This window comes from Jatropha curcas, chromosome 7 (assembly GCF_041381405.1).
Source record: "Jatropha curcas cultivar XTBG-Jc1 chromosome 7, XTBG_Jcur_1.0, whole genome shotgun sequence".
Taxonomy (NCBI): Eukaryota; Viridiplantae; Streptophyta; class Magnoliopsida; order Malpighiales; family Euphorbiaceae; genus Jatropha; species Jatropha curcas.
This window is the reverse complement of record NC_143157.1, coordinates 16,902,848-16,974,936: the sequence shown is the minus strand read 5'-3', so window position 1 is coordinate 16,974,936 and position 72,089 is coordinate 16,902,848. Positions and strand designations below refer to the sequence as shown.

General features: G+C 32.3%; 1 protein-coding gene, 2 long non-coding RNA genes, 1 other non-coding gene and 1 pseudogene across 5 annotated transcripts; 4 read left to right on the top strand and 1 right to left on the bottom strand.

Annotated features, from left to right (window-relative positions):
* The first annotated feature begins 1,614 nt into the window (after positions 1–1,614).
* LOC149494806 (small nucleolar RNA R71) lies at positions 1,615–1,721 on the top strand. The gene has a single exon (XR_016321927.1). It is a non-coding gene; the product is annotated as a small nucleolar RNA R71 (small nucleolar RNA).
* Positions 1,722–4,323: 2,602 nt separating this feature from the next.
* LOC149494805 (uncharacterized) lies at positions 4,324–6,519 on the bottom strand (annotated as a pseudogene).
* A 10,438-nt stretch (positions 6,520–16,957) lies between these two features.
* On the top strand, positions 16,958–19,496 carry LOC149494804 (uncharacterized). The gene is made up of 3 exons (XR_016321852.1): positions 16,958–17,120; positions 17,449–17,564; positions 18,759–19,496. It is a non-coding gene; the product is annotated as an uncharacterized LOC149494804 (long non-coding RNA).
* Positions 19,497–20,328: 832 nt separating this feature from the next.
* LOC149494803 (uncharacterized) lies at positions 20,329–20,993 on the top strand. Its single transcript, XR_016321658.1, has 2 exons — positions 20,329–20,600; positions 20,689–20,993. It is a non-coding gene; the product is annotated as an uncharacterized LOC149494803 (long non-coding RNA).
* An 8,323-nt stretch (positions 20,994–29,316) lies between these two features.
* On the top strand, positions 29,317–62,656 carry LOC105629546 (jacalin-related lectin 4). 2 transcript variants are annotated; one of them, XM_089723601.1, is made up of 8 exons: positions 29,317–29,877; positions 42,234–42,668; positions 43,190–43,241; positions 43,320–43,633; positions 44,509–44,955; positions 54,790–55,239; positions 61,616–62,047; positions 62,342–62,656. In XM_089723601.1, the coding sequence occupies exons 1-8, from the start codon at positions 29,674–29,676 to the stop codon at positions 62,588–62,590; spliced, it is 2,583 nt and encodes an 860-aa protein (XP_089579727.1). In that variant the 5' UTR covers positions 29,317–29,673; the 3' UTR covers positions 62,591–62,656. The 2 variants fall into 2 exon arrangements, with proteins under 2 accessions (XP_089579727.1, XP_089579726.1); XM_089723600.1 differs by having other exon boundaries at positions 29,318–29,877; positions 43,190–43,633.
* Positions 62,657–72,089: the final 9,433 nt, after the last annotated feature.

The following is a 72,089-nucleotide window of genomic DNA, read 5'->3' as shown; positions in this document are numbered from 1 at the left end:
TGTTTGGGTGGTGTATCTTCTTCTTCTTTTTCTTTTTCTTCTGTATTATTACAATTATTATTCATGCTATATAAAGTTTTATCTACACATGTATCTATTACATCTATTCTAAAGCAATCATCGCAGTCCATAGGTAGTTTACAAGATTTTAACACATCGAAAACAACCTCTTCTTGACCAACTCTCAATGTCAGTTTCCCATCATGTACATCAATTAGAGCTCTTGCAGTTGCAAGAAAAGGTCTTCCAAGGATCAATGATCCTTCTCTTCCTTCATCAATATCAAGGATGACAAAATCAACTGGAAAAATGAATTTTCCTACCTTGACCAGTACGTCCTCTACAATCCCTTTTGGGTACTTGATTGATCGATCGGCTAATTGTAAGGACATCCTTGTTGGCTTGAGCTCTCCCATACCTAGCATTTTAAAAATTTCATAAGACATTAGATTTATGCTAGCTCCTAAGTCAGCTAAAGCCTTTTCAAAATTTAAATTGCCAATATTACAAGGGATAGAAAAACTCCCTGGATCTTTGAGCTTTGGTGGCAATTTGTTTTGAATGATTGCACTGCATTCTTCAGTCAGTTTTACCATTCCTTGGTCATCAATTTTTCTTTTCTTGCTCAAGATTTCTTTTAAAAATTTTGCATAACTGGGCATTTGAGCAAGAGCTTCAGCAAAAGGAATGTTTATTTGAAGCTTTTTGAAGACGTCAAGGAATTTCATGAAGCTTTGGTCATCTTGTGTCTTTTTCAATCTTTGTGGAAATGGAACCGGTGGAACATAAGGTTTTACTTCTTCCTTCTCCACTAGATCGATGATAGGAGTCTTTTTCTCCTCTTCCTTCTCCTTCTCCTTTCTGGGTTTGTCCTCCAACTCTCTACCACTCCTCAAGGTGATGGCTTGTACCTGTTCTTTAGGATTTTTCTCAGTGTTACTAGGTAACGTACCTTGAGGTCTAGCTGCCATCATGTTTGCAAACTGTCCCATTTGGATTTCCAGATTTCTTATCGCAGCTTGTTGGATTTTATTGTGTTCTCTAGTTTCGTTCATGAAATCCATGTGCGATTTTGAAAGGGCAGTAAGGAGATCATCATGAGACTTCTTTTCAGGAGGCAAGAAACCTGGTGGTGCATTTAAAGTGTTGTTAGAATTACCATATGAAAGATTTGGATGATTTCTTAACCTGTTATTGTAAGGATTTGAATATGGATAATTCCTCCTTTGTTGATTCATCACATAGTTTACTTGCTCCAAAGTTTGTGGATTTGCGGAATCTAACACACATTCTCCTACTCCGTGCGGTTCGTTGCATCTGTCACAAGTTTGCATGATAGAATTTACAGATTTAGTGGTTAGCAAATCAAGCTTTCTTACCATATTGTCAACCTTTGCATTGAGTGCAGTGATGGCATCAATCTCATAAATCCCAGCAGTTTTTCTTCTTTCAGAGCTGCTTTGGTAATGGCTATTGCTGGCCATTTCTTCTATTAAATCATATGCCTCGTCGATCTCTTTTCTTTCAAAGGATCCTCCTGCAGCTGCATCCAAAGTAATTTTAATGTTAGGTGACAATGAATTATAGAAAGTTTGGACTTGTAACCATTTGGGCAAACTATGGTGAGGACATTTTCTCAACAAATCTTTGAATCTTTCCCAAGCCTCATACAAGCTTTCTTGATCATGATGAGCAAAGGCCATAATCTCATTTCTTAATTTAGTTGTTTTAGAAGAAGGAAAGAATTTAGCCAAAAATTTCTGGGCTAACTCTTCCCAAGTTGTAAAACTTCCAGCAGGACAAGATTGTAACCATGATCGTGCTTAATCCCTTAGAGTAAAAGGAAAGAGTCTTAATTTAATGGCATCTTCAGAAACACCATTTTGTTTGAAAGTGTCACAAATTTCCAGGAAATTAGTGATATGAGCATTAGGATCTTCACTAGGAAGTCCTCCATATTGAATAGAAGTGGAAAGCATTTGTATTATTGCTGGTTTAATTTCAAAATTATTTGTTTCCACTCTTGGTCTAGTGATGCTGGAGGTAGCTCCGTTAAGAGAAGGTGTGGTGTAATCTCGCAAGGTGCGGACATTCTGAGGATTTGCAGCAAGAGGCATGTCTGGAGGTGGAGGATTATTTTCGTTCATGTTTGATTGTTGTTCGGATCTGTTTTCTTATGCTCTCCTTGCTGCGTTGTTCCTTCTGCAGGTTTTCTCAATTTCTGGATCAAAGATCAGAGGTTCTGTCCTTCTAGATCTTCTTTGCATAAAACCTGAGATAGTCTACAGAGAAATTAAATGACTAAAAACAAATGAATAAGTAAATGTCTAAATTAATAACAAGATAATTCGTATTGATATTGGTATTGCCATATCCCCGGCAACGGCGCCAAAAACTTGACAGCTTATTTTGCAAGTGTACGAATCGCTACAAGTAATATATGATGAGTAAGATATCGTTCCCACGAGGATTGTAAACCAAGTACCAAAATTGTGTTATCTTGTTATTATTTAAACGATAATTAAGAGATTTGTTGCATAAATGTAAAATAAACAAGAGTCAAGTAAACAAAAATTGATTAAAAGAAATCAAGGAAGTGAAGCTACTAGCGGTTTTGATTTCACTTAACTCTATCCAATTTATTTCATTAGTTCATTGATCAATTTAATTATTCAAGTAGGGGAAACAACCCAAAAATCACTAACAAGCTCTCCCGATGTATTATTAGCTATTTTAACCCGGTCTAATTACCTATCTTCCAATAGCGCAATCAAACATGAATTAAATCATTAAGTTTTATGGTTTGTTTTGTGAATTCATAACCTAAGGTCATTAACTTATGAAAACCCCCCATGAGTCAAACCGTATAGCTTCCGCATCAAGTTATTATTCTCATGTGTTTTATTAACCTTTTCATATCAAAGATCCTTCTTCCGATAGTGATAATTGAAATAAATCAATCTAGGGGAAAATTCTGCCTAGAAGCATTAAGTTCATTAATAAATCATAACTTGAATAAGGAAAAATAAATCTAATTGCATAAATTGGAAAAGAGATTAAGCTACATCAAACCCCTAGTATAAGAATTTAGTTACACATAGTAATTAAATAAAACTCAATAATACTTGATAAATATTCCATAATCAATAAAGATAATGAAAGAAATAAACAAGATTAAGAGTTAGAAATAAGAACTAGTGATAAATTGCTTGGATGGCTTCCTTGAAAACCTTGCACAACTCTTGAATACTTAACTTCTAAAGAAAATAAAACTATGTACAAGACTAAGAAATGAGAGATGGAGAATGGAGTGTAGTGTGTAGGATATGAGGATGCTAGATGCCTTTGGAGTGGTTCCTTCTCTTCCTTATATAGACTACTTGGGGGAACAAGCCTTGTGTTTTAATGAGTAAAGTTCAACTTTGTGAGGTGGAAAAGTTTGTAAATCAAGCCATGAATTGCTCTCAATTATGGTTTCTCAATTGCACATGGTTGAACTTTGACTGGCATGTGAAGAAAGTATCCAAAGCATCTTTGTGAAAATGGTAGAAATTAGTTGGCAACTTTTGACTCAAAATATAGAATTCTTGCTTGCACGGGCGTGTTGACTAGCACGGCCTGGGGCGTGCCAGTCTTTGGAGGATTAGAAGCTCTGGCACGGGCCGTGTTCCGTAGCATGGCCTGGCAAGCTAGCGCGCACGGGCGTGCAGTCTGACCGTGCAGTCTCCTGGAAGTCTGGTTGATAGCGCGCACGGGCGTGCGGGGTAGCACGGGATGGGGCGTGCATCTCTCTGGAAGTCAGAGGCATGTGAGGCACGGGCGTGTTCCGCAGCACGGCCTGGGCAGGCTAGCGCGCACAGGCGTGTTCCGCGGCACGGCTTGGGGCGTGCACCTCTCTGTCTCGTGGTTTGTCTCGCCTTGTGCCAGACACGGCCGTGCTTATTGACACGGGCTGGGGCGTGCCAATTATATCTTGTTTTATTTTTGTTCTTTTCTTTGCAAAATCCTACAATTTTCTTTCCAATCAAGTGAGTTGTGATTAAAGGAAGCTTTTGAATAAAAACATCTCAATATTACATAAAAACTAATTTAAATAAATTAAAAGTAATAGAAATTTCAATCAAAATTACAATAAAAATACTATAAAAATCAATACTATCATTGCTACAGCAGAATGTCATGAACTACTACTTTAGGCAGCTATTGATCAGTTAGTCTATCAACATTTCTCCCACTACGGCGAGGTAATGGAATGTTAAATCTGACTGAGGGTGGTTCAGGTTCTTAGACTCTAGGAATGCTATCTATAGGTACATTATCCCCTCACAATTCTTTCAAAACTAGCTGAATCCTGGGAATATTGTTATTAATATAGTCCTCCTCTAAATAATGAGCATTAGTACTAACAATGACTTTATTTGACTTAGGACTATAAAGTAAGCCCCCTTTCATTCCTTTGGGATACCCAATAAAGAAGCACAATTCTGTTTTCGATTCCAGCTTATCTGCCTTCCTTTTAAGCACATGGGCTATACACCCCCACATCCGAACATATCTCAAAGTAAGCTTACACCCATTCCACAGTTCTGTAGGAGTCAAAGGTACTAACTTAGATGGAACCAAATTCAAAATGTACGCCATTGTTTCAATTGCATGTCCCCAAAACAAAAATAGTAAATCTGAATAACTCAACATAGATCTCACCATCTCTATAAGTGTCCTATTTCTCCTTTTTGCTACACCATTCTATTGTGGCATACCAGGTGCAAACAATTGAGATGTAATTCTTTGTTATGATAAAATCTAATGAATTTCCTATAGAGGTATTCACCACTACGATTAGATCGTAATGATTTGATATATTTACCATGTCATTTCTCCATTCCTGCCTTGAATTCTTTGAATTTCTTAAAGCAGTCAGACTTACGACGGAACAAGTAAATATGCCCATACCTTGAGTAATCATCTGTGTCATTAGACCACATTAATCAGAATGAATTAATGCTAATACTTCCTTGGCTTTATTACCTTTTAAAGGGAAAAGCCTCTTAGTCATTTTACCTTCCAAACAGGATTCACAGGTTGGTAGTGTCTCCACTTTTAATGAACTTAAGGGTCCATCATTGACCAACCTAGAAATCCTATCTAGATTAATATGATTAAGCCTTAAGTGCCAAAGATATGTTTTATTTATTTCAGTAGGGGGTTTTCACTTATGTGGCAGATTATCTATGTTATGTAATTCACGATTCAGTTGCAGTTCAGGAATAACACTTAGAATATAAAGGCCATCTATCAATGTACCAGAAAAAATATTTTGTTTTCGCAATTTAATTATAACAGTCTCACCATAAGATATTGAATTATAAAACAATTCATTAAAACAAACTGAATATCCATTATTTTCCAAACAAGAAACATAAATTTAATTCCTTCTAATTGAAGGTACGTAAAGAACATCCTTTAAAACTAAGGTCTTATTATTCCCACAACTAAGACAAATATTCCCCATAGCTAAAACTGCAACTTCAGTTCCATCTCCCAGGAAGATGCAAACCTCTCCTTCACTTAGCTGGCGCGTTACCTGAAACCCCTGCAAAGAATTGCAGATATGATTAGTGGTTCTTGAGTCTACACACCATTGGGATGTAGACAACACTGCCAAACATGTTTCAACTATCAGTAAATGAAAAGAAGACTTACCTTGTGTTTTCTGCTTGGCTAAATAAGCTGGACATTGCTGCTTCTAGTTTCCTGCTTGCTTCCAGTGGAAACACTTGCCTTTAGGCTTTATAACCCCAACACCAACAACTATAATAGCTATTCTCGGCTTAGGTTTCTAAACTTTTTTCTTTTTCTGAATCTTTTTATGGCCAAAAGCAAAACCTTTTTCAGTATTAAGCACAACAGCTTGAGAAGACGGTTTCAGGATAGTTTATATAGCATGCAGCTCATTCTACGATTTCGCTAAGGAGAAATTCAAATGATTTATGTTATAATTAATGCGAAATGCTGAAAACTATCAAGCAGTGTCTGCAGCACGATCTCCAACTACAATTCCTTATCAATCTCAGTACCTAGGATCTCTAGTTCATTCAAAAAACCAATCATTCTAAGAACATGATCCCTAACTAGAGGCCCCTCAGCCATCTTAGCAATCAGTAGAGCTCGCATGGCAGTTTGTTTAGCTGTCCAAGTATGATATCTGAATATCTCTTTAAGGCTTTCCACGATGTCATAGGCAGATTCCATATACTGATGCTGATGTTGCAATACATTCGACATAGATGCCAGAATGTAATACTGCGCCATCTCATCAACCTTAATCCATCTTTTGTATGGCTTCTATTCCTCATCGGAAGCACCATCAACAGGTTTCTCAAGACACACCTCAGTAAGCACAAACTTAAATTCCTCAGCAGTTAGCACAATGTCTAAGTTCCTCTTCCAATCAATGTAATTAGGACCCTCTAGCTTATTTTGGGTGAGAATGGTGGTAAGAGGGTTAAAGGAATTCATATCGAATCTGAGATACATTACATTCATAAAATCATCATCATGATAGTATATTAATAACATAGTAAGATTGAATTTAAAACCATAGTTTCAATATCTCATATAATTACAGAATCATACAATTGCACCTGCATTAAAACTCAACAAGCATTGTACCAACAATCAGGAACAATAAATCTCAATGGGAAATATTACTACTCATTGTAAGTGCTAATCAAATAATGAAGTATATGAAAGAACAATTTTAGTCCTACAAAAAATAACAACAACTCAAATGTAGAGACATTGTTATTAATCATAGTCAAGTGTATTCTATTACCTAAACTAATTCCATTTGCCCCTTAATCAAAATATTCAAATAGAGAATAAATTAGTATGGACAAACACTAGAAAACTGTACTTAGTGAACTTATAACACAACTAATCCGATGTGGAATTAAAACAGGGTTACTTCACATACAACTAGTAATAGAGACTATAGGATAAGTTCAGTACCCTACCCTTACCCTCTTGAAAAAATATATATATTTGTCATTTTTGTCTCTGATAGATACTTAGTAACCTAAAAAAAGTATTTCCAAAAGAATTGCATAAAAGAAAATTTTTTTAAAAATTCTAAAAATTGATCAGACAGAAAAATGCCTAAAAATCCATCAAAACGACCTCGGATGGCTGAAAAACGATGGACATCACAATGTTAGCAGTGTGATTTGATTAGTGGGTCATTTTCGATGTCTCCACCAAATTTCAGCTCAATCGGACAACATTGCTACTTTTACACTTGTTTACCGATTATGGCAGATTTGGTTTTTGGAGACAGCAACACCCATCAATTTTTTTTTAAAATTACTACTGATTAATCTAATATACTGCATCTCCAATTAAATCACAAATAGACAGATTTAATCATAGCAATAATCGTTTAAGAATAAGATCAAATTTTAATCAAATTAGGGTTCCAAAAGCTAGGGTTCCACTACTTTTATCTATATTCGATTTCAACCATAGCAACAGATCTAAACACGATTTAATCACAATAACAGATCTCTACAAATTTAATCATATTGACAGATCTCTTAAACAAGCACAGTAAAACTCTAATATTTTTCTATGATACAGATCACACATATACTTTCGAAATTAAAATATGCAATGTGATCATAAAAAATGGTTACCTATATTCATGCATAAAGGCTCTGATACCAGTTGATGGAAAAATCATACAATAGAAGCATAAAAAATGCATATGTATAATATACAAGCAAACCACAGAGGTACAGAAAGTGTAAATCAAAGTTATGGAATCATAAATACCTTTTAACTGAAAGAAATCAACACTAGGTTTGATTTTACTTCCATGTAATATTTCTTGCGCCAACAGCTCCTGCTCTACTGAAAACGCACTATTTTTCTCTACAGTCTTATGTTGTGTGACCTAGGCTATTTCTTTAAAATTGTCTGAGTGTGCAGACATCGATGTATATTAGCGTTATCTTTTTGGCATTTATTTGATTTTCCTAACAAGTAGTTTAATTTAAAATAGTACACCCTCCGTTCCATGCACTTTAATAAAAATAAATGAGCATTTTATCTTGCTCATTTAAGATTTAATTTGAGAGCATTTAATTTTTTTTTTTATTTTATTCATATTTATTAGGTGTTCTATAGCAAAATTAAATGTGGAGCTTTTAATTTTAAGAAGAGAAATTTTGACCTTTTGCCATATATTTTTTAAAAATTAATGTGTTCCAATCATTTTTTTAATCTTTGTGAAAAGATCAAATATTGCTATTAAAGTGAAACGCATAATGTACTGGATTGTAATAAGATGTCATAATCAAAGAAATAATAAACTAGTTACTGGAAGAAGAATGCCGCCAAAAATTGTTTACTTGAGTACTTGACGCTAGATAAGAACTCTTCACACACTTTACATGTTATTTATATAATAAAACAATTTAAATAGAGATTTTTTAAAATTTTATTTTTATTTTTTATTTTTTTAAAAAAAAATATAATTCATTAATAATAATATTAAGAATTCCAAATAAGCATATAGACCACACATAGAACTTTACTAGCTAATAGAGTTCATTGATCTTTTATCGAAAGAAAGGAATTTATATCCTTTTGAATAATAAAATTAAAACTAAAAACTATAATATTAGATCTTTCCGTTTGGAGTTGATCTTGGCAAAATGTATAAATTTTCATAACATCAACTAGTCTTTTAATTGATTTGGACATCAAAATAATAACTTATCTGGATCTTTTATAACTGGATTACTTTTTCAATATTTGCAATATATGACGAATACAGATGAGTTTCCATCGCTATGCCTCAATAGCATCAATGGAAGAACATGCCGCACTACCAGATTCGATCGATCGAAGATCCACACTTGCAAATCAAGATCTAAAGTCTTCAACCAAATAAAATCAAATATCATAATTTTATTTAATAATAAACCCTTACAAGATGGGACTACCCTCACAAAGAAGGGACAAAAAAAACTCTAAATATGGAGACAACCAACCATAACAAAACAAAAGGACAAATATATTACAGAAACAACAAATCTGAGTTTATTAAAGTGAAAGAAAATTAAAAGCAAAAAAAAAAAAAAGAGGTGAAGGGAAAGAAATAGTAGAAAGTAGAAGGTAGGGGGCTAACGCTGATAAACAGTAGCCGCCCTAAACTAATACTAGAGTTATAAAACTAGAGAGAAAATAGAGATATGTTTTGATTCTTTAGAATTTTACTGTTTGAAAAAAAAAATTATTTTTTTTATCATATAACTAGTCAAAAATATCATATTTTAATTAAAAATTATTTTTAACTAATTAAGTATATGAATAGGCCCACACATCAAATATAGATAAGTATGTACACTCTATGTGCGATTTATTGACCAGCAAACCAAACATCCCAACCATATTAAAGTTAAAAATTAAATGTCCTTGAATACTTAAAATAAAATAACAATCTCATGAAGCATGTGAGATTAATAAAAATGAAATCTCTAATTATTTAAATCAGAACAGTCAGTTGACTGCTGCACAAAGACAATCGGTTTGTAGCTCTTCTTCTTCTTCTTCTTCTTCTTCTTCTTCATTTTTTTTTTTTTAATGATATTTTGTTTTTTTTTTTCTTTTGTGAAATATTATATATGCGTAGGGCTCTATGTGTGTCGGGTTGAGCTAGATTTGTTGATTTAAAATACTTGACCTATATTTGCGGATGAATGATTTTCTTTTATCCAACCCAACTCATTAAATGCACGAACCCTCGAATTATAAAGAGGTTAGATTGAGTACGAGTTTAACGTAAATCCATAGATCAAATAAATAAAAAATAATAAAAATATTTTCAAATAAACACAACTATTTAAGAGAAATTACAAAAAAATTAAATATATTTAGAAATATAATTATACAATAATTTTCATAAACTATAAATATATTTCAATAACATATTAAAATTAAATTTCTTAATAATAATAATAATAATAATAATAAGTCATAAAAATGAAAAATAAATTTTCTAATAAGAAAGAAAATCAATAAAATTAAAAATACTTAGTGCTCTCTCCATCCCAAAATATGAATCATTTTTTGAGTGATTATTTTGTCTTAAAATATAGTTCGTTTTGAGTATTTTAAGGAATAATAAATATTACACTTATTTATATTAAATATAATAACTACCTTACAAGTAATTGTTTAGTTTTGAGATAAAAGAAAATTTGGTTAAATTGCCTTTGGTTTTGTTATAATTTGGATAATTAATTATTTCCTCAATTTTCATGCAAAAACCATAAATGATTTATAATTTGGGACAGATGGAGTAACATAATTATACATTCCATTTTAATAGCAACAAATTGGCATTTTAACTTGTTGCACTTAAGTGCTCATTTAAGATTTTGAGAATATATTAATTATTTTAATCCAACTTTTTCCATATTTATTAGGTGTAATTTATTTTTATACTATTGTACCATTTTTTTTTTAGAAAATTAATGAGTTCCAATTATTTTCTTAATCCTTGTGAAAAGAGCAAATATTGCTATTAAAGTGAAATTGAGGGAGTATGTTTTAGACCACAATATACTCCAATAGCAACACTTCAAAATAAGATTATACTAAAGCTAAAAGACAGCAATTTAATATTTATATGCAAAATAGCAAATCAAGAAAATTAATTTAAATAATTCATAATTTATATACATAGGGATATATATTTTATTTTCTTAATCCTTGTGAAAAGAGCAAATATTGCTATTAAAATAGAATGGAGAGAGTATGTTTTACACCCTGTTTGGAACAAATGAATCATGGTTGTAGAATTTATTTGTAAATGAATTCCAAGTAGAATTCATTTGCAAATAAATTTGTCATGTTTGGTATGCTACAATTTAAAATTAGAAATTGAATTGAATTCCACAAAATTATGTTTGGAATAAATTTTTAAATGAAAATTCATTTGCCTTTATTTATTATTACATCCTTGACATAATAATTTAATAAAAATAAATAATAAACACCAATTATATTTATTATCTACAATATAATAACTTGTATTTTTTTATTAAAATCTAAACAATAAATTTCATATAAATAAGTACAGTAATATTTCATGCTAATTAATTAATTATATAAGCAGTAACATTCATCATAATAATTATTTTTAATTGATATAAAAAAATTTTGTTGATATAAATAATTAATTTGAAAACTAAAAAAAAATTAAGAATGTTATTATTGTTTTTAATTGCATTTGAAAATAATTGTTGAAGCTTTTATAGTTTCATAGTAATAATAACTAAAGTTATTATTAGATTTAAAAGAAAACGCCATTACTGCTTTGAAATTTTCTAAAAAATATATATAAACTAACGTGGATTAGAAAATAACATTGTTATAGGTTGAAAAAAGCAAATAACCAGAAAGGGAAAAAAAGTGAAATAATTGAGTTTATAGTAGAGGGTAATTTTGTTAATAAACATTTCAATTGTCAATTTGTGAAATTCATTTATAAATTCTATCAATTTTAGTAGAATTTGAGTTAGGCATACCAAATTTCATAGAATTTAATTCATAGAATTCAAATTTGTATTTTTTTTGCATTCCAAACAAAAACATTTTGGATTTCTAAATGAATTCCACAAAATTTTGTGTAATTCATTTGTTCCAAACGGGCTCTTAGACTACAATACACTCCAATAGCAACAACTAAAAATAAGTTTATACTAAAGAGGAAAAAACAACGATTTAATATTTATATGCAAAATAACAAATCAAATCAAATTACTTTAAATAATTCATAATTTATATATATAGGGATATATATTTGACATTATTTATAGTTTAAATCAGGTCTGCGGATTCATTTAGTGAGTCTATGACTCAACCCAATCTATGATTATAAAAATGATCTATACAACCTCAACAATTATATCTTTAAATGTGCCGGATCGGATCGGATTGTGTCCGATCGGTTGGGTTGAATATTTAAAGTTGTTTATATCCTTGCAAGGGGTGGTCGGGCAGAAACTAGTTTGTTATTTGGCTTGGAAATTAATATGAAAACAAAAACAGAATTTACCCGGTTTCACTTAATTATTTTACAAAAAAATGAAAATGATGAACCGGGCTGCAACTAGCTAAGTTTAAACCGGTCTCCGTTCACGGTCTTAGTGAACCATAACTGCCGTTTACCAAACTGGCTATCCCTATCTCACATTACTTAACTAACAAACTAAGAACATCTCTAATACAACTATGAATTATGAGTTATATGTCTTAATAATAGAAGTTATGGATGGTGATGTGGTTAAATGTGTATTTGTAGATGTTAGATTTTAAAAATGGCTTTCTAATGCACTAAGAAGAAATCACTTTCAGTACATGAAGAAGTTTGAAATAAATGAGAAAGCATAAAGGAAAATAAAAAAATAAGAAAAAAATGAATAAATAGGGAAAAAAAGAATAAAAAATTGAGTCACGCCATCTAACAGACCCTCTGAAAATAGAGAGCGTGATAGACAGTGTCTCTTTTTCTCTTTTGACACATGAGACTCAAATTAAACAGACAATAGCATTGGAGAATATTTTTATTTTTAACTCCCTTTTTTCATACGTGTCATATAAATTAAAGCAATTCATGGTTGCATTTGAGATGCTCGAAATAAAATATTTAAATGCACAAAGTGATTAACTTATGAACCGAACCATATTATATATTTAAATGCACAAAGTGTTTAAGATGCTCAAACTTAATATTTATTACACTGGGTCTATCACACCAATTATGAACCGAACCAATAAAAAAATATTTTAAATTGAAAGTAGAATGATTTTTAAAAAATTTATATTTTCATTAATTTAATACATACATGCAAGTATGATAGACCAGGTTTAAGCAAGTATTTTCCATTTGCTAACTTCACATTCATACATGGAAATCAACATACCTCAACACAAAATTTGAGTTTACATAAGTATTGAACTTAATAAAAATTCTGAAAATGTTAAAGGTAAGTTATTTTCTGAAAACAAATAACATTCTTCATTAACTCAATGTTGTTAAGAAAAATTATCAATTATTACTAATTTTTTGGCTTTTCTTTTCCCACTGATAATATATATGTATATCCCCATTTTACTCATTTGATTCGGCTACATACAAGTGATATTTTCTGAAAAAAAATATCATTCTCTCAAAGCATATATCATACATTTTTTTCCCAAGAACCAAACGGAAAATAAACAACTAAAGAAGTAAACACCACTAATTAATTTTGTTTGTTGTTAAAAGGGATTAGAAGAATTAATTTCATATGGGCATTAATTATCATCAACTTACAATTTGTTTAAGCTGCTATACATTAAGAGACTGAGAAAAATAAAAAACTAAAAAAGCCTGATGTAGTCAAATGAAGAAGATGGTCTTAATCAGTATTCTCAGTCTTCGAAGCAATAGAATCATCATCTATTACTTGAGTTTTCTTGTTATCTTCAACAATACTTAAGCTACCAGAAGCAACGATGACTTTTCTGAATCCAGTGCTCCTGGAGGCCATCAGAACACTATTAATTTGCGGAGGTTTTTTTCCAGAACTGGGCGGTGGGACATCCCGTTTAGCACTTTTTCTGATCCAAGAAAAGAGAAGGATTAGAATAACTTATTAATCACAAATTAATGATCACCAAAAATGCAAACTTAGCTAACTAGCTGCATAATATATATTACGTTTATATACACAGACACAAATATGGTTTTAGAGTTTTCTCAAAGCATAAATTTATCGTTATCTACTCACATGATAAGAGCTTTTTGATGGTAGGGCTTGGAGCTAGAGAAACGTGGAATAGCATTCGGTAGAAAGCTGGAGTTGGCACCCACAAAAGCCATGAGAAAGTTGATGAAATTTTTTTGTGTCACAAAATGCTCTTGCAGGAAATTTAATTATGGATTCTTAATTTGTGAGTTCCAACTGAAGTGAAATGCAATATTTATATGCAATGGCGTAAGTACAAGTCATAGTCAAAAACCACAAGATGGTCATAGCCGTGTATTTGTAAACTCAGTCGTAGTCTACTTTCTCATTCTTTTATTGAATTTGAATATGTCAATAGAGGTTGACATTCATTTGATATTGTAAGATTCTGCCTGTATAGAATGATTTTTAGCTTATTGATTTTAAAATAATTAATCTTTAATGATGGATATATGTTCAAACTTCTAATTCGAATCTTTTCTTTTTTTGACCTAATTCATACAATTTCTCAGAAATAAAAAAGAGATTTCATTATTGATGAAAACTTTTCAGTCAAAAATTGAAATTTAACATGGATATGATCAAAATTTCAGCAAAATACTGAATTTATCGAGTTATACCCATTAAACTCTTAAATTTTTATATATAAATATTGAACCGTTTAACTTTTATTTATTAAAATTAAACCCTTATTGAATTAAGAGCAAATCAAAATTACTAGCCATAGATTCAATAATAATATAATGTGGTACAGGAAAATTTCTATTCTCATATGGAGACCACAATAAAAGTATATAAAAGCTAAAATACAGAAGAAAATGATGTCAGATATTTCATTTTCAAAGAAAAATATTTCTTTCTATTAACATTGTTTTCCTTCTCCCAGCTGAAGAAGACCTAATCAAATAATGGCTGCACATTTCATGACCTAGTTAAGTAAGAATTTAACTTTAACAAAAAAATAAAAAATTGATTAGCTTAATATTAACAAATAAAATTTTAAAAAATTAATAGATAAAACTCGATAAATTCAGGAGTTAAAAATACATTTTACTTTAAATTTTTAAATGAAAAGGCGATAGCGTTAATGTAGTTTGAGAGCCATGGCCTATTCAAGTTTTTTAAAATTAAAATTTCCTGATAAATTTTGTATATATTTTTAAAAATATTTATAGGCCCTTCTAAAATTTAAAATTAAACTATATTTTTTATTTTTGCACTGCCAACATCTAAAGTCCAGTTCCATTCTTGACCAACCTCCTTTCCGGTCTAATGGACGCATCCCCACCATAATTTACCTCACAGCCACCGCAGTCACTGTTGAAAAGCCCAATATCAGCTACACGTGCAGCCAGTCCAGCCATTCAACTTATTTCTTATAAATCAATTTTCCATTAGCGTAAGGGGTTGATATGCCTATTTCTTCTTTTATATTTATTCTATTTAAAAATTTATAAATGATTATATCTCAATTTGAAAGTTGTTTATGACATTATATTTTGTTGTCCCAGAATTTATATATATATATATATATATATATATATATATATATATATATATGAACCGATTTTTCTTTTTTTTTTTTTTCAATTTCTCTCCTCTCTTTTTCCTTTGCTCTTTCCTCATCTATAGTATCTTCTTCTCTACCTTTCTCTCTCCCTTCATCATCTTACTTCCACATAAATCAATTAATAGAAATTCATTATCAATATTGATAGCCTCTAATATATCAAAAACTATTTTGAAAATAAAATTGTGTTTAAGTTTAGCTTTCTTAAAGAGCGACCCTCTCTTTAAAGAAACAATGTTGTATATGATAGAGTTTATATTATTAACCATGCATTTGTAATAGTATAGCTGTTATTTTTTATTATTGAAACTGAAATTTACATTTAATAAATCATTTATGGTATATTTATAATTGTTGTCTTTTATCTTATATTAGTAGATAATTTGATATATAGAGTTTATTCTGTGCATAGAAGATTAACTCATTTTGTTCATATGAGATATCAAATTTGTTCACAATCTAAGGTGGAGTTGACAAACCATCAATATGATTTTAGCATAGGATTATATGTAGTTTATCTTGATTATAAGAATGATTAAATTCTAACTTCTTATGCTGGTGCATATTGTATGTATTGAACGTGGACCAAGTAGAGAATAAGTATTTTTATACTTACTAAATAAAATAAATTATATAGTTCATTAATAAATATATATTAGTTACTCTTAATCTTGATTTGATCGTTACTAGCAATGTATGTTATCTATTGTTTTGATTCATTAAAAGGGTGAGTTTCATTATGGCACAATAAACTCTGTGAATTGGACAATAACAATGTGCGTTTGTAAAATATTAATTTATTGATAGAGTTCATGTAGCGGTATAGGGATTGATGATACCCCTTGAAAAACTTATAAGTTTTCATTATGTAAAATCCTGCAGGTGGATTTTGTATCCAACACATGAAATAAATTAAGTGGAATTCTTGAAGAATTAAATTAAATAGTCGATAATTTAATTTAATTGACAGGTATCTATAATCTTAACACGAGGATTTTATATATTTTAATGTTAGGAGATTCGAAATTAATAAGGAGTTCAATTATGAATTTTTAGTGGAATAATTCATAATTTATTATAATAATATTTTACAGGTTGTATAGATACATTATTATTATAAGGTAGCCTTATTAATTTTATTCTTGTGGGAACCTGTTGTGTTCGTGTTATTTAGAAGTAATTAAGAGGTTAATTAAATTTAATGTTAATATTGCAAAACTTGATTTTTTATATATATATATATATATATATATATATATATATATATATATATATATATATATATATATATATATATATATATATATATATTAATTTTAATTGAGAAAATATATAAGAGACTTTTAGGCTAAACTTAGACGTCAGTTTTTTATTATTTTCGTTTAGCCTCTCAATCGTTCGAAGAGAACCATCCTCGGGTAATATTATATTCCAATAAAAAAGAAAATGGGTCATGCTTTGAACTATACAAAAGGATGTGTATATTATATGTACATAAGGAGAAGGTTAAAAGTGTAAAAGCATAGGTTCCAATTTTAAGTGTTCAGTTGGACGAAAATGAGTTTGTCTAATGAGAGAGAGAATTGTTTACAACTGTACGCGAAGGCGAGGAATTGCCAATAGCCTTCTACAGGAGGTGGAAGAGAGGAAGAAAATTGCGAGCAGCCATAGAGAGTAGTCGGTGAAGGAAAGAAGAGAGAAAATTTTGAGAAATGGAGAGCCATGAAGAAGCAGCAATCTGTTAACAACAGGTAAACAATCTCTGATTTTATGTTCGTGCTCAATCAAATTGATTACGATCCTAGTATGTGTTACTGTGCCCTAGGGTTTATAATTCTCATAGTCCTCAACTTAGGCTTTCTTTGAGATATGAAAAATATGAAATGGTTTATCATGGGTGTAAAAATTATATGGAAGAATGGAATGCAAGATAGTGTTTAGGTAGGTAATGAGTGAAAAAAATTAATTGACATCAGATAAATATGAATTAAAGATTATTATAATTGTTTAGGTTTGTATAGCTACCAACATGGTAGGATAGAGGATGGTGACTTACATATGGTTTTTTGTGGAATGTAGGGGGATGAGGCAAATGGCAACCACGACATTATTTCTAATAGTATAGATGTTCCAATCCAATACAAAGTGCAGTGGGACAAAGGTTGTGAAACTGGCAAAACAAAGACTACAAAGTGGTAAGAGTTTTTAGCCCTTATTGTCTTTAGTTGAATGGTTAATAGAGGTGTAATTCAATATGATGTTTGTAATATATTTGTATGTTGTAGAGTCCAAATGTACTATGTAGGCTTTGGCTTTGCGAGCATTGGTGAGGGAGTTATTAAGGAGGATAGATTTGATTTAATTGAATGTCCGACGGATGGACTGTGTAAACTGAGTAATTGTTTAGATGAATGGACAATGATTACGACAGATGGGATAAGTTGTTGTGAATTGCCCGATGGATGGGCTTTGAGAATGTATTATTGAATTGTGGTTTAATCGAATTTTAGGGGAGATTCTACTGAAATTCTGACAGAATCTAGGCCAATCATATATAATAATTAAATTAATAGGTTCATTTAGATTAATTCTATACCTTGATATATTTAGAATAAAGTCCTTTATTTATTTATTAGTATTATTATTTATTTATTTATTCATTTATTTATTTTCAAGAATCAATTATTATATTATTATATTATTTTATTATTTATACTTTAGTATTTATTTAAATTGGTATATGAATGTTTATATGAGCTTTTGCATACTAGTGTTGATTACTTGATATGCTCGCATTTAATTACAATGTTTGGTTATTTGTGTTGTGAAATTTGCTATGCCTTATTTGTGTGGATTTGGGATGAAGTGGGTCACTATGAGTTTGTGAGGACGGTCTTGGAAATGATGAAAATATGGAATTTGACCGTCGGCCAGGTATGAGGAGATCGACGCCCCCGTGTGCACCTGATAATATGATATGGGTGATACATGATGATGTGGCATGGATGAGAGGGTTAGTCAAGTGAAGATTAGACTTGTCGGCCATGTATGGGATTAGACTGGTCGGCCATGTATGGGGATCAGCTCTTTGGTGCACACGGTATGAGAGAATGGGTCATGTGGTATAATGTTTGTAAATGTTGTTGTTATGCCATTGATGTGATTATGTGAAGGTGATAATGTTTGTGATTATGTGAAGGTGATAATGTTTGTGAATGCTGTTGTTATGCCATTGTGTGTGACTGATTGCGTGATCATATAACTAGTTGTGTGATAATATAACTAGTCGGATGACTAGATTGATATTTACACATCCGCGTGATTGCGTGTGTTGTGCAATAATTAATTTCATTAATAAACTCACATGTCCTTGTTTTAATTTTTCCCAGGAAGTAGATTTTTCTTTACTCGGGTAAAGCTCTGTGTGTAACAGCCCAGACTAACCAAAATATTGTCCGCTTTGGGTCACAAGCCCGTACCCTCCTTACACCCTGGCCAAACCACCCAAAAGGTCTCTTGACATTTTAAGGTTTGTCCAGACTTATGTACATCACTTGCACCTTGCACTTAAGTGATGTGGGATTCGCCTAGGGTGTTACATTCACCCCCCTTCAGGGCTCAGCGTCCTCGCTGAGGTTTGCCCCACCACCGGACAAAGGAACAAGGCTTGGGCTCTGATACGAAGCTGTAATAGCCCAGACGGACCAAGATATTGTCCGCTTTGGATCACAAGCCCAGACTGACCAAGATATTGTCCACTTTGGATCACAAGCTCGCACAATTTTGTTCCTGGGTGCCGACACAAGGTAGGCCCGTACCCTCCTTACACCCTGGCCAAACCATCCAAAAGGCCTCTTAACAGTCTAAGGTCTGTACATATTTATGTACATCACTTGCACCTTGCACTTAACCGATGTGGGATTCGCCTAGGGTGTTACATTATAGTCCTTCACCGCAAAGCTAGAAAAGAATCTTTTACTTCAGTAATTAATTCATTAAATAGTTGTATGTACGAGAACTTATTGTATTTAGCTATTAGTGAACTCTGCAGTTGTAGAATTGTAATCAATAAACTGATGAGAATGCTTGAATTTGCTAGCCCAAATTATGGATGTAATGTATTACAATTGGGCCCGAACTATGAAATGTTTAATATATTAAATTTGGGCTGAAATATAATATAATTATGAGTTTTATTATGTGTGGCACTATGGGCTAGCAATTTGAAATTCTTATTGATATAGTAGAATTTTACGGTTTCGGTTTACTACGGGCCTCAGAGGTCTTAAGCTTACTTGGGACCTAGTGCCGGTCCAGTCCATAGAAACGGATCGTGACTGAATCCCACCTCTCCCAATACTCAAAAAGATCCTAAGATTTTGCGTGGTTCATAATTCTTATATTTATCTTGAAAACAAAATTAAAGGAATTTTAAGAGCCTATTTATTATAGTTGTGTGTTTTTAGATTTTTATTTAGTAGAAATTGAAAAGAGGTTCTAGTCTTTAGAATTGCTCTTTTTTTCTTAATTTTTTTATGTTGTTAAAAGTTATCCCAATTATCAAATATCTCTCCCATATTTAACCATTAAAGATTTTAATTAATAATAAAATTCTAAAATTCCAAAGTCTAAGAATAAAATAATAAAAAAATTCGCACTTTAATCTTTAAATTTCAAAATTATAATAACCCTTAATTATCTTGTCTACAATCAATTGAATATATGGTACCTAAAAAGTGCAGATAAATAACTAAATAATACTAAATATCTTAGATAGTATGTCATACAACAAAATAATGGATAACTGTGACTAAACTCTGAGCCGGATTAGTCAATCTCTGATAATAGAGTCCGGATACCGGTAATTCAAAAAACTTTGTCATGGACTCTTTTGTCCGTTTATTTATTTATTTTTTTTTTTTCAATGAACGGTGAGAAATGCCCGAATAGCCACTTAGATTAGTTTGGTGCGTGAATAGGCTCATACACCACATAAAACATTCTCATAATTGAAGTTGTAGGGAAGCTTTTGCCTATAAAATGACTCTCTAGCTAGATTCAGTTGCTCATTCGCATAGATCAGTGCAATCCAAATAAGAGAGTTTAGAAAGCAAAAAAAAGAATTCCTATATCGATCCGTTCATGGCCCTTGCGGGTAGCACCTTCTTGCCGAAGGCCACTGTCCATTTGCCAAACTTCAAGTCATACCAGAGAAATAAAGCTTCTACTATGTACGTTGATCTTCCACTTCTGATTTCTATTGCTGTTCATTTATATATACTTTCATATGACAGTTTATTTTGAGTTTTTTTGGATCAGAAAATGTGCTACGAATCGATCTGCGCCACAAACAAAACATGAAAAGAAGCCTCCAAAGATCAATAGCGTTATGAGAAGCAATGAATATAGAGAGAAGATTGTTATGGCTTCTAATGGGTTGAACGCTGTTGAAGAAAATAGGCAAACTGAAGTACTGCATGATTCTAATGCTATCACTGTAAAGGCTAAAGCTACAAATTGAAGTTGGTGCTCTTATAAGAAGAGTTTCTTATTTATCACCTTCATTTGCATCTGTGTTTGTATGCTTTACTTATCCATTGAGATGAAAGGACAGTTTATATTTACTTGGCTGCAATTGACATCAAAATCACACTTGAAACAAAATCACAGCGCCTAACGTTGAAGAGTGAAGCTAAATGAGAGCTGGTATAATGTAATAAGAATCCAAACACTTCTATTACAGTGTAACGTCTAATAAGCTAATTTAATTCACCGAAGGACTTACCTAGGCCAGTGTATGGGCGGCTCTTATACCAAATTAATCAAAAACAGGTTTTTTTTTTTTTATTCAAAAGAGGGTATTTTTAATGATTCAGTGGGGAAAAAAACAGTAACAATATTTTTAATTAGCTTCAGTACACATGACCACGATTTCATTTCAAACCAAAACTGAATTGAAACTGAATTAGTCAAAATTGGCACTAAACCAATCAAATTGGTCAATGGTTATTATTTTCAAATCGAAACCGTGTATTTAAGGTTCGATCTGATTCTTCAGTTTTTTGAAACCAAAACCGGTAGTTCCAATTTGAAACCTTGAAAAACACGTTCTCAAAAAAATTTCAATTTATTGTTTTGTTTTATTATATTTTTTAAATAATTTTTTAAGAATTATTATTAAATTGGTTTAGTTTTTTTCAATAGTAATATCTATTATTATTATTATTATTATTATTTATTCATGCTACAAATCTAAAAGACAGTTTAAAAATAAATTATTTAATTTCAATTTAAAATCGTAACAAAGCCGAAGTTGATGGTTCTAAAACTATCTTAAAAACTGCCTAAAAGCGGTTCGGTTTTAATTTCACATTTTTTATAATTAGAAGTAGTGGCCGGTTCTCCGTAATCATGCTTAGGCTTGGGGGTGTATGCAAGTCTTATCCTTTAATCTATACATTTCCCACATTTATTATTCTATCATAATCTTCTTTTGTTTCTGTCAACTGAATCCCAATTTGATAAATTTATTAAATAGTAATTATATTAGTATATATTAAAATAAATTTATTACAATCAACCAAAATCAGAACAAGTTAACACCAATAATATTAAAAAAAAGACTAATTTTATTTGTATTAACATGATAACATCTCCAATTTCTAGCAAATAGCAAACAGCAAACAGCCTTGCCTTTTCATATCCACAAAATTCCCATTGTCAAAACCAATTGATGTCTCAAAAATCATGCCACGAGGTCCTTGACCAACCTTTCAAATTTAATATAAGAAGATCCATTAGGTTTAACCCTTATTTGCTTCCCTTTCTTTCCTTCCACCCATTCTGTTATAACCCATTCAAACTTTCTTTCCCCTCACATCACCTATCAATCTCCATGTCTCCCACTTTCCACTAGAAACAAACAATTTTTCTGTTGGTAAGCGAAGAAAGGCCAACAATAATGGCACTCCTTCACTAATACTTTCAATAATTGAATTCCATCAACAATGTGTCAAAAATCCTCCTATTGGAATATGACCCAGCCCTAATTGACTCATTGTTCTTAAGTTTCCAATGTTTATAGTTAATTACTGTTTATCCAATTTTAATGTACTAGCGTTTCTTAATATAAAAAATCAGTAGTTGTTATATAGTCTAAATCACTTTTATAATATCAATCAGGTGGTGGTTTGATTGGTCTTTTCACTTATATGAGGAGTCGAGATCTTGAGTTTGAGTCCTCTCGACCACAGTTGTTTTTACCAATTTGATGATACAATAATTTTAGATTATTTAATTATAGTAGTGAATAAATAATTTTTAATTATGTATTCAAAACATGATCCTGACGTAGCAACTAAGTAGTGTATATATAGTTATGAAACACTTAATTAATGGATGATGACTTATTTCATAATTTGCCTATAACCTGCCCTTGTTCGTTTGTTTCTATGTACTCTCATTCACCTACTTACTCATTCCTTTCTATATAGGACTCTTAATTTATGATAGGGCATCCAATCTTCTAATTGGGAAAAATATAGTATAATCCATGCGATTTGCGAAATACAATTAATTCGTTCTTATCTTTTTTAAAATATACTAATTTTTCCTATCTTTTACTTCTGTTATCTTTCTCTTCAATTTTTGCATCTTTTATCTTAAGTTAACAAGAAAACACAAAGGTCAAAAGAGAGATACTAAAATATCATACCAGAAAAATTACAGTAAAGACCCTATGGTTTGAAAAATACAACTACTTCGTCCCTGTGTTTTTAATAAAAATAGGTATTTTCATCATTCATAAGGTACTTAACTGAAAAAATGTAAAAATTGGACGGAAGTAAACTATAAAAATATTTTAGTCTATTTTCTAAAAGATAAGGACGGACTAATTGTATTTCACAAACCGCAAGGATCATACTGTGTTTTTCCCCTTCCTATTTAGTTTTCTTGTCCATCTTTTAGGTATTCTTCAAGGTTTAGGATTCCTATTTAGTATTTTCCTATTAGGTCTAACGATTTAGTTAGACTTTCTTAGTTTACATATTTTCCTACTCAGATGGTTTTATTAATTTTAGTATTTTTCTTATTTAAGTTAAAGACTCCGATTAAGGAGGTCATATGTCCTCCATAAATATGTGGTGCTATAAAATCTTTATGCATTCATGCGAGAATAATACTACTTGTTATTTTCAAAAGCATAATGGAAATAACCAAAATGATAAAGCCGAAGGAGATTACGTACAACGATAGAGATAATAAAGATTCTATTTTTTTCAAATCACAAGTAAGTCAATAATCAAAATGATTTTAGTGATGATGAAGAGAACTTAGTTTATGCAGCACAACAAAATTAGCCAATACAGATTACCAAAACAATTATAGGAAGAATGATGAGTTCAAATTAAAGATGAATATGCCTACTTTTAGCAATGATACAGACATTAAGCCTCTGTTTGTTTCGGAAAAATAATTTACCTTCAGAAAAATTTGATGACTTATTTTCCGTTGTTTGGTTACAATTTGGAAACTAGTTAAAAATATTAAAATTTTAACTTATAAGACCATAATAATAATAATAATAATAATAATAATAATAATAATATAAATTTTGTATTTTAGAAATTTTATTATTAAATATCAGAATATTGCAAAAAAAATTATAAACTATAAAAGTCGTCGGTAACCAGTGGTGGTACCGAGAGTGGCCGGTCGTGGTGGCCATTGGTGGTGAACGATGAGTGATGGTAGTGACTACCGATGATTAATAAATTAACAAAATATGAACTTTATAAAGTTATAATAAGTTTGTCAAAGTCCGCAAAATGTTTTGCGCTTTTAAAAATAGGAAGTCATTTTCCTTAAAATGACTTAATTTCTGTTGACCAAAAAAATATTTTTCGTTGACTTATTTTCCTGAATACCCTGAACAATGAAAAATTATAAAAAATATTTTTCTGCAAATTATTTTATGAAAACAAATGGAGTCTAAGGAGTTCTTGGATTGGTTAATTGAAGTTGAGGGATTCTTTCAATATGCCAATATTCCCAAAATTAAAAAATTGAAGTTCTTGCTTATTGATTAATTAAGAGGTGGAACATTTGTATAATGAGATCATTTGAAAGAAACTACACTACAAGAAAATTGGGATATAGCTACGGAATTTTTTGTAGCTAAGTTTAATAGATCCATAGCTAATTGCATATTGCTACGGAGTAGTTATGAAATATTTTCGTCCCTAAAACACTTGTAGCTAAAAATATAGCTACGAATTTATAGTACGCAGCTATTTAGCCACAAAATAGCTACCATAAATCTGTAACAATAAAGAGTCCAATCAGTGTCTAAAAATGTGTAGCTAATCTGTAGCTACATATTCGGTCTCTAAATGGTAGCAATTAATGTCGTAGCTAATTGATAAGCGAAATATTTCAAAATGATTTCAGTATACAAAAGTATAAATGATCAATTGTATGATGTATAAATTGTTCTAATTGTTCTCTATTATTATTGATTAAGAAATCCTTGCGCAAGGTAGAATGGAATTAGCAAATTAGAATTGAAATTTCATTCAAAATTATCAATGGTTAAGATTAAGAGAACTAACATGATTTAACAAAGCAGACACACTTCATGCCTAACTACTAAATCAGAATATTAATGATGAAGGGATACTAATTACATTGATAAATCATGCATCGAAAAATTAAGTCAAACCTCTTTGACTTTTCAAATATTTGGGTAGTCAAGACACATTATTAAATAATGTACTTGACATTCAAATATTAATTAATTAATTATATTTATATTTATCTTCAATATATTTGGAACCTAGTAAGGTTATACACATGAGAATGGATATGGGAAAACGAAAACTAGAAATCGAATCATGTATGATTTGATTACAAATAAGTTTTGGGACAATAAGGGCAAAATTGTAATTTATATTTAATTACAACTTTACCTAAATTATTAAGTATTGACTTAATTGATTTATGTCTAATAAATTTTAGATTAAATAAACCTAATATTTTAATTATGATTGATTTATTTAAATAGTTAAATAAATAAACATAATTGATTAAATTGAAAATCCTATTACTATATGTATTATGATTTATCTATTTAAATTGTTTAAATAAATAAATAGGCACATAAATATTTTAGTTATAATTTATTTATGTAAAAGGTTTAAATAAATAATTATAATTTATTTATTTAAAACCTAAGATTTTCATATATAAGGTTTAAAAGACAGTTTAATAAACAGTCGTTGTTCATAGCTAAAAAAATAAACATAGAGTGTAAGATAGCTAGCACTATCACACTCTCTAATCTTTCAAACCTCTAAAATAGTTTTAGAGTTTTTCGATTATCCATTCATGTGGATACTACTAGAGGTCGAACACTTGGACAGCTTGTGGTTTACAACTGCGTAGATCGAAGTTTCGAAGAATCTCCAAAACAGATATCCTTCTAAACAATTTAAAAACTTGTCCCTTTTTAATGCATTTATCCCGCTTTAACTGTTTAAACAGATTCCTGTTGAAATAATTTCTTTAATTATAATTATTTTAACTGTTTAAATAAATTCCTGTTGAAATAATTTCTTTAATTATAATTATCTTATTCCGCCGGTTATTTTTGATATTGAAACCAACACATCCATGTCCAAAGGGTTACTGCAAAGCATCGTATGATAGCTACGATGCTCTTTCCAACTAGTCCAAGCCCGGCTCGAAAAGCACTAACGAGACAGTGCTCGCAAAATCTTTATCTCTCCTTGCTTTTCTTGTTATGTTAAGGTCTTTTTTTATTGGTCATTCTCTATTGCATGTTGACTTTTGAAACTCAGATTTCTTCTTTTGCATGAAGTAATCAATTTTTTCTCTTTTTATTTTAATTTTAATTTTTGATAGGTCATATAAAAAAGGAGATTCAGATTAAAATTTTTTTAGATTTCAGTTTACCAATTTTGATATAATCAATAAAAAAAGAAAAATAAAATAAAAAACTATAAATCAAGAACAATTGTTTAAAAAATAAAGAAAATAGATTGCATTATTTGTTCAACTAGGAAAGAGAGTGTTCTTACTGCTGTAAATCTCGATTTTTTTTTGGGATTTAAGGTAGCAGCAATTTAAGGCAAGAGAGGATGTTGCTTTTGAGTCAGAGGAGGAAAGAAAAGAGGAAAGAAAAAGAATATGATATGGCATTTTTTATCACTTTGCCAAAAAAATAATTCTAGTAAGCTTTTAACTGAAATATTATAGGAAAACTGGTTAATAGACTTTTTTTGTTACTCAAATAAAAGTTCATGTATTTTTAAGTGGCGAAATGAAACATGGGGACAATCAAGAAATAAAATTATAGTTTATAGATGAAGAAAAGAAAAGTTTTTACAAAATTAATAAGAAAATAAGCAAAGTTTATTTATGGGGAAAATTATTATTTCGTCCCTGAAATTTTACAAAATTAACTATCTCATCCTTACATTTTTATATATTAGATATCTAATTTCTGAGATTTAATTGTGTCACATTAAATGGTTCTGCTATCCAAAAATAACTATTTTTTCCGTTAAATTACGCTAAAAAGTAAGAGAGGAGAGAGTTTTTTTAAAATGACAAATAGTACCCTCACTAAAATCCAGAATGGCCATGTCTAAGAAACCATTTCATAGCGTTCATTGCCAACCACAAATGGTTGCAGCCACCACTATAACCATTGCTACCAATAAAAGAGACAATCGCCTTTAAATCTCTCTACCCAATACCATACATTTGAGACAATCGCCCCTATCATTCAGAAACCCTAAACCCTAAACCTTCTCCCTTACAATTGAGAAACCTACCTTCTCCCTTATCATTCAGAAACCAATCAAGATTAACAAAATTAGGCTTCTAATTATCAAAGAAACCCAGATATCAAATAATATTCAATATGAAACTTCATCTGAAATCTAATAATCCAAACAAAAAAAAAATCCACTTCTCGAACCTGATATTTACGAAAGGAGATGGATTTCAGTCACATCCGTTTGATATTTTCTTCACCCTTGACCCCCATCTTCATCAATCACTGAACAAAAATCTTAAACCACAAGCAAATGGAAACCCACATTCCAGCTTCAAAATCTACAAACTCACATGCGAGCAAAATCCCATAATATAGAAACTCAAGTACAAAGCATTTTAGATCCGATTGGTCTATCGCTGTTTTCGTTTAATGGCGACCGAGCGGATGAAGTCTTCAATGTTAATCAAGACCCGTTGATGATTTTTTAGCCTGAATCTGAAACATCTAATACACAGTTTCAGTTGCAAAAAGAGTGTTCAAAGCAATGTTGTTGCCTGAATCTGCCCAACCTATGTGTGTGTGTGTATATATACCAAGTTATTGTTGTTGGGTATTTAACGAAATTGTTTGAAGTCATGTCTTGGGTTTTGTGGGTTTAATTCTTCTTGAATAAAAAAAAATGGAGATAATGGCAATTGATTGATGGTGTGAGAGATTTTATTATAGTGGGGCTTAACAAAAATGGGTTTACAAGATGCACTTTCAAACCCAGATGGTAGTTGCAGAGTCAAGGTTTGAGAGACGAAGGAGAATGAGAGAGATAATTGGGTTTAACTTTTGTTCCGATATTTGTTTTATTAAAGGGTATTTTAATCTTTTATGAGGCATTTAATATTAAAAATTGCTAAAATTAAATGGAATGATCATTTAATACGACGGAACTAGATCTTGAGACTAAATAATTCATATAGAAAAACGTAAAATCTCAAGGACGATAAATTATTTTTCCTTAATAAAATGATTGAACTACCTCAAATAAAAGTAATTTACTTAATTAATTTTTAATAAATGCTCATTTAATTGAGATAAATTTAGTGCAAATATAAAGACAAAGATAAAGTTGGAACAAAATAATTAGGGCTATTTGATTTTCTAAAAGTGTCATCTAAATAGAATAAAAAAAATAAAAAACTGTTAAATTTAACAGATTGAAGGAGTAATAGCAAGAGAACACAACAGAAGCAGGTCCACCTAGTAAACATTTGTGGATGAGTTTCATTTGTAGAAATATGAGCTTGTTGATTAGACTTAATATGAAAATAGTAGAAACACTTTATTCGACGATTAAATCAATTGACTTAATTTTAACAATATGTCAAAAGATATGAATTTTTTAAATAATATTATATCAATAGTAGTTATCTATTGAATTTATTATAAAGTTATAACAATTATCTTAGATTTTCAATCTAGACATACTTTAACTAGATCAATTAATTGATTTACTCCATTTAAATTAAATTTAATGTTTAGTTCGAATCGATTTAGTAGAAATTCATCGATTAGATTTAAATAATGATTTCGATTCAATTCCCTCTGATTTAAAATATTCGGTTTATATTTTATGCCACCCAACTGACCGCTTGCTGACCCCACTTTCATATGCAGTAAATAAAACATGCGCTGTCGGCTTGACCCCACTTTCATATGCAGTAAATAAAACATGCGCTGTCGGCTCGAGAAACCAAGGGGTTATGAAAAGAAAGGGAGAATTTTCTACTTGTTTGAATAATAAGATTTAATTTTAAAAACATTGCAACACTAAGATTAATTCCTTCAAATTGTTAAAACTTTGTAAATTTATATCTTAGTGGTAAATTCATCTTCTCATCTTGAGCACATAGTCTTCCTGTCTATATATGTAGCAGCTTCTGAAGTAAAATCTGATTTTAGACCAATAGTTGGAATTTTATAATTTTTTCCTTTTATGAATACTTTATCTTTTTAAATTATAAATACACCTGTTCATGGTTAGGCTCAACGTGACCTATTTAAACAGATGGGACTTCACCTCTCATAATGCGCCAAAGAAGTTAGTAAACCTTCAACTGTACCTGAGGACTAAATTTATTGTACATTAAATGGTTTTACTTTGCCTAAGTTGCCACCTCCCCTAGCTATAATTGCATCCTCTTCTGAGTTCTGTCACTACTTTACCTTTTCTTCACCACCTCACTACATACCCTATCAAACACCATCCTAAGTTCATATCTCTGATATTTTGCAGTTAATCAATAATAAGCAAATCAAGACTAGGCTGTCCTGTTCGCTACTTGGCTTTCCTCTGCTTACTCCTTTGGAGCTCATCCTTGTTGGAACCTGTTATGGCTATATAACTATATAAGTGCAGCTGCAGATTTATAGCTTTGTGGTAAATGCATCTCTCAAGTTGAGTATAGAGTCTCCTCATATGTTCATCTCGTATATGTGGATTAAACTTGATGAAGAAGGCTGTGATTGTTGGGCCATTCGGAGGTGAGTCTGAGAATTCATGGGACCATGGAGTCCACACCACTGTTAGACAAATGTTCTTACATTGTGGAATGGTTGTCGACTACATAGCAGTAGAGTATGATGAAAATGGAAGCTCCAAATGGTCTGATGGAAAAGTTTACATTGGTGGAAACCCTAATAAAGACTTTCAGGTTAGTTCATTTTTATTCAAGCCATGTTTTGCATTTAATTGCATTTACCTTTAAATTCTTTTGTTTTGGATGAAAAAGAAAGGGCATGACTCTTAGCAAACAAGATAAACAAACTTTGGTATAAACCATTTTTTTAAAATGTAGAATCCATTTGATGTATGAATTTTTCATGTTTGTTGTAATGAATTTGAAATTTGAAATTTGAATCTAATTGAAATCCATGTCATTTATGTATGATATAAATTTAAGATTAATTCTACATGTCATAATTTTTTAAGGGTAGAGTTATTTCCAGGGCATGAAATGTTAATGTCAGAGCAAATTTTATTATTTGACAAAACTACCTACAAAATTTAAAAATTTAAAATTCAATCAAACTCCACAAAATTTTATAGAATTTATTTCTACACCAATCCCAATATAAGATAAAATAATTCTAGATATAGATTTACTCCCTTCTTACTATAAGCGTATTTTAAGGTTAATTTTTTTTGTTCCACTATAATTATTATTTTAGACTATCAAGGAAGTACTAATTAATTTGTTTTCAATTTTATACTTGTCGTTTTTGTTTCTCCACTATGTACGCATTAATTATTTAGAAAATGATAAAGGGTAATTTTGTTAATTATAACTATTTTTTTGCTAAAATATTGATACTGTTCAATACTTTTTAATTGGTGCGCAAAAACCTTAAACGGTACATGTAATGAAATGAAGATAGTAATTTTTTACGTTTTTTAGCATTGCTCATTGGCATTCAAACCTAGATTTATTCTAAGGTTATATATGTGTTTATTATTACACTATATCTGCATATGCTTTGACATCTCCGTCAATCATAATTTAATTAACATCAAAACAAAATTAAAATAAAGGACTATTGCTATATTATTCTTTCAAATATCAAATTTTCAAATTATCCCTTGAACTTGGAAGCTCAATTTTAGAAATAAAGTTTAGTGTAAGTAAAAAATTGGGCTTTTTGTTCTTTGTTGCAAGTTTAGGGGGTAAATTGTATACAAAGTGAAATTTTGGTCAAATTAAATATTGCTCCCAAGTTTAGGGGGTAAATTGTGTAAAAAATTGAATTTTGGTCAAAAATTGAATTTTGCTTCCAAGTTCAGGGAGGAAATTAAGTTTTATTTCTTAATTTTGTATCTTGGTTCAATCATGTCATCAATAATGGTTTATAATTTGACATGCTAAATTATAAAATCAATGAATCAAATTTCACCTTTGCATATTCCAATTAATAATTAACAATAAGATCACAATTTTATTTATATTTTTGACATATGGTAAAACTAGGACTAAAATTGTACTAAAAACTAACAAAAATAACTATTGAAATCTTTGTGATTAAAGTAAATATTGTGTTTCCTAGTTTAGGTTTATTCCTAATTAGTGTAAAGATTATGTTTCCTAGTTTAGGGATATTCCTATTTAGATTACTTCCTATATTGGAACAATTTTTGTATATATATAGTGGAGTAGAGGTTGAAAATATATCACAAATTGAAAGAAATAAAAACATATTCTTTCCTTTAATTTCTACATGGTATCAGAGCCATTGCCGTGAATTTTTTCAGCAACGGTTTCGGTTTGAAATAGGGCTGAGATACACACAGTGCCGCCGGGAGTGGGAGTTGGCCGTCACCGCCCAGCTCAGAAGGAAGAGGGACAGCCGATCGGCCCTCCGTCCAAGCCGCGTCGCCGTCCGATCAAGCGCGTGTGCACATGCGCCTCCAGAAGATTTCGGCTGTTCTTCACGCGCCGGCGCGTGCGGCTGTTTCTGGCGAGCTCCGTCGACGTTTCTTGTTCCGACGAGCTCGACTTGTTGTGGCGATTTTTCCCCTACTGTTCTTCAGCACAAGTTTTTGCGTTTGGAATTTTTTTTCTGTTTTTTCAGTGTTTTTCTACCACTGTTGGTTCTTCACACTTCTGTTTGAATTTTTTTTAATCTGCCAGTATGGGTGACGGAAAGAAGGTGGATATAAGTTTTCACTCAGAGAGTCCCTCACTTTAGATTAGTCCAGTGAAGTTAGATGGAACGAACTTCCTGGCTTGGTCTCGGTCTTGTTTATTATTTATTGAAGCAAGAGGTTTGCAAGGATACCTTGATGGTGGAGCGACTAAACCAGTTTCGACAGATCCGGGTTTTAACAAATGGAAATCCGAGAATTCTCTTATTATGTCTTGGTTAATAAATTCTATGCAGCCAACTATTTCCCGAGGATATTTGCTTCTTGATACAGCTAAGAAGATATGGGATGCTGCTTCACAGACGTATTCACAAACTGGAAACTATGCTCAGAGGTATGAATTGCGACAGAAAGTTCATGAAACCAAGCAGGGAGATCTGACCATCGCTCAGTATTTTGCGGAACTTAGTGGGTTATGGCAGGAACTAGATAATTATCAAGACTTTCAAGCAAGATGTACTGATGATGTGACTCAAGTTCAGAAGTTGATTGAAGTAGAACGTGTGTATGATTTTCTGGCTGGCCTAAATAAGGAGTATGATCAGATTCGAGTCCAAGTTCTTGGACGAGATCCGTTTCCATCCTTACGACAAGCATACTCATTTGTACAGCAAGAGGAGACTAGGAGGAACGCTATGGTTCACAGATCTACCATTGACAAAGCAGGGTTGATTGCTAATTCTGCAAGAGAACATATCCAGGCTGCAAAGAATAGTTTTTCAGATAGAGATCAATTATTTTGTGACTATTGCGGTAAGAACAGGCACACCAAGGAGTTCTGCTGGAAATTACATGGACGCCCAACTAAAGGGCGTGGAGGAAAGCGGGTTAATTCTTCTAGACCACAGGCACACATATCTGATAGTGGAGCTTTATCTGAGGAACCATCTACTGCTGGAAGCTTTTCTGATAAGGAGATTCAGTCCCTGAAATGATTATTATCACAGCTTGATTCATCCTCAACTTAATTCAGGTAATGCTTTTCTTACCTTTCTTGCAAAAATTGCAAAACCCTCTTGGGTTATAGATTCAGGAGCAAATAAACATACAACAGGCTCTATAAAACATTTCCTCACATATTCTAAATATGAAGGCACAGACAAAATTCGCATTGCGGATGGCTCCTTAGTACCAATTGCTGGCACAAGTTCTATTGACTGTACTTCCAATATTAAACTCTCCCATGTTCTTCATGTTCCCAGATTTCCTATTAATCTGTTATCTGTCAGCTTAATCACAAAAGCACTTAATTGCAAAGTAACTTTTTACCCGACTCATTGTATATTTCAGGAACTGAACACGGGGAGAATGATTGGCAGTGGTAGCTTGCGCGATGGACTGTATTTGTTGGATGACGTTTGTCGTTTTTCTAATTTAGGTACCAGTCAAGCTTTGTTAGGAACTTCTAGAAATCCTTCCAATGAAGTTATTCAATGGCATAGGAGATTAGGACATCCCTCTTTTTCTGTTTTAGGACGTTTATTTCCCACTTTGTCTGCTAAATGTGATTTTAATTCATTAGTATATGATGCTTGTGAACTTGCCAAACACACCAGGCATTCTTATTCTCCGATTAATAATAAAAATTTGATTCCTTTTGCTACTATTCATTCTGATGTTTGGGGTCCTACTAAAACTGTCTCTCTTTCTGGTTATAGATGGTTTGTGACCTTTATTGATTATTGCACTAGATTGACTTGGGTTTATTTGATGAAAACAAAAAATGAAGTTTTTTCGTGTTTTCAGAATTTCCATAAAATGATTTGTACTCAGTTTGATGCGCATGTTAAAATCCTAAGAACTGATAATGGTACTGAATACATGAATGCCAATTTTCGTACCTATTTAGATTCTAATGGTATTATCTATCAAACTAGTTGTGTCAATACTAGTGCTCAAAATGGAGTAGCAGAAAGGAAAAATAGGCATTTACTGGAAGTAGCTAGGTCCCTTATGTTCACTATGAATCTTCCCAAACCATATTGGGGGGATGCTGTTTTGACTGCTGCTTACCTTATCAATCGTATGCCTCTTCGTACTTTGAATTTTAAAACTCCATTAGAGGTTCTTCAAGGAAAAAACTCTTATATTGTACCTCCTAAAGTCTTTGGATGTGTTTGCTTTGTTCATTAGAATGGCTTAGCAAATTAGATCTTAGAGCCTTGAAGTGTGTGTTTGTTGGTTACTCTACTACTCAAAAAGGATACAAGTGTTATCATCCGTCTTTCAGGAAATACTTTGTGAGTATGGATGTTACCTTTCGGGAGTTTGAATCTTATTTTTCTTCCCAGTCACCTCTTCAGGGGGAGAAATATCAGATGGAAGAGGTGATGGATGACATTTCTTTCCAGGGGGAGATTCCTGTAGACATAGATAGTAAGAGAGAGCAACCACCCAAATCTCTAGGAAGATTGGATAGACCTGATTTGAAAACCTACACACGACGGACTAATACAGATACAACCATGGAGCATGAGACTTCTGATCAACCGTCCTCTCCAATTTCAGTCCCTGAAGATATAGAAGAGCAAGAACTTGGTGAGTCTTCTTTAATTTCTGTTGATTCTGATTCTAATCTTGATTCCAGTTCTTCTGACAATGACCTTAATATCCCTATTGCTCTTAGAAAAGGAGTTAGAACATGCACTAAACATCCCATCTCCCATTTCATTTCCTACAATGCTCTGTCCCCTTCCTATAGAGCCTTTGTTTTGTCTGTTTCTTCTGTTTTTATACCGCAGGATTGGCAAGAGGCATTACAGGATTCAAAATGGAAGACTGCAATGGTTGAGGAGATGAGAGCTTTGGCAAAAAATGAGACATGGGATCTTGTAACTCCTCCACCAGGAAAGAAACCAGTTGGATGTAATTGGGTGTTCACAATTAAACATAGGGCAGATGGTTCAATTGAGAGGTACAAGGCTAGATTGGTAGCCAGAGGATTCAGTCAGACCTATGGTGTTGATTATCAGGAAACATTTGCCCCTGTAGCCAAGATGAACACAATCAGAATTTTGTTGTCTTGTGCAGTCAATCTTGACTGGGAGTTACATCAATTTGATGTTAAAAATGCTTTTCTACATGGTGATTTGAAAGAAGAGGTGTATATGGAGATTCCTCCTGGATTTGATGATGACAAAACCAGAGGAAAAGTTTGCAAGCTGAAGAAGTCATTATATGGGCTAAAACAATCACCAAGAGCATGGTTTGAAAGATTTAGTAAAGCTATACTTTCCTTTGGGTATATTCAGAGCGATGCTGATCATACTTTATTCATTAAACATCATGAAGGTAATATCACATTGCTTATTGTCTATGTTGATGATATAGTGATTACTGGAAATAATGAAGAAGAAATGAATCACTTGAGAAATTTGTTAGCTAGGGAGTTTGAGATTAAGGATTTGGGAAAGTTGAGATATTTCCTTGGGATAGAAGTTGCCAGGTCAGAAAAAGGGATTTTTATTTTTCAGAGAAAGTATATCCTTGATCTCTTTAAAGAAACTGGTAAGTTGGGATGTAAACCTGCAGAATCACCTATTGAAGCTAATCATAAGCTTCAAGCTGGATTGGGAAGTTCAGTTGACATTGGCAGGTATCAGAGATTGGTTGGGAGATTGATTTATCTTGCCCATACTAGACCAGATATTGCCTATGCTGTAAGTTTAGTGAGTCAGTACATGCATGACCCTCGGGAGTCTCATTTAGAAGCAGTGCATCGGATTCTGAGATATTTAAAATCAGCTCCAGGTAGAGGACTTTTATTTTCTAAACATGGCCATTTAACAATAACAGGCTATACAGATGCGGATTGGGCTGGTTCCCTTGATGACAGGAGATCAACCTCAGGTTATTGTGTTTTTGTTAGAGGAAACCTGGTCACATGGAGAAGCAAGAAGCAGACTGTTGTTGCAAGGTCCAGTGCAGAAGCTGAGTATAGAGCTATGGCACAGGGAATCTGTGAACTTCTATGGTTGCGCAGATTAATGGAAGAGTTAAAGTTAGTTGAAACAACAAATATATCTTTATTTTGTGATAGTAAAGCAGTCATCAGTATTATGAACAATCCAGTCCAGCATGATCGAACTAAGCACATAGAGATTGATCGTCACTTTATAAAAGAGAAGATAGTTGAAGGTGTTATAAGCGTCTCCTATATAGCTTCAAAAGAGCAACTAGCTGATGTTTTCACAAAGGGTTTGCATAGTAAGTTGTTTCATCCTTTAGTTTGCAAGTTGGGCATGAGTAATATCTATGCACTAACTAGAGGGGGAGTGTTGAAATCTTTGTGATTAAAGTAAATATTGTGTTTCCTAGTTTAGGTTTATTCCTAATTAGTGTAAAGATTATGTTTCCTAGTTTCGGGATATTCCTATTTAGATTACTTCCTATATTGGAACAATTTTTGTATATATATAGTGGAGTAGAGGTTGAAAATATATCACAAATTGAAAGAAATAAAAACATATTCTTTCCTTTAATCTCTACAATAACAACTTAAGGTGAATTGTTAGGGCAACAAAAATATCGAGGAAGAGACATTAAGAGTGAAAATACTGCAGAAATAATTAGAGACTTTATTTGCTGAAAATGGAAGCTTATTTTATTGAAGAGAAACTCACTACAACTTACAATCTGTTTGGAGCTGCTGCTCTTTTTTATAATCTGAATTTTTGACTCTAATTGATTGATCAATCTCTAATCTTAGTTTCCTATTTATAGTGATCTTATGATGAATCTAGATAATGGCTTTTTAATTTACAAAGTCTAGAAAATGCAAAAAGACATAGATAAATCTAGAAAATTCAAAGATACAATGAACATAATAATATCTTATCACTTTGAAAATTGCAAATTAATTCTTATCATCCCTTGTTAGTAATTTTCAACAACTATTTGAATTGCTGGAGTTTCTCGAAAGACACTGCCTTTATAAGAACATCTACAGTTGATCAGTAGTGTTGATGAATTCCAAGCAAAGCTCCTTCTTGTTAACCATCTCACAAATGAAATGATAGCTCAACTCAATGTGCTTTGATCCTGCATGAAAAACAGGGTTCTTAGTCATGGCAATTGCAGACTTATTATCACAGTAAATGGTAGTAGGACTTGAGTTCTTTTGCTGCAAGTCAAAAAGAATTCTTCTCAACCAGATTGCTTCACAAGCGGCTTCATTTACTGCAATGTATTCGGCTTCAGAAGATGACAAAGCAACTGAACTTTGTTTTTTAGAACTCCAAGAAATCGCATTTGAGCCTAAGCAAAAAATGTATCCGGATGTGCTTTTCCTGTCATCAAGATTTCTGGCCCAATCACTATCGGTAAAACTAACTAGATTGCTCTCTTTATCCTTCACATACCCGATTCCAAAATTCTTGGTGCCTTGGAGATGGCATAAAATCTTCTTTGCTGTTGCGAAATGAAGCTTGTTGGGTTCCTGCATAGATCTGGAAATGATACTCACAGAGTTCACTATATCAAGTCTTGTATTTGTGAGATATATCAATGAGCCAACAAGACTTTGATAATACTTAGGATGAACTTTTTCTACTTCGTCATTTTGCTGCAATTTTTCATTAAGAGCTAAAGGAGTTGCTGCCGGTATGCAATTTTGTATTTGAAATTTTTTAAGCAAGTCTGTGACATATTTCTCCTGAGAAATAAAAATCTCTCTTTTGGATTGCTTCACCTGCATTCTAAGGAAATATTTCATAAGCCCTAACTCTGTCATTTCATATTCATTCATCATTGCCTTCTTGAATTCTTCAACAATATTATCCCAACAAATATAAAATCATCAATGTAGAGGCAAACTATTAAAAAATCTGCTCCTTTCTTCTTCACATAAAGTGATGGTTTTGATTGACCTCTAATAAAGCCATTTTTGCAGAAATATGAATCAATCTTGTTATTTCAGGCCCTTGGTGCTTGCTTCAAGCCATAGAGAGCCTTGTGAAGTCGATAGCATTTCTCTTCTTTTCCCTTTATAACATAGCCTTAAGGCTGCTCCACATATACTTTTTCTTCAAGTTCACCGTTAAGGAAGGCTGACTTGACATTAAGTTGAAAAACTTGTAATTCCAATTGAGCGGCTAATGTAAGAACAAGCCATATAGTCCCCATTTGAGCCAAAGGTGCAAATGTTTCTGTGAAATCTACCCTAGGCTGCTCTGAATACCCTTTGGGTACAATTTGTGCCTTGTGTTTTTGTATGCTAGCATCTTCATTATATTTGGTTGTATAGACCCATTTCAGTCCAATGGCAATGGTATATTTTCCTTTTGGAAGATGCACCAATTTCCAAGTTTGGTTTTTTTTGAATGCTTGTTATTTCTTCATTCATGGTCCTTCTCCATACTTCTTCTTTTGCAGTTTCTTCATAATTTTGTGGTTCACTAGAGAAGAAAGCAACATAAGAAGAGTTATAAATATCAGTCAAAGACTGATACTTTCTTGATGGAGAGTTAGAATTTGAGCTATCATTTTGGATATTTGCATTTGATGTGCCACCTTGAGAATCTCCATTTGCATTCCTAGCTTCTTGAACAACATTTTGCTGGCTTATGGTTGGTTCAATAAATTCAAGTGTTGCTGGAGTTTGACTTGCAACTTCTTCCCATTTTCATTCTGCCATTTCATAAAAAATAACATCTCTTGAGAGTATTAGCTGATTTGTTTGAGGATTGAAATGTCGATAGCCTTTAGATTCATCAATATAATCGACGAAAATACATTTTTTCCTTTTCCATCATACTTCTCTTTATTTTGAGAAGTATTAAGAGCATAAGCAATGCACCCAAAAACTTTCAGCTGATTAACCACGGGTTTACAACCATGCTAAGCTTCAAATGGAGTTTTATTACGAATCGCCTTTGTTGGTAAGCAGTTTAAAATATAAATTATTGTGTTCACAGCTTCAGCCCAGAATTTACTTGGAAGTCCTTCCTTTTCATTATGCTCCGGGCCATTTCCACAATAGCGTGATTTTTCTGTTCTGCCACACTGTTTTGTTGAGGAGTGTGTCTTCCCTTTGAATTGCATGTTCCTTACAATAATTAAGGAAAGACGTATAGAAATTCTCCTTCACGATCAAATCTGAGTGTCTTCATTTGATAACTGCTTTGTTTTTCTACAAGAGGTTTAAATTTCAAAAACATGGAGAAAGCATCTGATTTTTTATCTAGAAAATAAATCCAAATCATTCTTGTATAATCGTCAACAAATAAAAAGAAATATCTTTTATTGCTCAAGAATGGAGTTTGAGTAGGTCCACAAATATCTACATGAACCAGCTCTAGTGATGCACTTGCTCTCCAAGAAGTTTTCGGTAATGGCAGCCGGTGCATCTTTCCATACATCCATCCTTCACAAATTCCAGTCTTGCTTTGAATTGATGGAAGTCCAATCACCATATTCTTGCTTTTTAACAGCTGCAATCCGTTATAGTTCGAGTGGCCATATCTCAAATGCCACAATTGAGATTCATCAACATGCTCACTCTTCAATGCAACATTCAGTAGAGTTTGCATTCTCAAGGGAAAAATGTTATCAGGAGCCATTTTCACCACAGCCACCTTTTGATTAGCTTTTTTATCATAAGTTTCACATCTATCAACATCAAAAATTAGTTCATATCCTCTCCTCAACATTTGTCCAACACTTAGAAGGTTTTGATTAATGCTAGGAGAGTAAAACACATCATGAATGTGTCTTTCATTACCTTCTTTGGTGTGGACTACAATGTCTCATCTTCCTTCAATCTTTACCATCGTGCTATCACCAAGTTCCACTTCAGTTGAAAATTTTTTATCAAACTCCATAAATGATTCTCGATTGCCTATTATGTGATGACTGCAAGCACTATCTACATACCATACATCATTGTTTTTGTGCTCAGGTTTCATACAGGTATAGAACAACTGTTGATTGGCTTCTTTTAAAAAAGTTGCTGCTTGCTTGTCTCCACTGCCTTCTCCTTTGTCATTGAAGCAACAATCCCTTTCGGAATGATTAGGAATTTTACATTTAGTGCACCTATATCTGCAATCTTTAGATTTATGATTTGTCTTTTTGCAAATGGTGCAATAAGGAGAATTATTGTGTCTTTGCTATTGAGAAATTGATCTTCCTCGGCCATTGCTTTTGCCTCTGCCTCTATTTTGATTCAAACCTCCTCGTCCTCAGCTATATGATTCTCTTTTTGGAAATGAGTTTCTTCTTTGATCTTGCTTTGTATTGGATATCTTGTTGGACAGGTTTATTTTTGCTTGAAAAGCTTGTTCCAACGGTTGTTTGTTGTACTTGCTCACTCTTTGCTCGTGCTTCTAGAGAACCCATCAACTCACTAATAGTGAGTCTTGATAGGTGTTTTGTTTCTTCAATAACAGCAACTATGTGCTCAAATTTCTCCGGTAAACTTCTAAGTATGTTCTCAACAACTTTCTTTTTAGGAACAGCATCATCACAACTCTTTATTTGATTGATAATTTCATTTGCTCTTGAAGAGAAATCTTTGATAAGCTCATTTTCCTTCATCATCAGATTGTCAAAATCTCTCCATAAATTTTGCAACTTTATGGGGATGGCTTTTTCTAAGCCTTGAAATTCTTTGCTCAAAATTTCCCGAGCATCTTTGGTTTTTTCAATTCCAAAGATTCTAGGATATATAGCCTTGCTTACTCCTTGCTAGATAATTCTTAAAGCCATAGCATTTTGCTTCAAGTTCTCCCTGTAATTTTTCTCCTATGCTTCTGTCCATTTTGTTGCTGGTATTTGTCTTTCCAGATATCCTTCTTCTATTATACTCCATAAATCATGTGAGATAAAAATGGTCTCCATTTGAGACTCCAATATTCATAGTGTTCTCCATGAGGACCATCATGATTATATATATATAAAAAGTTAAACATGAGAGGTATTTGTACATACATTTGTGTTATGCACTATATTATATGGACCATTTATTTTTTGTGAGAAAAAGAAAAAAAAAAAAAAAGAAAAATCTTCCCTTATATGATATGGATTTGATATAAAAAGGGCTTGAAATTATTGTACTTGGCTAATCCAACTACCATCACTACTCAATGTGTGAGTCATTTTAGTATAATTTTGATGTTTTTGACATTTCACCAAAATTTAGAGGCAATGAGATAAATTAAGCAACATCATGACATATGCAAATCCTATGTATATCTCTTGTTCTATTTTTTGCTTTGTCTACATCTTCCTTCACTTTTATTCTCTTCTTCTTCATGCTATGCTAATGTTTTAATTAATTTCTATTTTCATAAAGTCTTAAGTTTGAATTTTTTTTCTACAGTGAGTACTATTCAAAGGGTGTAATTTTCTTGCTGCACGATTTAAAATATTATTCCGACTTATTTGACTTTTTATAAATTCAAAATTTATACATCATGAATTTAATTATGGTGTAAAAAACAGGTAGCATGTGAAACAAGAAAAATCTCTCTTTTTGCTTGTGGAGAAGTAGAAAAATTTAAAAATAAATAAGGTAAACTTGGTCCTTGAACTTGTTCAGAGGGACTAAAAAGGGTAGATTTTGAATTTTTATCGAATTTTACGCTTGAGCTTATTTAGAGGGATTAAAAAGATCATATTTGACCTTTTCGGCCAATATAACCCCATGAACTTATTTTGACAAATCAATCAATTGATTTAAATTCAACAAGATTGACTTTTATCCTTCTTGTTCTTTACCAAGAAGACCAAGTTAGGGGCTAAATTGGCTCAAAAGGTCATATCTGACCATTGTATCCTTCTAAACAAGTGTAGGGGCTAAATTAATCTAAAAGGTCAAATTTGACCTTTTTAATTTTTGTAAACAAGTGTAAGGCAAATTAGTCTTTATTCCTATAATATTAAATTAAACAATAGTTGATTTATGTAATATTAACTCTCAATAAATGAAATTTTTTCTAACACTTTTAGGACGGTACATTCACTTCACACTTGAAGCAAAGTCCAACACTCTCTTTGAAATGGAGACACCTAGGTTGAAAATCAAATAAGACCGAAAATTAGGCTTGGGCTTGTGATGAGGTACAACTGTTAAGAAAATGGCTATAACTAATTATTTTGGGTGGTTGATTTTCAACGATTCTATGATCTATATTTTTAGTTCCAAACCAAAGTTAGAAAGTTAAATCTATATTTACTTTTTAAGTAAATTTTTAGATGTCTTGTACTCATTTAATATTTTATTACTAAACGGACTCAATACTCAATTTCTAGTCTTCAAGCTTCATTGAAAGCTTGGAATGAAAATCTTTTGCTCATTTTTTTTAATTCAATTTTGTGCATTAATTATTAAAATAATCCGAGTTAGTTAATATGTGATGCAAAAAATTGCAGATCAAACTGGACTATCCGAATGAGTATTTGACATCAATCTCAGGTTACTACAATGTATTTATGGGTCGTATTTATATCTGTTCAATGGTTGTAAAAAGCAATAGAAGAGTGTTTGGTCCATTTGGTACTAAAGAAGAAGGCAACTATTTTTTGGTTCCATCTAATATAGGCAAAATTGTTGGGTTCTTTGGGAGTTATGATCCTTATCTTACTTCAGTTGGAGTATATGTGGAACCAACTGACCATTTTAAATCTTTTGGTCCATTTGGAGGCAATGGTGGAGCTTATTGGGATGACGGGACATACACTACTATAAAGCGAATAACTGTGGTTTCTGAATCAGTAATCAACTCCATTCATATAGAATACGACAACAATGGGACCTTGGTATCATCTACTAAGCATGGAGGAAGTGGAGGAGGCACCGCCGATGTGGTTAGTCTGTCTTATCCTTTTATGCATCTAGCATATTGCATAGTTTTTTAAGGTATGATAATCATTGCCTTTTGTGCCTTTCTATCAAGTTAAATGTTTAAAGGGTATGATACATGTGTAGCGTTGTAAACAGGCCAAGTTGAACTCTGTTGAGCTTAAGCTTGATTTTGAGTTTGAAAAACTGAGATACAGCTCTACTCTTTTATAAATTTATAGTTTTTTTAAAAAGCGAACTTCTGCTTTTATGGGTTCAACTTGAGCTCAAGCTCGACTTATATATTTTACAAGTTTGATAAGTAGACTCGAGCTCAGTTTGAATAGAGTATCAAATTTTTTTTTTTTCAAACTAAGCCTCGAGTAGCTTACGGTTGGCTTCGTTTATTACAGCCCAAACATGTAGAGTATATTGCATGCCTCCTTTTCATTAAGACTAAAACCTTTTCGTTGTGTTTTTCTAAAGATTATTTTCATAGCTCAAACTCATTATCACGCCAATTCTTAATAATGATTCATTTTTGTAGGTTGATCTAGATTATCCAGATGAATATGCGACTTCAATTTCAGGATATCATGGTAGAAATCTTTCTTCCGCTGTGGTTCAATCAATTACAATTAAAACTAATAGAAGAGTTTACGGACCTTTTGGTGTAGAAAAAGGAAAGGACTTTTCTTTCCCACAAACTGAGGGTAAGATCACTGGGTTTCATGGGAGGTGTGGTGATCATCTAAATTCCATTGGTGGACATTTGGAGCCTACCTCAAGTCTATATGCTGTAAAAACTATTGGTCCATTTGGTGAAGGGAAAGGATATTTATGGGATGATGAGGTTCATTCGGCAATAAAGCAAATAAGAATTACACATGGAGCTTTTGTGAGTTCCATTTGTACTGAATATTATAACGATGATGGTTTATCAAAGTGGTCTAAGAAGCATGGTCAAGACCTTGAACCCAAAATGAGCACGGTTAGTATTCTAAAATTATTTATATTAGTTTAATTCAATTCCTATGCTAACATGAAATATCAAGTGAAAAGAACAATTATTTCTTGTTGGATAGCTATTTTTGAATTTAATTTAAATTTTAAGTAATAATTTTGCAAACTATGCATTTAGGTAAAACTTTAAAGGGAAAGTATAGAACAATATGACGTTGTTTGATTCTTTTGTGTTTAAAGGGTTGTGATTTAAGTCATTCATTTTTGGGTAGCAAAATTCTTGCATAATCCAATAAAGGCATTGGTCGTAGTGAGAGTATCAGTTACTTTTCACTAGGGGATTTTTTCCAAATTATAACTATCAATTTGGTTGGTTTATGCCGGTTGTATTCAAGCAATTTCCATCCAATGTATATAATGGACAAATCTAATAACCACAATTGACATGAATAAGGATACGTGTGTCCTTTTACTGGAGAAAAAAAAGTAGAAAATAGTAATAATGGGTGATGGCTTTTTGAAATCAGGATCAACTGTTGTTTAAGTGTATGAGGAATTGATGTATAAATTTAGGGGCATTTTCCTTAGCTGATGCACCAAGTCAATAAGTGGAACTACATTTATCCCCTTTTCCCAATAGAACAAATATCCTTTTTGGCTCCTTTTGTGACAATCAACTATGTTCACCCAATGTGGGCGAGACTTATTGAAGAATACAATCTTTAAAACATATGATGGTTCTTCTTCTTCTTCTTTTTTTTTTTTTCAATGTTTTCAATTTTAAATTTTACATAATTTTCTATACCCATAAAATCACTTTTCCATTCATGTATTCTATATTATTTTGTGAATCATATATTGGCAAAGTTCGCTAAATTTGCATTTATAATTCTTTTGTTGTAGATTAAGCTTGATTATCCAGATGAGTTTCCAACTTCAGTTACGGGTTACTATGACTCTATCAATGAAATGAATGACTACAGTTTCACATCACTCACATTCCAGAGCAATAGAAGAACTTATGGTCCATTTGGTCCAGAATTTGGTAAGCGTTTTTCTTTTCCATCATTTGATGGAAAGATTTTAGGATTCCATGGAAGAAGCAGCGGCTATCTCTATGCACTTGGGGCACACATTCACCCTATCTCTGACCCAACACCATCTAAATCTTTTGGGCCATTTGGAGGTAGAGATGGCGATCAATGGGATGATGGATTTTATACTACAATCAGGCAATTGGTAATTTCTAGTGGATCCATTGTCAACTCTATTTGCATTGAGTATGATAAGAATGGTCAATCTATATGGTCATCAAAGCATGGACAAAGTGTTGGAGACAAGACATACACGGTTAGTTTTATTTTCTATTTCATTGGATTACTTAAAATATTACATAATGCATTCAAAATTGGTTTGAGTTAATTAAGCAAATCATTTAGGTCCAAACTTGCACCCTCAAATTTTATTAACTAACATCCATGGATTGCACGAATGAATAGGGGTGAAGCATCTCATACCAATGGAAAAATGGTTAAGGCTCTATTTGACAATAGCTTTTAAGGGAGCTTTTAGTGTTTTGAATAGGGTCAAAACACTATTTTTGTTATTTATGGTGTTTGGTATTGTGATATTGATGTTAGTGTTTAGAGGTTGAGTGAGTGGATTATGAAACATTACTTCCTTTAACATTTGATGAAATGCTTTGATGAATTGCTAGTAAAACAACTCAAAGCTACTAAAACAGCTGACAGTTACTAAATCAAATAATTTTGACGAACAAAGCTTAAGTCTTGTTCATTTTGGGTTCAAAAAGATTAACAATCCTAGTTTGATAAGAGAATATATATAGCTATTTTAATTGAGGGTGTTACACTTAAACGCATGTCAAGGATTTTGATATATTTATGGCAGATTGGAATATATTTGATAAGCATTACATAGAAGTAAATTTGATAGTGTTAATTGATTTTATTCGGTATGATGGGTAAATTATATCAGTAGTCATTTAATTTTGCGTTTAGTTTCATTAAGGTCACATAATTTCAATGTCATTTTTTTAGTCACTCAACGTTAATTTTTGTTTCAACGAGAGGTCACCTACTGAAAACTAATAATTGGAATAGTAATATGACACTAAAATTACATATTTCACAAAAGAAAGTTCATGATTAAGAAAACATAAAAAGAGAAGAAAGCAAAATGTTGCAAATATAACATTTTTTCTGAAGAATTCGCCATGATATATCTGATCCGTGCATAATATCATGAAAAGTGGATACAAATTTTTGACTGCTACTTAGTATCGGTAATAGGTCTAAAAAGGTATCTAAAAATATCAAATTTAGATATTTGTTGAAATTTTTTTAAAAATTGTTTCATGAAGATGGCATTATTTGTTAAATAAGTTAATAAATAAATTTTAAATTAATGTATTAGGAGAAAATATGATTTTTTAAAATGAAATATTTTATTTTTAGTGCTATGTTAGTATTTTCGATGACGGGATTCGGGTGAGTCGCCTCCCGTTGAAATAGAAATCAAGTTTTAGTAACTAAAAAATGACATTAATATTATGTGACGTTATAAAATTAAGTGTAAATTTAGATGACCATTAGTATAATTTACTCGGAGTATGACACAAGTTTAAATTTTGGAAAATAACAAATTGGTCATTGAGTTATAGTCAGATTAACACATGAGGGCCTCTATTTTCAAAAATTGACTTTGAAATCCCTAACTTATGATTTCATTAACATGTTGGTCCTTCCGTCCAAAATAGCCTCTTTTAATTAGCAATTGACAAAGAAATTGGTCTCTAAATTATAGTCCAACTAACAGTAAGGTCCCTAGTTGAGTTTAAGAACAGATTTGGGAAAATATTGTTTCTATCTTTCTTGTGTCTTCAATGCGATTCATACATCCTATTTATACACAATCATCAAACTCTAAACAGGAAAAGCTAATCTAATTCTAAATAGGAAAAAAACAAATAAGGCAAGAATGATTTTCTCCTAAATAGTTTATATACAAGTCAACACTCCCCCTCAAGTTGGTGCATGGATATTACACATGCCCAACATGCAAACCATTTTATGGAATTATTTGCTATAAAGCTCTTTAGTAAGAGCATCTGGAATTTGATTATTTGAAGTCACATGGATAAGCTTCAAAACACCTTGATGACTTCTTCTTTTATGAAATGTCTTTCAATCTCTATGTGCTTTGTCCGATCATGTTGAACTGGATTTTGAGAAATTCTAATTACGGCCTTGTTATCACAAAACAGATTTGAATCTTCTCCTTCCAACATTCACAGTTCTTCTATTATCTTCCTTAGCCATAACAATTTGCAAACTCCTTATGGCTCTATATTCCACTTCTGCACTTGAACGTGCTACCACAATGTGCTTTTTACTTTTCCAAGTAACTAGGTTTCCTCCAACAAAGGTACAATATCCAGAAGTTGATCTCCTATCATCTGGAGATCTAGCCAATTAGCATCAGTAAAGGCTTCCGTTTTTAGGTGACCATGCTTAAAGAAGACCTCTTCCAGGTGCAGATTTTAGATATCTTATAATGTAAAGGACAACTTCAAGATGTGAACTACGAGGATCAAGCATATATTGACTAACTAGACTTACACCCTATGCTATATTAAGTCTAGTACGTGAGAGATAAATCAATGTGCCAACCAATCTCTGATGTTGACCCAAGTCAACCGGTTCTCCCGTTCTTGCTTACAATTTGTGATTAACTTCAATGCGAGAATCAACTGTTTTACAACCCAATATGCCGTTTTCTTTTAAGAGATTCAGGATATATTTCCTTTGAGAGAGAAAGACACTTTATCCAATCTAGCAACTTCTATACCCAGAAAGTATTTCATACATCGTAAGTCCTTAATGTCAAACTCCTGAGCGAATAACTTCTTTAAGTGAGCAATCTCCTCTTCATCATCTCCAGTCACAACCGTATCATCAACATAGACAATTAGTAAAGTGATCTTACCATTATAGTGTTTGATAAACAAGGTATTATCAACATTACTTCGACAATAGCTGAAAGAAATCACAGCCTTACTAAATCTATCAAACCATGCTCTAGGCAACTGTTTCAACCCGTACAATGCTTTCTTCAATCTACAAATATTACTTTTGGTTTTCTCATTATTAAAGCCTAGAGTAATATCCATGTACACTTATTCTTCTAGATCACCATGCAAAAAAGCATTTTTTTACATCAAATTGATGCAAGCTCCAATCCAGGTTGGCTGCTCAGGACAACAAGACTCTAATTGCATTCATCTTTGCAATTGGAGCAAAAGTCTTCTGATAATCCACTCCATAGGTCTGACTAAATTCCTGAGCCACCAATCTGGCTTTGTACCTTCCAACTGTGCCATCTGCCCTGTGTTTTACTATGGATACCCATTTGCATTCCATTGGTTTCTTCCCTAATGAAGGGGTAACAAGTTCCCAAGTTCCATTCTTTGCCAAAGCTTTTATCTCCTCCACCATTGCCACTTTCCATTTTGGATCTCGATATGCTTCCTGCCAATTATGTGGAATAGAAACAGAAGAAATAGACAACACAAAGGCTCTATAGGACAGTGATAAAGAGTCATAAGAAACAAATTGGGATATAGGGTGTTTGGTACAAGTTCTAACACCTTTTCTGAGAGTAATGCGAAGATTAACATTATCAACTACAGGGTCAGAGTCAGAAATATTAACAGAAGGAATTGCATCAGAATTAGAGCTGGGAGTTATAAAGGACTCACCACATGGATTTTCAGGAGTTGATTGCAGACATGACGATTGACTAGGTATATCATGCGTGATGGCATTAACCTTCTCTCTTTGAGTGTACCTTTTTAAATCTGGCAAATCAAGTCTAACATTTTTTAGGTTTTTGCTCATCATTAATGTTCATATTTGCAAATTGTTTAGGAACAAATATGGACATAGGAGCTAATGGAACCTCCTCTTGTATCCTAATCTCCCCCTGAAGAGAAGCTTGGGAGAAATAAGGCTCAAACTCTCTAAAGGTCACATCCGTACTCCCAAAGTATTTTCGGGATGGGGGATGATAACACTTATACCCCTTTGAGTGGCAGAGTAACCTACAAACACACATTTCAGAGCTCTAAGTTCCAACTTGCCTCTATGCCTGTGATGAACAAAACAAATACGATCAAATACTTTTGGAGGAAAAATATATGAAGTGTTACCCTGTAAAGCAGCTATAGGACTTTTAAAATTGAGTATCCTAAGAGGCATCCTATTAATAAGATAAACTGCAGAGAGCACTGCATCTCCCCAATAAGTCTTAGGTACATTCATGGTGAATAAAAGGGATCTAGCTATCTCAAGTAAATGTCTATTTTTCCTTTCAGACACCACATATTGAGTACTAGTATTCATACGACTAGTTTGATGTATGATTCTATTAGATTCTAAATAATCCTGAAACATGCTATTCATATACTCAATTCCATTATCAGTTTTCAAAAATTTTAACATTTGCATTAAACTGTGTACTAATCATGTTATGAAAAGACCTAAAGCAAGAAAACACTTCATTTTTTGCTTTTAGCAAGTTAACCCAAGTTAATCTAGTACAACAATCAATAAAGGTAACAAACCATTTATAACCAGATAATGAAATTGTTGAAATCTTTGTGATTAAAGTAAACATTGTATTTCCTAGTTTAGGTTTATTCCTAATTAGTGTAAAGATTGTGTTTCCTAGTTTAGGTTTATTCCTATTTAGATTACTTCCTATATTGGAATAATTTTTTGTATATATATAGTGGAGTAGAGGTTGAAAAATATAACACAATTGAAAGAAATAAAACATATTCTTTCCTTTAATTTCTACATGGTATCAGAGCTTTAATGATTGTACCTCTTTAGTAGAGAAACTCCCAGCAGATGATGCTTCAGGTACTGCTACTACTTCAGCTTGGTGTGCAACAGGTCTAGATGAACCCATCCTTTTACCACCACGACCCCTAGTCGGTCGGCCGTGCAATTTCCAACATGATTCCTTTGTATGTATTGGCTTTCCACAATAATCACATACTAAATGGTCTTTATTGGATGAGATTTGGATAGTTTATAAAGGTTGAGAAGCAAGAAGTCCAGATTTTTCAAATGGAAGTAGTAGTTAGCATGACACATCTCCAGCTTTCTTCCTATTGAACATAAGAATATGTCTGCTGCAGTGAAGGCATAGGATCTTTCCTTAGGATTTGAATCTGTATTGGATCATTTTCATTATTCAAACCTGTAAGAAACTCATATATGCGTCCCTTTTCAACTTTCCTTTAATATCCTACAACATCAGCCTCACATTTGGGATGGTAATACTCATAGTAATCAAGTTCCTGCCACAAACTAGTCATTCAGCATAATATTGATTAATGGTCATCTCACCTTGCTTTGTTCCTTGAACTTTATTCCGAACTTCATACACTTATGAGTCATTCCCATGTTGAGAATAAGTATGGGAAACAGTTGACCAGATTTTTGCTGCAGTGTCCAACATCCAATAGCCACTAGAGATCTAAGGTTGCATGGAATTAATAAGCCAAGATATCACCAAGGAATTTTCAGAATCCCACTTGTCATAGGTTGGAATAGTTATTTCAGGCTGTGCTTTAGTTCTAGTGACGTATCCCTGTACGTCCCTGAGCTTTAATAAATAACAAACATGACCTTGACCAAGCAAGGTAATTAGTACCATCAAGCCTAACTGGACTAATTTGCAAAGAAGGATTGTCCAAAGAAGCACCCAACTTTGTTTCAATAGTTTCAATTTTTTCAACGAGTTTAGTCCCATCAACCATGACTGAATAATTGTTGAAAGAAAAACTAGTTGTTGGCAGAGAGACAGTAACACGAATAAATACCAAGACATAGATTAGCAGAGAAACATGTCATGAATAAGGCTGGGGTGAAGTCGCCAGAGCAGGACAAGTCTGCTGGAGTAAGTCCGGTTGAGATAGGCTGCCGGAAAGTGACTCGCGCCGATGCATGGTAGAGATGCTGAATCTATAATTGGCACATGAACCCACAAAGTAGTGCTACTTTCTCCCTGTTTAGAATGGGGATTGGCCAACTATGAATATATCTTACTTTAGGGTAAGAGTAAGAACATCTATTAGAAGGGCAACTGATCTGCGACTAAGAGAAAGAGAGAAAGAGTTTAGGACCTTACTAATTATCCGAGTAAAATTAGAGTTTCTCGGACAGTCATTGGACTCTGGGGAATGGGTAGCCAGCAGCTGGTCTTCCTTCCAGGGGTGGCAATGTACTTCTACTCCACCCTGAAAACCTCTAATAGGTTAATATCAATCCCTGCCCTGAGAGCTATGTTTACACAATTTTCGATCCCGCTCTGACACCAAGTGGAGTTTAGGAACAGATTTGGGAAAATATTGTTTCTGTATTTGTATTTTCAATGTAATTAATACATCCTATTTATACACAATCATCAAACTCTAATTAGGAAAAACTAATCTAATTTTAAATAGGAAAAAACAAATGAGGCAAGAATGATTTTCTCCTAAATAGTCTATATACACGTCAACATCCCTATTTTTTAATGTCATTAATACTTTGGTCCTTCTCTTATGATTTTCGTAACTGTTTGGTGTCTCTGTTTTGGATGGAAAGATCAAATTGATGTTTTATTTGGGTTGTTTAAATGACAAATAGATTAAGGACTAATAAGTAAAAAGAAAAGAGAAGAAGTGTGATTTTACCAAGCTAAAGTGTATTTGTTTTATATATATATATATAAAGTTGTTATGTATCGTAGTTGAAAGTTGTCCTTAATTATGATATTAACCATTTATTGAACATGAATAAATGGGGTAATGTCATTGGTATGTGTTTTAATATGGATATGGTTATATATATATATATATATATATATATAGAAAGTAATAATGTTAAACATACTTTGATTATGGTTTAAATTAGTTTCTAAACTAAATGTTCAGTTTATTAGTTTACAATTTTAGTTCGAATTTATTCATTTAACAGAGATGTAAATTGTTATTTAATTTTTAGTATGGGAAAAAAATATTATGCCTTTATTAAATTATTGTATGAACATGAGATGACTTGTGTTAAGAGTGAACTGATCCTCCCTTTTTAAAATAAATAAACAAGGGAGATACACTGCTAGTCTATGGGTGTGGTCCAAAATATTAAGTTTTTAAGAGAAAAAAAAACTTTGAAGGATCAAATTAGTTAATTGAATAGGTTTTTTGAAATTAACATTTAGTTTTTCCAAGCAATTATGCTAATTTAAATCAAATATTAGGTCTAGAGGGTTAGGGGAATAGGTGTGACCGTAAGTCACGCACACATATATTGATGCAATAAAGCCAATTTGGCCATGAACTTGTTTAGTGGGATTAAAAAGTTTAAATTTGACCCTTTCAATAAAATGATAAAAGATCACATTTAATAGTTTGGGTTAATTTAGCCCCTGATTTTGTACTTAGAGTGTGAGAATCATTGTATAAATATTTATTAAAACTATAGTTGGCATCGGGCTCTTTAATTTATTAAAAAAATTAATTAAATATGGAACAGAGAAAATTAATACATGTAGTATATTATATCCTTCTTTATCTTGACTGATAATTGAGTGAAAATGATATAAAATAGAGGAACATGATACATGAAGTACATCGTATTCCTTATAAATATGTATTGATTTGAACATTCTAAAATTGACCTTTATTACTGGTTATTGCATATGAAATCTTTTTATTGCATATGAAATAGTCACACTTGATCGCCTTTAAGAGTGGGGGTAACTAGAGCCAAATATACTTCGTACTTACTCCAAGGATAAGGTTATGTGTAAAGATTGAAAAATTAGACTAGGAGAAACCTTAACAGCTTAATATGGAATAGTGATATTAGATGTAAAGAGCAGAGCAATATGAAAAAGGAGAAGTGTTGAAGAGAACTAAGAATCAAGTGGTGGACACTGAAAAAACAAATTGTTTTTAAGGACAAGCTATTGAAGGAGAATGTATGAAACTTAGAAGCTAATGTGGAGGACCTATGGAAAGAAATGGCAGGTTGCATTATGAAAGTGGCAAGCGAAGTGCTTGGTGTGTCTAAAGGATTAGTGAAAGAGATGTGAACAGTCATCAAAGCAAAACGAGAGTAGTTGTGAAAGCACCTAATGAGGAGGACTTTGAAGAAAAGTAAGCGAAAAGAGAAGCTAAAAAAACAGTCAGCAAAGCTAGAGGTAAAGCATTTGCAGACTTATATCAAAAGCTAGGAACAAGAGGGGGAGAAAGATACGTACAAGCTCATAAGACTAAGAGAGAAAAGGGTTAAGGCTTGAGCCAAGTTAAGTGCATTAAAGATGATTCTCGTCGGGGGTTAACATGAGATAAAGAGATGAAAGAGTGCTGGAGGTGATATTTCGACCAGTCATTCAACAAAAGCCATGAGTACTTTACGGACCTTCATGTACTGATCGAAACCTTAGGTACCTCGTAGAATTAGGCATAATAAGGTCAAGAAGGCTTTGAAACATACGAATGTTTGAAACATACGTGGTCTAGATAGTATTTCTACATCTGGAAGAGTCTTGGGAAAGTTAGAGTGGCTTCGTTAACAAAGTTATTCAAAGCCATGCTTAGAGGTAGAAAGATGTTGAATGAGTGGAGAAATAACACTTTGATACTGATATATAAGAAAAAGAGAGACATTAAAGCTTTATAACTACTGTGGTATTAAACTTACGAGTCATATAATGAACTTTGGGAAAGAGTAATACAACATAGATTGAGGGACATTACTAATGTATCAAAGAAACAATTTTGATTTATGTCTGGTAGATCTACAACATAGGATATTTTCCTACTAAGAAGAGTGATGGAAATGTATTGGGAAAAGAAGAAGGATCTGCACATGGTATTCATTAACCTAGAGAACGCTTATGACAGAGTGTCGAGGGAAGTATTTTAGTGGGTATTAGAGAAGAAAGTTCATACCAAGTATATAAAACCATTGGAAATATGTATGAAAATGCAGTCACCGGTGTCAGAAAAGTCGGAGCAAAGGAGTTCCCCGTAATAGTTGGGCTTCATCGAGGATCTATTTTGAGCCCATACTTATTTACCCTCGTAATGGATGAGTTAACAAGTAATATACAAGAGGATGTTTCTTAGTACATGCTATTTGCATATGATATTGTCCTATTTGATGAAACTAGTGAGAGAGTGAACCAAAAGTGGGAACTATGGAGAACTCTTGAGGATAAGGGTTTTAGGCTAAGTAGAAGTAAGAGAGAATACATATACTGCGAGTTTGGTTTAAGAAAAGTAGGAAAGTGAGGTTAGATTAGATGGTATGCTAGTGCTCAAGTGCAACTAATTCAGATGAATGTTTTGGCACATAAAGTTGGATGAGATTAAAATTGATCACATTAGACAAAAGGCTGCAAGTAGGTAGAATTTGGAGATAAAATAAGAGAATGACGCCTGAGATGGTATGGTCATGTATTATGCTGACCATCACATGCCTCAATTCTCAAATGTGATACTTTAGTAGTTGAGGGTACTAAAAAGAGAAGAGGTCGACCTAAAACTTGCTTGGAGGGAAATTGTCACTAAAAATCTATGGTCTTTCGATATTAGTGAGGATATAGCTACAAACAAAATATAATGGAGGCGAAAGATACATGTAGCAAACCCTAGTTAATTGTTGTCTAATTTATGCTTTGTTCTATTTATTAATATATTAAATGATTCTAAAATTCTTGTTCAAAATCTTTTACAAAAAGTATTTAAAAATTTTTTTTCCGAACAATATTTTGCTTTGTATTATTTTTGACAAGATCGGAGTGAATATTTGAAACAAAGGATTCATATAGTCTATCCCAACTAGTTTGGGCCTAAGGTTTGGTGGTGGTTGTGGAATAAATTAAAGTTATACTACAAGTTCAAAAGCTAAATTTGCCTAAAGAGTCAAATCTAACCTTTCTAATCATTTTCAGTAAGTTTAGGGCTAAATTGGCCTAGAAGATCAAATATGACCTTTTTTATTCTGCTAAACAAATTTAAAGGCTAAATTGGCCTTTATTCCTATTTTATTTTGTAAGGTGATTTTTCATGCCCATCTTAATACTCTTCCTCTTATGCAGATTAAGCTTGACATCCCAGATGAGTTTCTCATTTCAACATCAGGCTCTTATAGTAGTGCAAACTCTGGTTCTACCATAATTGAATCACTCACATTCCAGAGCAATAAAAAGATATATGGACCATTTGGTACTGGAAGTGGAAACAAGGAATTCTCATTATCATCAATATCATATGGTAAAATAATTGGATTTCATGGAACATGCAGTGATTATCTACACTCCATTGGAGTGTATTTGAAGCCAATTCCTATGTCATATCAACTTGAAACTTGTAAACCATGTGGAGGACAAGATGGAAATGTATGGGATGATGGATTTCACACAACAATAAGGCAATTGATAGTAGGGGTTGGATCTATAGTTCATTCATTACAAGTTGAGTATGATAAGCATGGGCGCTCTATGTGGTGTGGAAGGCGTGGTTATAGCATTGGAGGCAATAAATACATGGTAAGTCCATTATGACTTCATTTGTTCTTTTCTTTTTAGGAAATAAATATGCTAATTTATTGCTCAAAATTTTATTTTTTTGATCTTAGGTCTATTAAATTTGTTTTTGTTATTTTTCCACTATAGCAAGGTGCATGTTGATTTACTATGAAATTAGCCAAAAAAAAAAAAAAAAAATCCTCTTGTTTTAAATACTTGCAAGAATCAAGATGATTATTAAACAATTTCAATTCTAGAAAAGAAATTTTATTAAAGTTTTACTAAATTTGTATAAAAGAGGTAAAGGGTGATTAGGAAGACAGAAATGTGATAAGAAAGAGAAAAATGAAGTAATTAAATAGAGATAACTAGTAACAAGGGTGAAGTATAAAAAATGATTAACACTTGCTTACTTTCTTTAAAACGACTAATGAAATGGTAATTTTTAATTCGAGTAAATTATACCAACCAGTCACCTAATTTTGCACTTAATTTCATTAAGGTCACACACTTTCAATTTGTCATTTTTAATTAGTCAACTTTAATTTAATTTTTATTTATTAGGAGTTCGTGCACCGGAATCCTGTAGTTGGAATGGTAATATGATACTAAAAATTATATGTTTCAAAAAAAAAATCATGATTACGAAGGAATGTAAGAAAAGAAAAAGAAATGTTACAAAATACATTTTTTCTTTTTTTAACTTTTTTTTTTCTTTTCTTTGGTAACCTTTTAACGTAAATGGCATTATTATTTTTTTTCTTAAAAGGCATATAAGAGTGTTTTTTTTTTCCTTTTTTCTTTTTGAAACTTATTTCATGAAAACAACATTATTTGTTAAGAAATTGATAAGTAGACACCAAATTAATGTATTATGACAAGATATGATTTTTTAAATGAAATATTTTTTTAGTACCATATTATTACTTTTTCTAACCAAATTCTGGTGAGTGATGTCCTGTTGAAATAAAAATCATAGATTTAAAAAGAAAAAAAGACAAGTTAAAGTTATATGATCTTACAAAATTAACTGTAAAGTTAAGTTACGTTGACTACTAGTTTAATCTACCAAAAAATTTTCTAAAGTGAAACTAAAGTGCAGCAAAGGAAGTAATGCTAGAAATAGGAGTCACCAACAAATACAAAACAAATTTTTTATGTTGAAATATATAAAGAGTTTTAGTGTAATTGTTAATATTGTTTAAGGAATATATTTAGGAATTTTCATATGTAACTTGTAAACATGTTGCATTCATTTGCTCCAAGTCGATACATATTCTCCCATTACTTGCTCTCTGACTCCTTAGATATTCCTATTCTAAATTCTATTTCCTATTGTATTAGGTAGTCCCCAACATACATACACACACACACACACACACGTATATACATATATAATGTCCTCTTGATCAATCAAGAAAACACAATTTTCTTTCATCATATTTATTTTTAACTTGGTATCAGAGCCATGAATTTTTTTTCTCAGACTACAAGTCAAACTTCCATCAATCTTATTCATGCACCTTTGCCTTCTTCAACATCCTTTGTGTAGGCCAATCATTCCTTTTCTATAAAACTAAATACCAACAATTATATAGCATGGAAGATGTAGTTTATTCCATTGCTCAATTATCAAAACGCATGGCTATATTGATGGTTCAATGATTCCCTCGACCAAAAACCATTCCTATACTATGGATGTTACTCAGTACATTCCTAATCCTGCCTGTGAGACATGGTTTAAGAAAGATGAGATGCTTGATGCTTGGTTATTAACTTCTTTAACTGAGGAAATCTCTTCTAATGTTATTGATCTCTTTTCCGCATCTGAAATTTGGCAAGCCTCAGCAAATGCTTTTGGATCTGTTTCTCAAAATCATAAACTTGAAATCCATATTTTTCTTCATGAATTAAAGAAAAATGATCTTATAACCTATTAATATTTGCGGCGTGCTAAGGCACTCGCGGATGAATTGGGTGTTGTTGGTTGACCTCTATCTCCTGCCGAATTTTATGCTTAATTTATTGAAATATTGGGAGTGAATTTCATAGTATTATCACCATCTTAAATTTGCAACTTGACCCAGTTTCCTTTCATGAGCTGGATGGTCCGTAGTTGCACATGAAATATAGATTAAAAGCTTGCTTGAACCTTTCATGGCCAATACAGTGACAGCAGCTCCTTGTGCGCCTCAATTCATGCCTTTGGCATGCTTAGGCAGACAACTCCTCATCGTCCTTCTTTTGGCTCAAGTCCCTCATCACTAGATGCTCCTAATTTTAACCGTGTAGCCAATGCTAGATCTGTGGTTGGTGAAACCATATGACTATTACATGCCATTGACGGTATTCCCTTCGTCCTACCTACACGCTTCAAGCAAATTTACAGATTCACTTTGTAATGCTTCTTATGCGATTATCCCTCTAATTTTACTCCATATCATTATGTGCCTGCTACTCCAAGGTTTCCATATACTGCTACTAGCTTCCATGTGACACCAGATCTCTTAGCCATGTGTGCACCACTCCAAAGCAAGGTAAGATCAACTCCATGTTGGCAATGGACAAAAGTTGCACATAGCTCATATTGGTAATGCCTCTATTACTTCTTTAAATGGTTCTTTGGCACTCAATAATATTCTTCATGTTCTCTCCACAACTTAAAGCCTTTTATCTGTTCAAAAGTTCACCTTTGGTAATTCTGTGTATTTTGAATTTTCGCCTACTCGCTTTTTTTATGAATTAGGTTACCAAGGATTTTTTGATCAAGGGCCAAACTGATGGAGTTTATGTTGCCCCTTCATCTACCAAACAAGCTTTGGTGTCGCCAATTCCTATGATAGACAGTTAACATGTTCGATTAGGCCATCCCAGTGCCCGTGTTCTTTCTCATGTTCTTAAAGAGTTCAATTTATTGTCTTCTTCTTCAAATTTACTTCCATGTTCTTCTTATTCTTTAGGAAAGTTAACTTGGGATTCCTCGTGTCCATTGAATATAAGAGCATTGTTCCTTTTGATATTATTCATTCAGATGTTTGGGGTCTTGTCCTATTTTATCTAATTTAGGTTTTCATTATACGATTTTGTTTATTGATTATTTCACTCGATTTACATAGGTTTCTTTCCAAAAAATAATAGTGAAGTGAATTCTATTTTCTTGAATTTTCTAGGAACCTTGTTAAAAGGCAATACAATCTTAAGGCTTCCATTCAGATTGCGGGAGATGAATATCAAAAATTGAACAAGTATTTTCAATCTATTTGATTTGTAAATTGCATTGCATGCCTTTATACTCTTGGGCAAAATGGAGTTGTTGAATGAAAATTAGGCATGTTTATAAAAGTTTAACTTTACTTGCTCATGCTCAGTTACGTTTAGTGTTTTAGAGTTATGCCTTTGAAATTAGTGTCTTGTTAATAATTTGCTATATCATATCTCATATAAAGATCTCCATATTTTCTGTTGTTTGGAAAATTTCCATCCTTTTTAGAAATTAAACCTTTTGGGGGTGGTGTATCATTTACTTCATCCTTATAATACTCATAATTTTCACTTTCGTCCTACTCATGTTTACTTGGTCCTGTCCTTCTCACTCTACTTTCCGATCTTTAGATGAGCAAACTAACGGTGCTTATCTTGCATGGCATGTCAAGTTTCATGAAAAGGATTTTCCATGCCTAGTGTTGGTCAAGCCATCTTCTACCCTTTCGCCATCATCCACTACACTTGTCTGCATATTTAGCATACACTCCTTGCACATTTGCATGCTAAACACTTTAGGTATATCCTCTTCCCTTCCCACTATTATTGGACTAACTACTCCCTTATCCACCTTCGCCAATTTGCCTTCTCCTGTCAATCTTGTTGTTGACTTTACAAAGTACTCTAGACCTCCATTTTCTCATACAACCCCTAAATTACCTTCTTGCATACACCATCTGCAATTTCACCTATCTATTTTTACCTAACGTGAGGCTCATGCTCTATCTCGTCTAATTGACTACCTTCAGATTGAGCCAACTACCTCTAAACAAGCTTCTCCTATCCAGAGTGGCAAAGAGCAATGCAAGTTGAATATGATGTACTCGTTGCTAACTAGACATGGAGCTTGGTTCCAAGGCCAATTGACAAGAATGTAACTGATAACAAATAGGTCTTTTACATTAAAAGGAATGCTTGATGGTTCCAATTAGTGCTACAAAGCTCAATTAGTTGCAAAGGGTTTTGCTCAACAAGTCTGGTATTTATTATGATAAAACCTTCACTCTTGTAATGACAATGACCACAATTTACATTGTTCTTGCCTTGGCCACTAAGAATAATTGGCCATAGCGCCATTTTGATATTTCTAAATCTTTTATGTATGGTTCTCTGGACAACAAAATTTTTATGTATGGTTCTCTGGACAACAAAATTTTTCTGAAACAACTGGAAGGAATTCTCAATTCTAATCATCCAAATTATGTTTATATGTTAAATAAATCTTTATATGGTCTCAAACAAGCATCTAAGGCTTCGTTTCGTCGCCTTTCTACCTTCTTTTATAGATTTTGGTTTACATTTTCGTTTATGTTGATGATATTCTTTGCAAGTTCAGATATTGCAAAATTTGGTTGGTTTCTCCTAGATCCTTAGTGTGCTTTCCCAGTTCATGACCTTGGGTCATCGCAATACTTTCTAGGGATTAAAATGCATCAAACTCATAAATGGTTTAATTCTTACTCAGCGCAGTCGATGCATGTTGAATAATAGAAAAACAACGAGCTTATGGTGATCTTGAAGAGATAGACCTAAAAGAAGATTCAAGGCTAATTAACAGGATCCAAACATGTGGGTCTTAAGTCTTTTAATTAGTTTTATATTTTAATTAGCGTGATTGGGCTTATTTAAATTGGGCTTTATGTTATTTAATTTTTAGGGTTTCTTAGCTTTGTATACGTTTTATTTCAAGAGAGGCGGATTCTCTTTGATTTTTCATTGAATTTGTTTTTGAACTTATCAAAGACAATTAATCTTTGTAGCGTTTATCTTTTCACCTTGATATCTTTGATTCATACTTCTAGTTGAGTATTGGGTCAAGATTCGCAATTCTATCCAATAAGAAATCCCTAATTCGGAGATTAGGGTTCCTAATTTGGGATTTAGGGTTTTTATATGAAATCTAATTTGGGGTGTGAAAACGCTTTTCTTAGGGTTCCGCATCAGCAGTTATATCTGAGATCTGCTTTAGTTGCATTTGAATGCATCAAAACTGTGTTCTGCATCCCATCGTAACTAGTTCGAATTTTGTAAGACAATGGGTGCTGCTTTATGACAAACTGCAGCAATATGGACAGATTCTTAGCTCCCTTCAGTATGTTACATTGACCTAGCCTAATGTAGCCTGTTAATAAGTTGTCTTAATCTATGCACTCTCCTATGGATGAACATTGGAAAGATATTAAACACCTCTCGCATTAACTTTATGGTATAATGTATTATGGTTTGTTCTTTTCCAAGCATGGATTATTCTTTACATGTCTTTTCTGAGAGTGATTGGGGTGGATGTACTGATGATCGTTGATCCACTAATGGCTATGCTACCGTTCTCGGTTGCAATCTTATTTCTTGGCAACCTAAGAAGCAACCCACCATCATACTATCACCCACGGAGAGTGAATACAAATCAATTGCTAATTATGTGGCTTCAATCTCCTTACTGAGCTTGGTTTTCTTTTATCTATGTCAGCCACTCGATGGTGTGATAATATGAGTGCTATTTACTTGTCTTCCAAGCCAGTTTTCCATGCTTGCACCAAAAGCTTTGAGCTTGATTACCATGTTGTCTGTGGACAGGTTCAACTTCAATGTTCTCAAGTTTGGCATTTTTCTGGTGATAATTAAATAGCTGAAATTTCTAAACTGCTTGAGCAGCAGTTGTTTGAAATTCATTGCGACGAGCTTTCAATTGGTCCTTCCCCATCTTCAGCTTGAAGGTGGGGTGTTAAGGAATATATTTTTGAATATATTTCTCCTGTTATGATTATTTTCCATATGTAATCTGAGATATATACTCTTCCATTACTTGCTCTCCACTCCTTAAATATTCCTATTCGAGAATACGATTTCCTATTGGATTAAGTCATCTCCTTTATATATCTCTCTTATGCCTGTCTTCTTGACCAATCAATGAAACACAACTATGTTTCATAATATTCATTTCTAACAAATACATTGACAATTTGTTTGTAGTTTTTTAGACAATAAGCATGAAATTATATATGATGTGTGAATAAGCATACACATTAATTACACCTTCTGGCCCGAAAAGCTTATTAATTGATCATAGCCTGTAAAATAAGTTCTTAACCTTTATTGTCATGAGAGTTTTGTTATATATATGGTTTTGAACTTACAGGTCAAACTTGACTATCCTCGAGAATATCTGGTTTCAATCTCAGGACATTATGATTCAGATGATAATTCTTCTTATATTTGCTCGCTTACATTCAAAAGCAATCGAAATACATATGGACGTTTTGGTAGTACAAGAGGAATTCCTTTCTCAACACCATCTTCCTATGGCAAGATTATTGGACTCCATGGAACAGCTTACCGCTACCTCCATTCAATAGGGGTACATGTAAAACCAATATTGCCAATTATTCTTGGCCCGTATGGGGGCCATTATGGAGATCCATGGGAGGATAAATCTTACAGCACGCTGAGACAGATACAACTAACAGTTTGTGAATTTGGAATTGAGTCTATTCGTTTTCAGTTTGACAGAAATGGGTCTTCCGCGTGGTCTAAAAGGCATGGATCAAAAGCTGAAGGCAAGTTGGAAAAGGTCAGTTCTTCTCCTTTTATTTAAGGTGTAAATATATCATTTTGTCCTTGAACTTTTTATTTTTTGTTTTTTGCGTTCTGAAACAAAATGTTTTTACAACAATTGCATTTTTGAGAACTTTTTGATTGATAGCAGCAAGCTCAAGTCCTTTCGATACATATGCAATCTCCACACACACACAAATATATACATGTCATGTATAATCGTCATTGTTTGTTGGAAATTCTGATAGTATTTTTGTTGCATTTTTTTCTCCTCACAGTTGAAAGTAAATCAAATTAAAAACTCTTGCAGGTCATATTGGATTACCCGAGTGAGTTTCTGATTTCAGTCTCAGGAACATATGGCGAAGAGCACAATTTAACAATGGTTCAGTCAATTACATTCCAAAGCAATAAAAAGTCTTATGGACCCTTTGGTTTAAACAAGGGAAATCATTTTTCACTTGCATCAGCTGGTGACCAAATAATTGGGTTTCATGGAAGGAGTGGTTACTGCCTTAATGCCATTGGAGCATATATAGAACCAATGTCCTATTTATAGTTGTTGCCTTAGGTCATTCAAACTATCTATATATGAATGGCAATGAGATATTGTGCATTCTTTTTCCTTTTTTCTTTTTCTTTTGTTTTTTTTTTTTTTTTCGCTAAGGCATATATACACTTACGTAACACCCATATTCTAAATTCTTAAAATAGTGTACTGCAAATTGATTAAGCATTTCATTAAGTTTTAAAATTAGGTGAATAAAAAGAAAAAATGATAAATTTTAAACTAATTGAAGTAATATTCCTATTTTCAAATAATTCTCACATTTGAGAAAATACCATATTTCTAAATACTTGTTATATATAGTAAATTATTTTTTTGTTATAAAATAATAGAAAAATGGGGAGAATAAAGGTAAGAAATAGAGATAGAAGTCATTCTTATTGATGAGAAGCTATGAATATATTCTCACACGAGTGATACCCTAATTAAGAAAATAAGGTTGTACACTAAATAAGAATATAGACTTTTAGCCTATTAGAGATATCCACTAATTTTATAATGTTTTTCATTTTTAGCCTTTATATATGACCAACAGTGATTGAATGATTTTTATTCAAATAATAAATTAAGGATCGAATAGTAAATTCATCTAATAATTTATTATAATTCATTGTAATTTAGACAAATTAAACAATTTTCTTAAGAGACATGAAATATCCATATGTTATAAGTATTTAGAACGGAATAAAAATCAATAATAAAAAAGGTTAGAGTTGACCTTTTGGACTAATTTAGCCCTTGAACTTGTATAAAATAATTAAAAAGATCCGATTTCACTTTTTAGGCCAATTTAACCCTTTAACTTGTTTTGATTTTTATAAATTCATAATTAATTTAATTTAACAAGATTGACTTTTTATCATTTTTTGTCCTACACTAAGAGCACTCAGATCAGACTTTTTCAAAACTTATGAATATAAATTTAAAATCCATAAAAATATTATTTCTTATAATATAATAAATTTATAGACATGCATTATAATTTTAATTTATTAAACACGGAAAATGCATAGATTTCATAAGCAATAACCTAGTAATAGAGATTAATTTTAAAATATTTAAATTAATACATAATTATAAACTCAAAACCATCAATCAAGGGAATAAGAGATACAATATATTTTATATATCATTTTCCTATATCTTATAATTAATTAATTTTTCAACAAATTAGTCAATTCGATTCCTACTTCAGTTTTAATAAATGTTTATGTAATGATTTTCATATTGTAAGTATAATAAAGAATTAGAGGTTAAATTGACTCAAAATTTCAAATATAATTTTTTTTAATCATTTAAATAAGTTCAGGTGTTAAATTGATTTTAAAAGTGAAATAAGATCTTTTTAATCATTTTATACAAGTTCATGGACTAAATTAGCTCAAAATGTCAAATCTGACTTTTTTTTTATCATGCTAAACAAGTTAAGCGACTAAATTGGCATTTATTCCATTCAAAAACAAAAAGAGTACTAAATTTTCTAGAACGAATAAATAATTAATTATTAAAAAATCAAAACTATTTATATGTTTTTTAGGGAAGTGCATTTAACTTTTATGTTCTGTTATCCAAAAGAGAGTGATTCTACCCAAAAAACATTGTTGCAGAGTTTTCTTTCTTTTTCTTTTTTTTTTTTTTAGATCATCATAAGACTAAAAAACAATAATTTACTTGGATTTTCTCCTAAATTAATTCTTACTAATTTAATTCAATGCGACTCACCCTATTTATATCGTATACATGATTACTTTCTCCATTTAATTGTGCCTCGACGCCTGTCTTGCAGTAGATCCTTCACTACCTCCCATTATAAGTAACATTAAATGACATATTTTATTTTATTTTGAAACCTAAAAACGGTGGCCATATTACGATTTTTGTAACCAGAGCCGCCGGTTTGGAACTAATGAGAACCGAAATCGAAACTGGTGGGAATCAGAATCGTTCTGAGCCAGAACTAGAACCGATGGCCTATGGTCCGATTCTGGTTCCATCATTTTTGGAACCGTGAATCGGCGGTTCCAAAAACCATCAGAAACCGACGGTTTTTCCAGTCGGTTAGAAACGACGATTGGGACCGAGAGTTCGAACCGGTGGTTCCATGCAGATTTTAAATTTTATGTCAAATGGCTAGAACCGGCAGTTCCAACCAATTCCAGCAACATCTTTTTTTTTTTTTTCCAAATAGTTTTACGGAATCCCCAAATTACCCCCTAATAACTATAAACGGCTAGTCTTAAGGATATTTGCAGAAAAATTATTTTTTGGATTTATTATATATCCCTTTCTATTTACAATCCCCTCAAACAAAATTATCTCTACTCTCCCTACTCTATATTATTTTCTACTCTTCAATCTCTCCAATTTTCATTTATAAATCATTGTCAAAAATATTTGCAAAATAATTTTTTCAAAGTGTAATCTCCAATTATTTGTCAAAATTATTGTCAATTAATTTCTTCAAATTCCAATTCTAAATTGGTGGAGTCGTCATACAAATACATTTTCAACCCTTTCACTAATTGCAAAACAAATTTTAGCAGCTCTAATCTCCACCGTTGCGATTGAAAAATTTTTAGTCAATGAGGAAATATACTTGATGAAACACGATCTAGTATGATACTCGATTCATTAGAAGCACAATCATGCACAGATTATTGGAGCAAGGCTGAACTAAGAGCACAAGAGAATATCAAAGAAAATGAAGATTTATATGATCTTTACGATGGGTCCTCAACGGAAACATCAACCGGTGATGGAAATAGCGACTAAGGTAAAATGGGTGAAATTGGTATAAGGTAAGTAGGAACTACGTAGGCTTTGATTCCTCTAAATTCCAAGAGGATACGTATAAGTTCCAACTTTTTTAAACAAAAAAAAATTAAGTTGAAGATTTTTTTTTTTTTTTTGAAAAAAAAATTAAGTTCAAGCATTTTTTAATTCTTTTTAAGGGTATTGTTTTTTTAGAAATTATTTCACAAATTTTTTAATTTTAAATTTAAAGAAAAAAATGTTCTCTAATTTTTTATTTTACAATTATGTGATTCGCCGAAAAATCGATCAAAGAACAGGCCGGAACCATCAGTGTTGAAACTGTTAAGAAACCGAAACCGGAATCGTTCGGTTCCAAACTGTAACCGGAACTATAAATTTCGGTTCTGTTCGGTTCTAAATTGTAATCGGAATTGTCAATTTCGGTTCTGTTTTGAAATCGGTGATTCCAGAACCTTAACCACCCCTACTTAAGTAGGAGCCATTAATTAAATATATATGAATATAATAAAACCTTTCCAAATTGTTTTTTTTTTTTTTTTTTTTTTTTTGTCAGAAGATGCATTGGTATCCAGGGTTCATGCATGCAGTAAGGTAAAAAAATGTTTTAAAATCTATATGGTGTGACAGATCAAATATCAGTATTAATGATGATACATTCATTCATATGATTATTATTATTATTATTATTATTTAAAAATGGAGTCTTAAGGTGAGAGAAATAAATTTGAAGACAATATCTTTATTATGACAAATAAAATAATAATGAAAAATTATTATTATTATTATTATTATTATTATTATTATTATTGTTATTGTATTTTATTATATTTTAACAATCAAAGAAGAATGAGCAACCATCATTGTTGATGGAGCATTTTTACTGCCGGGATATATGGTCAAGCATCTTTAGATGTGAATATAGTGACGACGAGGGGGACCGCCGAAAGGCACCAAGAAAAAAAGTTAGGAAAAATAATTATTTAATCCCTAAAATTTACTATAATTATCATAATTATTTAAATAATCTCTTACATTTAATATAATATTTAATTCATCCAGACCTTTGTCTCCCCACCTATTTAATATAATATTTAATTCATCCAGACATTTGTCTCCCCACCTCCGTCCAAATTCAAGGGTTTTTGCCGTTAAAATCAAAAAAAACTTGAGAGAGAGTTTTTTTGGAATGACAAAATACACCCTTATTGAACTGTGCACAAAAGTAATGGTTTTTGAGATAAAATTGATAGAAAAGAAAGAAAGGTAACGCATGATGCAAAATAAGCTACAGGAACTGTTTATTAATTGCAGGAATAAAACAATTATGATGCTGCACTTGAATTTGATCAACAGGTAAGCACAGTGTGATTCTGTAACATATATAATGCATCTTATAGCAATTTTATTTCTACATAAAAACATCAAATTCAAATAATTAAAAAGAATCGATTAAATCCATGTTGGAAACAGGTAACAAAATAAATAAATGAGATTTACCAAAAATCGTAGGCCGTGATGGATTGAACCAACCAAGAGCGATAAAGTCCCACATCAAAAATGGGATTTGGACACTCACTTGCAAGATTTGGACATGCCCATCAGCTTTCTCGTAAATTTGGCAAGAGTTGTGCATTGAACCAAGAACCCAATAGAACTGGGCCAGCGATAAGCATGTAAATATAAAGAATTAAATATATATCTGCAGAAATAAAAAAAGAACCCCAAGAACAAAAAAACAGCACCCAACGCAATTGCAAACCGAATCAATAAATTGAAACTGAAAGTGCAGCCTTCACAGATGGTTGTCGGCGTGCAGTGTCATCGGACCTATATAGTATCGAATCTCCAGTTGAACCAGAAGGTTTTGTGGAAAGCTTCATATTCTCAAGATTTCACCCAATCTGCCGCATAACAGGAACAAGAATCCGGGGGGAAAGGGTATTTAACCGCAATGGTACTGTAATGGATGGTCAACGCCGGTGAATTCGATGTTGCCGGTGTGTAGCCCAAGGAGCAACGGCGACTTTGTGCATGTATAGAAGGTGCGGAGGTGGAGGTGGGGGTGGGGGTGGAGATGGAGGCAGAGGCGGTGGAGTTGGAGATGGAGGCAGAGGCGGTGGAGGTGATGATGGAGTTGCAGTGCTTCATCTATTATCAAACTAATTTATGGGTTTTCATTCCAACCCATTTATCTCAAACACGAAGGTTCGCATCGTTGATTCCAACCCCAACTAAGCAACGCTTTCCACACTAACCATCAAAAACATAGAATTTCCTGTTAAACTTCAGTAGATCTGTAGATGTACCATTGATTGAGAGGATTTTGAGTGAGAAGTTTACGTTTGGGAGAACAAAGCGACTTTTCCTTTTCTCGGTTGCAACGTCACAGTGGTCCACGTCAGCTAGAAGGATGTTTTAGTATTTTCTCCTGTTCTCAGCGGCAAAAACCCTTAAACTCAGACGGAGCGACCTTCTACAAGGCGGAGGGAAATGTTAAGGATGAGTTAAATTTTATATTAAACTAGTAATACATCCGTATTATACAGGGTTAAAAAGAATAAAGTAAAAAATTGAAAGAATATATATATAGATATATAGTTTATAGATTTTTGAATGGAATTTTTTTTATTATACTGTTAAAAAACATTATTAAGATATATCAATCGTAAATAAAAATATGGTCATGATTTTTAATTACTAAAGTAAAAATTAGTAGATAAACATATGTTCAATATTATGGATTAAAAATGTTGAAATTTATAAAAATAAAAATAAAAAGTTAAATGAAATATGGTAATATTCATTAATTTTATATATTTTAGAATTAATGTAAAAAATAATTAACTCGCTATAAAATCCATGGATAAATAATTTATTTTATTACTAAAAGTTGTATAAATCATGTCGCGACCCATTTTCGTGGTCCGGACCTGGGTAGGCTTACGGCCCCGAAGCCCGTAGTAAGCCTAACTTATTTACATCTCACCTTCTATTCATAATTATGGATTCAGGCCCATTAACTTAGTTCACATACATATAACCAAAATACAGTTCACATATTTAATATGGACTTTTATTATTTATTTACAACCCAACTGGAATACAATTGCGGAACTCTACCTTTATATCTACATCGTTATTTCTATCATTAACAGTCTTCTATAATAAGTGTCTCAACTCCATAGGGCTTTCCTTTCTTTCTATTACCTGGAAAAAAAAATAGTAGGCAGGGGTGAGCGCCAAACTCAATGAGTAGGGTTAGATAACCCTCTCACCCCACACAATCACACAAATGCTAAAATATTTTAATTTGATTACTCGTTTAGTTATATGATCATGCAATTTGTCACACAAATGGCAATACAACAGCAATCCCAATTATTATCACCTTCATATAATCACATCACGTGGAAATTAGTCAGTGGCACCACCTGAAACCCCAACGAGCCGTCATCACACATGGCTCGCCCTCTCATACATGTGCACCAGGGAGCCGATCCCCCATACGGCCAACTGGTCTAATCCTCACTGACCAGTCCTCTCTTTGTTTTTCCATTCTCTCTTTTCTTTTCCATACCAACAGGAGGCAACCCGGTGGTCTCCATCCAAGCTAGATCATCAAGTGCTCACAACAGAACGCCACCCTGCGGGCTACAATCAAATCTAGATTATCAGGTGCGCAACAACAAGAGGCCATCCTGTGGTTCTATATAATCCATATCATCAGGTGCACACGGGGGCGCCGATCTCCCATTTACCCGGCTGACGGTCAAATTCCATATCACATCATATTCAGGATCCATATCACATAGACCGTCCTCACAAACCCATGGTGGCCCACTTCATCCAATTCCACACAAACAAAGCACAGTATATTCATAGCACAAGTAATCAAACAATTTTTAATATCAATAAATAGTGCATCATAATATGGCAATTCAACAAAATAATGCATGATAACATTTAGCCGTGAATGCATGAATGCAAGCGGATGATACTAGTTATCTAACACTACTCACAGTTTTTGTTGTCCTTAAAAGGACTGCCTTTCTTATTATGCGCTTCCAGCCTTTGTCTTCACATAAGTATCTATATAATAAGAAAATTCTAAATAAGAATTCTAATTTGGAAAATGCAGTTTACATTCACTTATTTGTTTTCGTTACCCGTCAGTTCATTAACTTATCAAACTATAGTGTATCTTTATTTGATTTATTTCTTCTAATTTATTCTTTAAATATAACGTCTAGTTATTTGGTAAGTAATATTTTATGATAATCAAAATATTAATATTACTAATAATAATGCTAATATTAATCATGATAATACTATTGATCATATATTATTCATAACGATAATAATTTTAGTCGGTATTTAATTTATTAAACTATATATCAATTCGTTATTCTTGTTTATTTATTTATTTGTTTATATCTTTCGTTAGTAAATTAATGTAATTAATCATACTTAACGATATTTACATATTAATTTGATTGATATCTTAGAATTTAAGCATTTCTATTTTTGGTGCAAATCTTTATTATCCATTAACTACCTAGAAGTCCGATTCTATAATCGATGTTCATATACTTCAATTATCTGTATGTAAATTCATAAATCTTCAATTTTGACTAATTCAATTAATTAATTAATTCAAGTTTTGAAATTTATGCCGAAAACGAGCAACTAGGCCTTACAATGTACCGATCAAAAAATCGGATTTGATTTTTGTGATCCGCGCGAAGAGGAGATCATTCTGCCTCTCGGAGTCCTCACCGGAGTCTCGCCGGACCGCCGCCGCCGTTCACGATGGCCGGAAAAGTTAAACCGCCCAGAAAATTGCAAGGTCACCACCACCCGACTCCAATTTTCGTGAGGAATCCAAATCTGCTATCACTTTGTTGAGCCAGTGGCTCGTTTGGCCGGATCGAGAGTTATAGTTCCTCCACGCCGCCGTACATGATGGTTCATCAAAACTCAGGCGAAATCACAAATCGGTGGAGGGAAGACGTTCGTGTGGAGGAGAGGAGTCGATCGAGACCATCTCCGGCACCTGAAGTCGACGGAATTGGCGAGATTCGCCGGAAAATTTGAAGAGCGGTGCTGTCGGCACAAACAAGCTCGATCCGTGCCGCTGAGGTTCCGTCCGCGTGAGAGGAGGCCGGAAAAGTGATCCGCAGTGCCAGGCGAGTCGACCACCACATCGTTCTCGCTGAACGGTGGCCGGAAATGAGAAGGAGAGGGAGGAGGAGGGAGTCGCGCAACAGAAGAAAAAGAAGAAGAAGAGGAAAAGAAGAAGAAAAGAAAGAAGTCTAGAGCTTCTAGACCATTTCGGTTCGATTCGAACCGGTTCGGTCTAATTCAATGATTCAGCTCGGTTCTTGCTCGGTTTGTAGGTTGTCCACTTGGTTTTTGGGTTATTCGTGTAGTTTTCAAAAAAATCAATTTAATTCCTGGGTCCGGTTCGATTTATTTTAATTAGGTTCCGTAACATTTCCTCCATTTACTCAATAATAATAAAAATATTAATAGTAATGATTTTAAATTTAGAATAATTAATTTATAGATATTTATAATAAATTAATCGCTGGTGTTTCATATTATTTCTTGAAAATTTTAACTGTTCTCAAATCGAAAATTTCCGGATAATCTATTTTGGGCTTGGGCCCAATTCGAAAATTTGGGCTCGAATCGAGACTATATTACATTTGCAGCCCACGCGGCCAAAATTTGCGATTTTTGATTTAATAAAAATTCAAAAGTTTCGAAAATAAAAATTCGGGGTATTACAAATCATCAATTCATCAAGTTATTAATTCTCTAAAACTATAATTAACCAATTATATTTAACATAATTTAATTGAATAAAAAATAATTTTTAATTTTTAATGTAAAATAATAACTGCCCATATAATTAAATTTATAAATTATGTTTCATTACTTTATATGTTATTAATTTTCTAACATTATATTAATCAATTACATTTAAGACGGTTTAATTCAATTAATAAATAATTATAAATTAATTTATTTTTAAATAAATATAAAAATAAACAATTAAGGCATTAAACAAGTCATTAAATTGAAATCCTACGTGGTAACACCAGCGAAAAATCTGCCCACTTTATATATATATATATATATATATATATATATATATATATATATATATATATATATATATATATATATATATATTGATTACTTTAAAGCCATTAATACATTAAATAACCAAATCAAACCAAACAAAAAACACTAATTCAAAATAAATACAAATCAAACCAATACATTAATACATTGGATAATCAAATCAAACCAAACCAAAAGTACTAATTCAAAATAAATTCAAACCAAACCAAATCAAACCAATACATCAATACATTAAATAATCAAATCAAACCATACGTTAAAGATACATTAAAGTTGGGAAACAGTTGGTATTTGAGAGTAAACATTTGTTACAAAGCAATAGATTAATACATTATTTGAATAATTCATTGTTATTAAAATTTATCATTTTTTAAAAATTAAAAAGTAATAGTAATTACTTAAAGCCATTAATACATTAAATAACCAAATCAAAGCAAATCAAAAATACTAATTCAAAATAAACTCAAACCAAAATAATACATCAATACATTAAATAATAAAACCAAACCAAAATAATACATCACTACATTAAATAATAAAATCAAACCAAATCAAAAATACTAAC

What these genes read in the sequence shown, in the direction of transcription:
- LOC105629546 (XM_089723600.1), top strand. Translation starts at nt 29,674, where the DNA reads ATGAAGAAGGCTGTGATTGTTGGGCCATTCGGAGGTGAGTCTGAGAAT. An exon ending in ACCCTAATAAAGACTTTCAG is followed by an intron (nt 29,878 to 42,233) that starts GTTAGTTCATTT and finishes AAAAAATTGCAG; the next exon opens with ATCAAACTGGACTATCCGAA. An exon ending in TTGGAGACAAGACATACACG is followed by an intron (nt 44,956 to 54,789) that starts GTTAGTTTTATT and finishes CCTCTTATGCAG; the next exon opens with ATTAAGCTTGACATCCCAGA.